General features: G+C 36.9%; 1 long non-coding RNA gene across 1 annotated transcript; it reads right to left on the bottom strand.

Annotated features, from left to right (window-relative positions):
- Positions 1-4,587: 4,587 nt before the first annotated feature.
- LOC114459065 (uncharacterized) lies at positions 4,588-43,342 on the bottom strand. The gene is made up of 5 exons (XR_003673206.1): positions 43,251-43,342; positions 39,916-40,006; positions 13,136-13,210; positions 12,845-12,955; positions 4,588-4,710 (listed from the first exon to the last, which is right to left on the bottom strand). It is a non-coding gene; the product is annotated as an uncharacterized LOC114459065 (long non-coding RNA).
- Between the last annotated feature and the right edge of the window lie 15,708 nt (positions 43,343-59,050).

Below are 59,050 nucleotides of genomic sequence, written 5' to 3'. Positions count from 1 at the left end.
CATCTAATATCTATAGAGACGCATCGTAACTGATCAGCTTTATTGATATTTTTGTTAAGATAAATAAAGTTGTATTGGTGCATGTACCAAGTGTTCATTTAAGCTGTTCTTCATCATCTGATTTTTTTAGTGGTAGTTTCCTCTTCTTCTTCTTCTGTGTTGTTGGAGGTGGTTTAGATGGCAAACACCGTGTTTTATAAACGCATGTTTTATTAATAAGTTGTATGACATAGTTATTTAACGTATTTCACTTTTAAGTTATGTTGTAAAATATATATATATATGCTTCCAATTGGAGGGTCAGTCACTTGGTACCAGTAACAACTGCTTGTTTCTAGTGGTATTACAGGAGTTACAAGATAAAAGTTGGCTATGTACAGAGACAGCCAATAGAATGTCCTGGTTTGATGACACACACACACAGATGTGATTACAGACTCACAGAATGAATTACACACAGACCATTATGTTTATAAATCCTAATTCTACACACAGATTGTATTACACACACACACACATAGTTTTGTTACAATAATGGCCCCATACAGTGAAACTACAGATAGAACACAGAGTCTATGAGTGTTCATCAATGTCAAACCTCATGTGTTCTGTTTGTTCTAATTAAAAAAAGTTATTAATATATTAATATAGTACATTATGTGAGTAAATGGAGTAACAGGTTATAAACACAGCGTTGACAGAACAAGCTGAAAAGAACACTTGGAATGTGCTGACATGGCTTATCGTCAACTATTGGAGGATTTGGAGAGCTGTGCTCTCTGCAGGAGAACGTCTAAAGATGGAGCTGATCTGTGGCTCCTCCCCCAAAATATAGTGACTGATTAATGCTGTGATTGTAAATGTTGGAGCGACAGACAACGTGCACTAAAGCCATCCCAGTGCACATCCAGCTGCTGTCTGAGCCTCCATTGGTGAGTGTTACAATGATTAGAAATGATTGATCAACCTCTGATGATTTATTACAACATCTCTATGGGTCATAGAGGGATACGGTTACGTACTGAAGCTGGGGCTAATGACCCCCCTAACCAACCTGAGGACCCCCCAGGAGCAGCACTACACCTGGGTCTGTGCACGTTTAGGAAGCGTCAGTGAACACACACAATAGTTGTGCTAAAAGGCCGATGGCTGTGTGTGTTTAAAGTGAAATAGTGTGACATCATCATGTGATGATGTAATGCTGCTGTCATTCAAACAACACAGAATCACACAGATTTTAGAGAAGTTTGACCCTCAGCTCTTTAAAAAGATGATTATTGTTCATGTATCAATAAGTGAGTCTTTGTTCAGGATGTTTGTTTGTTTGTTGATCCTTGATTTCATTTATAGCTTTGGTCAGAATCTACTAGAAAAAGTCTGGTCACACATTCTTAACCTCCTATTATCCTCAAATATCACCAACACATTTTACCTTTGGGGTCAATCTGACCCCAGGAATATTTACCTCCACAAAATGATTTTTTATTGATCATTGACCAAGTTTTAGGAGGTATTTTACTAATCTAGATTACCTCTTATCTAACGCTAACTTCAAGGATTTAATCAGTGTGTGCTGGACTATGAAGCATGCTAATGTTGTACAGAGCTAAATCACCATGGTAACTTATGCTGAACCATAGTGTTGTGTTCAAGACCACACTATCCGAGACAAGACTTGCCCGAGACCAGAATGCACTGAGACCAAGGCCGAGACTACCGGGAGCCGAGACCGAGTCAAGACCAAGACCATAAATTTAAAAAAATATATAAATAAATAAAATTATGACAAGGTTCGACAGTTAAATAACATTCTCTCTTTAATTTTAGATTATTTTAAATACAATTGATGGAGAAAAAAGGTTCCTGCAAAAAATTTACTAAATTATTAAAAGTACTACTGATAAATTCACAATTATTCTACATATTTGAAAACAAGATTTTTATGTCAGCTGAATGTACAGCAAGTGTTTAAAAGTATTTCTGCCAAGAAATAAGATGGTGAAACTAAATAAAACAAACTCAAACCCTGGAACAGTCATGTGACAAATCAATCAACAGTTCTTGTTGAGAAAGATTATTATTATTCATAAATAATCTCACACTTTTACACATTAACAGTGTTACGACCCAAAAGGAATGAACATATTTATAAAGGACAGGGGGAAACCAGGATATACAAATTTAACATTTTTATTTATGTTTTTCCAGGATTGCTGGGTTTCCACTGTTTCCTGAGGAAAAAGGAGCTATCAACAAAGCCCTAAATCCCATGTCCCAAAACTAACAAAAAAACAAAGAAAGACAAGGTAACGATTTACAAAGTAAGAACTGAAAGTTGGACCTGACGAGTCAGCTAAACAGAACAAAAAGGTGCAGTGCCAGGTTAACCCTGTACAGGGCCCGCGGAGCTGAGGCCACACCCAAACTAAGAAATGAAAACCAACCCCGTCTAAACTCACCCAAAGAAAACATGAAAACAGTACTCCCGATCCCGTCAGGTCTAAACCCAAACCATAACCTTAGAATCAAAAGGATCCAGCAGTGTCCAGCTGGATTATTTTGATTGTGTCCAGCTGGACACTGCTGGATCACTGCTGGATCCACAGCCACGGCTGTGGCCTGCGGCTGTCAAACTATGACCAGACGAGCACGCGCCCACAGACGAGGCGCTACCGACAGCAGAGCGGAGTGCAGCTGAGTGGCTATCTGAAGATGGGGAGGGGCGATTTACCCTACTGCCAGCCTAGGATAGGTGCGCTGTACGTAACAACAGTATCAGCAGCTTCCTGTCTAGGTTCTTTCATTCCTGCCTTTTCTGTAACAACTGTGTTGTTTTTGGTCTGAATTATGGATTTTAATTATTTATCATTTTAAATTTGGTCGGACCAGGTTATGAAGTGGATCAGATCTGAGAGAGTTTAAAAGCTCCGCCTTCTGGTGTGCAGCACTAACAATGTTGCTCTTCACTGTCGTCATGGATATAAATTCATGATAATTATTTAATCAATCAATCAATCAATCAATCAAATTGTATTGTATTTATAAAAAGAAGCTCCTTTCACACAGCAAGTATAAGATCATAAGATGTTCCTCCTGTAAAGACACTCTGCCAGTTTTCTCCATTGTAGTGATTGGTCAGACGCTGTAAGCTCCACCCCTTTCATGTGAACGTGCACGTACCCAGGCTGAAAACACTTGGGTATAATTACCGTGTTGTTATCAACCTTCGTAGGACAGCTTCTCTCTGACAGGGAATGTTTGGTTAGTTGAAGCTAACAGATTAATCCAGGATATAATAATCTAGATTAGTAGCATAGGGCCTTAGTGTCAGACACTTTGTTTATTTGTTGAATCCATAAATAAGGCCTTGATAATAAACAATGACCTGTTCTCTAGCGCCACCATCAGGTCAAACATTTATATTACAATTAATTTATCTGGAATAGTTTTCATCTAAATATTTTCTAATGTGTGGTGAACATTTATGACTCTCACACAATGAACCATAGTGATTGATGTTGGTGACCCCCCCCTGCTCCCCGCTCCCCCCTTATAGACATTTATTTACTTATTTTGATTTCTTTTTTGTAAAATATATAATAATAATAAAAACTCAAATTGTGAACAGAAACAATTATTCATTCACACCAGTCATACTAGTGGTGGTAAGCTACATTGTAGCCACAGGTGCCCTGGGGCAGATTGACAGAAGTGTGGCTACCATTTGGTGCCTACAGCCCCTCTGACCACCACCATCATTCATACACAGTTCATACACATTCCTATGGAGTTATTCACTATAAAGTTTCACTCCTCTTTTAACAGTGGATGAGTTTTTATTTTATTTTTTTTTTTTTTTTACTTCATGGGTTTTTTTTATGTTTTTGTGGTTGTTTTTTGTGTGTGAGAGGTTTCACATGTTTGAAAATGAAAAAATGAAATTACTTTACTATGTCATGTATCATCTCTGCCTCTGTAGGTGTGGAGATGTAAAGTCACACACACACACACACACACACACACACACACACACACACACACACACACACACACACACACACACACACACACACACACACACACACACACACACACACACACACACACACACACACACACACACACTTTACACTAATGTGTGTAATATGTGTTCATCACAATGAAAAATACCATCATGATCATCTTATGTTTAATCAATTGTATCAAATTAATAAAAAGTCATAAAATATAAAGCAAAAAAAAGTCTATTATTTGTTGAGTGATAAACAGTGAATGAGGTCAAATTGACCCCAAGAATAATAGGAGGGTTAAAAGGATAGCTGCGACCATAAATGGTCAATTGGAGGCGTGTCTTAATGTAAATGAGCCTGAACATGTGCTAGCTTTAGAACAGGTGGGATTAATCAACACTGCTGTGTGTACGACCTCTGTCCACACGCTTCATAAATACTGATTCTTTTTGTACTGGTGCACATTCTACATTTCATTGGTCTGAACGTATTTAGAACCAGTTCTATGAACGGATCAATAAATGAGGCCCCTGGACCATCAGGAAGACAACCAGCAACCTTCTTTATGTGGACTCACTGTGGGTCAGTAGATGGACCACCTTTGAAGACAATGGGTACATCCATGGACTGGTCACTTCTATAGGACACACAGCTGGGTCCAGGTCCAGATCCAGATCCAGATGTGAGCTGCTTCCTGGTCCTGGAACACACACACAAAGACTGAGAGTGTAACACTGATGTGTATGTGTGTGTGTGTGTGTGCGTTTCCACTCAGGTGTGCTGCATTACCAATCAACCAATAAAAACAATGAAACATCAACCAGCGGTGGGTAGAGTAAAAGTACTATTACTTCATAATATATAATTACTCAGGTAGAAGGAAAAGTACTCGTAAAAAAAAACTCAAGTAGTGAGTAACTTCAGATGATATTTATTACTTCAAAAACAAACCATCACTCTCTGAATGAGAGGCTTGGATATATTCATTAAAACATATGTAGGGAAATTATGGTTTATTTAGCTCTTAACAACCTGTAAATATTACACTAAACTAAACCCAGTGAAATATAATAGAAGTTTAATAGATCTCTAGTTTCTAAAGAAATTAAAAGAAGATATATAGAAAACAATTTCCATCTTAAAGTGTAAACCTTACAATCAAACCAGGACCTTCTATTGGCTGTCTCTGTGTAACCAATAGTTGTCACTGGTACTAAGTGATAGACCCTCCAATTGGAGGCAAACTTCATTTAAAAAAGCATATATATAGGCTTTTTTTTTTAAATTGAAAATGTTAATGGAGAAATCTTGTTGATGTGAGGAATTTGGATATTTACAAAAAATAGAGCGAGAGTTTAAGGACGTCACATTCTGTCAGAGTGAACAGAACCAGAACTGAAATCTGCACCTGGTTTCCCTCCACAGGTCCTGGACCTGAGGTTTATTCCATAAAGCAGGTTATGTTCTGTGGGGGGCGAAATAATTAGTTCATATATTTTAATCCTTAAGCCTTGGGTAACTTTCCATTGTGTGATTTTCATGTCTTCAACTTTGCTGGGTCAAACTGTCCAAAGCACTCTGTGTGCGCACATGATATCTCCCCATAACAATAATCGCACAAGGACACATAGGCACTCACATGCTCACACAGTTCACATGCACACCCCATACACATACATTCACACACACACACACGAACACATAAAACGCACACTTCTCCGCAATCAGATACCGGGGGAACAGACTGTTTTGACTCAAAGGAGTAACTGTCTTTCTTTTTCCTCCTCTGTCCTCACCTCCTCCCTCTATCTCTATCTCCTGGGGGGAGGAGGGAGGGGGAATGAGGGGAATATACGTGTTGGATCCACTCAATCATCGGACCTCCGGCCGGGACGGTCACTTCTTTTGTTCCATCTTGTACTTTTTAACTTAGTTTAGAATAAACCTTTTTTTATAAAACCATCAATGCTTCTCCTGGACTCCATCATTCAACCAGAGCAATAAATCATGTCTCCAAATGAGGTCAACCGTAAATTCAGCCGTAACAGTTCAAACTCTGAGTATGTTCAGGCTGAAATGAGGGAAACTCTGAGTATCTCATTCCTAAACGTGAGGTATGTTCTTCTCTGAGTATGTTACCATAGCAACATTGTCCGTGAACTAAACCTGGTCGCTGGCAGGTTTTATCAAAGAAACCCTGGGTTTCTACCTGGCTCTGCCCACCTGAACACCATTTCTGAACACTTTAATGAACCTTAACAATTTTCTTTGAAACACATTAGTAACATCACACACCACAGACGTGTTCACATCATTACTAATGTTGTGTTGATTTACTTTTTTTTTGTTTTTGTGCAAATGCTAGTTTTCTTTCTAACATTGTGGATACAGATCATTAAGTGAAAGACACTGAGAGGTTGATCTACATTAAAACATCTACTGACGTCTGTAGTAAAGTTCTCTGAATACAAACCTGTGGATAATATAAAGGAGGAGATGATGATTTAAATAAATCCACTTTTAAGGCTTGATTGTTGTTTTATATTGTTATACAGTTAAATCTGTAGATCAGACATCTATGAAGTTATGATGGCACAGTGAATTGTGCCGCTGCTCTTGGTAGTAAAGGGTCGTGGGTTCATGTCCTGCTTCAGTGTTTTTTTATGACATTTTTTAGGACGTAGAGATGACTGTGGCGACAATATTACATTAAAAATCAATATAATTGATTCGATATCAAGCGGCATTTACTGACTTTATATCCAGTGTAACAGGAGGACATCCTATGCTGCTGACATGTCTCCTCAGACACATTTTATTCATGTTATTCACCACTCTTCACGTCCCTGAAGCAATAAAATGATGAAGGGACCAAAAAGTGTGACTAATTACAGGTGATTTAAGCCACTATAGTCACTGAAGACTGAACACACCTTTAGAACAGGCTCATATTCATCAAACACCGGCTTATTTCACCCATTACGGTGAATAAATCACTCTCTTCTGTTTGGTTGTCATGGCAGCTCGAGTCATCTTCGATCCATTGATGATGGCTTTTTATCGTGCATGCACGTAAGTAACCCAAGGTTTACATACTCAGGGTTGATTAACCCACTTCATACCAGCTGTAATGGAATCAGATAAACAGAGTTTCCCATCACATGGTATGTTGACCCAGAGTTTATGGATAAACTCAGAGTTTGTTAAACCTTCCTTTATGGAATACCCCTCAGGTCTACACACACAATAAGATTAACCTTATTTTGAACGTTTTAAAGACGTGAAATAAGTGTTTATCTCTGGCTCTCTTCCTACAATAAATAAATAAATACATAAATAACCAAAGAACAAACATGGATTGGTGTCGTATGTGTTTATCTGTTCTGTCTTTGATGGAATATATATTTATTTTTTATTATTATTATTATTATAGCCAAGACGAAGCAACAATTTATCAAGTGAACGTGATGCCGTCGTTTAGTACAACCATTATAATGAAGATCTCTGTCAATAGAGACGCATCTTAACTGATCAGATTTATTGATCTCTTTGTTAAGACAAATAAAGTTGCATGTACCGAGAGTCCATTTCTCCTGTTCTTCTTCTTCTGATTTTTTTTAAAAAGTAGTTTCCTCTTCTTCTTCTGCGTTGTTGGAGGTGGTTTGGTTGGAAAACAAGGAGTCTTATAAGCGTGTGTTTTATTAATAAGTCATATGACATAGTTAAATCATACCTGTCAAGTTTTGGATTTGAAAATAAGGGAAATTTTCTGGTGCCCACTACGAGTCGTCCCACCCTCCCAACTAAGCTCCAGTATCCCATATATTTTAAGATAAGTGTACAATAAATCTAAAATACCCACTTATCAACCACTTACTAAATACAATGATATGATTATAATCTGGTAGGTCGACCTTTATTAACATTAAAATACTGTGAACATTCCTACTAGGGCTGGTGATATGAACCAAAACTCATATCTCAATAAATTTTCTCAAAATGGTGAAATATGATATAAATCTAGATAATTTTATTTCAAAAAAAGTCTGACCAGAAAAACAATTCTGAGATAAATTTGCTGATGTAAAATGCTACACCAGGTACATTTATTAACAAACAGCTGATCAATATGTGACACTCATTAATCATCTAACTGAGCTTTACATGTTGTTCTGAGAAATAAAAGCAGCAACTCCTAAAACTAGTATTTTGATACATAAGTTATTATATACATAATGATACATAATATTATAAAAATTTGATACATAAGTTATTATATATATATATATATATATATAAAATATAATAGTTTTCTATATCCCCAAAATAGAAAACTCGATACATCTTGAATCTTGATATATCGTCCAGCCCTAATTCCTAAATTATAAAACAGCCTAAATAAAAACATAAATGTGTATATGAAGCACATGTGTTTATTTAATATACTTACAGTTTATATACAAGTCAACACATTGTATATTTACTGTTAATTTCACGTTGCTTGTCTTTGGTCTTCTTAAATTCTGGTCCACTTAGAATCCAGTAGGTGGCGGTAATGCACTGGTCTCAGTTGCAAACTGCCATAAAACATCAAAAAAGCTGACTCCAGACATGTCACTCATCTCTGTAGTAACTATTGTGTAATACAGTAGTATTGTTTTGTTAGAATGGTTTATTATTCATGGTTTATTTGTGTGTAATACTATAATTGTATATTTTTATACTCATTAATCCTGTTAATAAAAAACATTCTCAGTCAGCTCAACTTTTTTCAAAGCCCCACAGGACAAAAACAAACTGTTTTAAAACGTCTGATTTCAATTTAATCTAAATGGAACAAATCAGATATAAATAACTAGGACACTCATATTTACACTAAAATGCCAGTTTGACCCAAAAGTCTAAATCATTAACAAATAAAAATAATTATATTTTAAAAATTAAACTTCACACACGTTAAACAACTCCCATAGACACACCTAATCAAATAAACAGACACCATAGACCCATAAATGATCAATAATAATGAATAAATCAATAATCCTAAACATAATTGTTGCTTTAAATCACCAGTAAATGTCATCTTTAACTAATAAACTGATCATGTGATTTGTAAATGTAAAACATCTTCTAATTAAATAAATACTGTAACTTTTGAAATCTGTGCTTTGACTAATAAAGGTTTTCCTGCATGTACGTCTTTATCTGTGATGAGCTCATGTTTGACCCTGACAATCACTAATGTTTGACGTATCATAACTAAAGAAGTCACATGACCCAGCCATGTGCCAGGCAAAGGAGAAGAAACACCAGATAACATAGAATAAAATGCTCAGAAATCTAGGTTCGAGGCCCAGGGAGTGAGACGACCCTGAGGACCACAGCTGTGTTCTAGATGAGTGTCTGTTCTTCTATTGATTTATTATTGTTGTTGATTCATTTCTGTTCATCTGTAATAAATGAATTGATTGATTCAGAAAAACCTCTGACTATGTCTGTGTGTATGTAATCTCAGGTACTGAACATGAGAGGATGTGAGAACAGTTTCCACGGACAGTTGACGACTCACTTTACCTGCTGTTTATTCTGTCCATGAGCTATGCTGCTGATACATAAACATCACAGTAAACACTTTAGTCTGAACCTATTGCTAACGGCATACTAAACTTACTCTTGGTATTTATATAAATAGTAGTTTTTATAGTCTATACCTCAGGTAAGATTTTTAGGCACAAAGAGTGGACTTATCCTTAATATTTCAGATGTTTATATTGTTATCTTGTTTATCCTTTTTTATTCCTTTTCTATACTGGTTCCCCACTGTGGGATGAATAAATATGACTCTGTACTTGTCATTAACCAGTAGTAATAATTAGAAATACTGTAGTAACTGTAAGAATGTAATAAGTTATCACAATGTTCCCACTCACTTCACTAGTCACTTTCTACTATTTATTTTGTCCATATCTTTCATAGCCTTCACTGAAAATATTCCTCTGGAAGCTGAATTACAGAGTGTAGGGCAAGGGTCACCAACCTTTCTGAAACTGTGAGCTACTTCATAGGTACTGTATAGTCCAAAGGGCTACCAGTTAGAAAAGCATGTCTTTAATACTATATTTTGTCCCTTTATTAGAGGGTTAGATAATAAGGAAGGCCAGCAGTAACTTAAAAATGTAAGAAATCTTAATGTATGTAATTGTTTCATTTTCATGACATTTTGTAGAAAACAAACAACTTTTACCTATTCGCATAACGTAACATTTGTAAAATGTAACAATTGTCATATTTTACAAAAATCCACCTTGCATTTTTTTAAATAATCTTATATATATCCTATTATATATAACAACACATACACCAAATCTGCAACATGTAAAAGCATTTGTGATGATGTTTCAGTTAAAATAAACATTTAAAGATGGTTTATTTAACACTAAAACTTTATAAATGTTTATTATATTTAGTAGTATTTAACTCTACTTAGTAATAACTACATCTATTATATGTATTTATCTTTGTGAGTTTGAATCTTGGAAAGTAAATCAGATTTTAGATGGAGCTCATTGGTAACTAGAGCTCTTGAGGCCCCCTCACATGGTCCTACGTGTTGGTGACCCCTGGTGTAGGGCATATACAATTAGGACAATTTTAATTATGCTTTTAATTTAAGATATGTACCAGATTTGTTCTTTACTAAATATTTACAGCCATTTAAATTTGTTTCATTATCTTGTTGAGTTCTCTTTTTATTCCTATTGATAAGACAAATGTTCAGAGTAATGTGGTGGTTTTCTTGAGAAAATAAGCTTTTTAATAACGTATAACACTCCATGGTAGTTCATATTAAATTAAAAACTGTTCAGTGCAACATTTAAGTGTTTTAATGTTTTTTCATCCACCTTAAATGTGTCAACTTTTTCATTAAAACGATCTTTGTTTTATATTTTCATATATCTATATACATTTAAATGCTTTTATATTTGGTAAATTTATAACTCAAAGCAGTCTCAAAACTATGTAGGACATTATTGTTTATTTCATCTGATATATATATTTAAAAAAACATCCACAGTGACAGGAGGTGTCACCACCTTGTTTTCCTTACACATCTGGCAGCCGAAGAAGCGGTGGGCATTCTTGTTTCAGATAGGGGGTGTTCCCGAGATAAACGGAAATGCCCATTTTTGGCCGCAGATGGACGATATTGAGTTTTAGGGGGTATGTTACTAATCTAAATTACCTCTTATCTAACGCTAACTTCCAGGATTTAATCAGTGTGTGCTGGACTACAAAGCTCGCTAACATTTTACGGAGCTAAATCACCATGGTAACTTATGCTGAAAGGCTAGCCTGCTCGGCACCAGGTTTTTCTCTGTCTAGGATTTTAGCGAGTGATAAAGTCCCGCCTCCTGACCAATCAGATCTCTTAGAAATCAGTCAACCAATTAATTAATCAATGAACTTGTATTTATAAAAAGAAGCTCATTTCATACAGCAAGTGTAAGAACATTAGCTCCTCCTCCTGTAAATACGCTCTGCCAGTTTTCTCCATTGTAGTGATTGGTCAGACACTGCAAGCTCCACCCCTTTCATGTGAACGTGCACGTACCCAGGCTGAAAACACTTGGCTATAATTAGCGTGTTGTTATCGACCTTCGTAGGACAGCTTCTCTCTGACAGGGAATGTTTGGTTAGTTGAAGCTAACAGATTAATCCAGGATATAATAATCTAGATTAGTAGCATAGGGCCTTAGTGTCAGACACTTTGTTTATTTGTTGAATCCATAAATAAGGCCTTGATAACAAACATTGCCCTGTTCTCTAGCGCCACCATCAGGACAAACTTCTATATTATAATTAATTTATCTGGAATAGTTTTCATCTAAATATTTTCTAGTGTGTGGTGAACATTCATGACTCTCAAAATGAATCATAGTGATTGATGTTGGTGACCACCCCGTGCCCCCCACCCCCCATCGACACACACACACACTCCCCGCTCCCCTCTTATAGACATTTATTTACTTATTTCTATTTCTTTTTTGAAACATATATAATATTAATAATAAAAACTCAAAGCGTGAACAGAAACAATTATTCCTTCACACCAGTCATACTAGTGGTGGTAAGCTACATTGTAGCCACAGGTGCCCTGGGGCAGACTGACAGAAGTGTGGCTACCATTTGGTGCCTACGGCCCTCTGACCACCACCATCATTCATACACAGTTCATACACATTCCTATGGAGTTATTCACTATAAAGTTTCACTCCTCTTTTAACAGTGGATGAGTTTTTATTTATTTATTTTTTTAATTAATGTGTTATATTGTTTTTGTGGTTGTTTTTTGTGTGTGAGGGGTTTCACATGTTTGAAAATGAAAAAATGAAATATCAGTTTTACTTTATAATGTCATGTATCAACTCTGCCTCTGTAGGTGTGGAGATGTAAAGTCACACACACACACGTTTTACATCAATGTGTGTAATATGTGTTCATCACAATGAATAAATATCATCATGATCATCTTATGGTTAATTAATTGTATCAAATTAAGAAAAGTCATGAAATATCAAGCAAAATAAAGGGGCGTGTCTTAATGTAAATGATCCTGAACATGTGCTAGCTTTAGAACAGGTGGGATTAATCAACACTGCTGTGTGTACGACCTCTGTCCACACGCTTCATAAATACTGATTCTTTTTGTACTGGTGCACATTCTACATTTCATTGGTCTGAACGTATTTAGAACCAGTTCTATGAACGGATCAATAAATGAGGCCCCTGGACCATCAGGAAGACAACCAGCAACCTTCTTTATGTGGACTCACTGTGGGTCAGTAGATGGACCTCCTTTGAAGTTAAGGAGTCTGCCCATGGACCGGTCACTTCTAAAGGACACACAGCTGGGTCCAGGTTCAGGTGTGAGTTGCTTCCTGGTCCTTGAAAACACACACACACACACGCACACACACACACACACACACACACACACACACACACACACACACACACACACACACACACACACACACACACACACACACACACACACACACACACACACACAGTGTAACACTGATGTACAGAGGTGTGAGTGCTGAGCTCTGACGTGGTCTCACCTCTGATCTTCAGTCTGGATCTCATGTTGTTCCTTCACCGTGTCCTGATCCATCTCCACGTCATGAGATGATGAGCTGAAGATATGAGTGTGAGACAGACAGCGCTACCTGAGTATCATGGTAAAGAGTGTAAACACAAATTAGAGAAGATAAAAGATGTCAAAGCTCTGAGTTTCACAACAGATATCTGGAACTCTGAAGTTTAACAGCACACAGAGAGTTAGTGCTATACACTGTGATGCTAACTCTAAATGCTACACGCTGTGATGATAATGCTAGATGCTACACACTCTGATGCTAACACTAAATGCTACACACTGTGATGCTAATGCTAAATGCTACACACTGTGATGCTATCGCTAAATGCTACACACTGTGATGCTAACGCTAAATGCTACACACTCTGATTCTAACACTAAATGCTACACACTGTGATGCTAACGCTAAATGCTACACACTGTGATGCTAACACTAAATGCTACACACTGTGATGCTATCGCTAAATGCTACACACTGTGATGATAACGCTAAATGCTACACACTGTGATGCTAACGCTAAATGCTACACACTGTGATGCTAACTCTAAATGCTACACACTGTGATGCTAACGCTAAATGCTACACACTGTGATGCTAATGCTAAATGCTACACACTGTGATGCTAACACTAAATGCTACACACTGTGATGCTAATGTTAAATGCTACACACTGTGATGCTAACGCTAAATGCAACACACTGTGATGCTAATGCTAAATGCTACACACTGTGATGCTAACACTAAATGCTACACACTGTGATGATAACGTTAAATGCTACACACTGTGATGCTAACGCTAAATGCTACACACTGTGATGCTAATGCTAAATGCTACACACTGTGAGGATAACGCTAAATGCTACACACTCTGATTCTAACACTAAATGCTACACACTGTGATGCTAACTCTAAATGCTACACGCTGTGATGATAATGCTAGATGCTACACACTCTGATGCTAACACTAAATGCTACACACTGTGATGCTAATGCTAAATGCTACACACTGTGATGCTAACGCTAAATGCTACACACTGTGATGCTAACGTTAAATGCTACACACTGTGATGCTAACGCTAAATGCTACACACTGTGATGCTAATGCTAAATGCTACACACTGTGAGGATAACGCTAAATGCTACACACTGTGATGCTAACGCTAAATGCTACACACTGTGATGCTAATGCTAAATGCTACACACTGTGATGCTAACGCTAAATGCCACACACTGTGATGCTAACACTAATTGGTACATACTGTGATGCTAATGCTAACACCAGCTATGCTTTTCAATTTATTTTTACATTTTAAATTGCACTAAACTATTTTGAAGAGCTGATTTATGTTTATTAGTGAGGATGCAGTAGGCATCCTCACTATTGTTTTCCCTATACTTTATTATAGTTAGTGAGGATGCAGTAGGCATCCTCACTATTGTTTTCCCTATACTTTATTATAGTTATTATTATTATTATTATTATTCTTCTTCCGTCTTACTCTAACTACTCCCGCATTTTTCAACCAATTTCAACGATTTTTGTCTCAAACTGTTCAACTATTTTCTGGACATTATGCTATGTTCTGATTTTTTTTAAACTTTTCAACTTTTTGAATTATTTCCGGTGAAATTTTTGGCTCTAGTCCACTAACATTGGAAACTATGGTATACTTGGCACTCCTTCGGCGGCCATTTTGCTAAACCTTTGACATGTTCAGCTACTACAACCCATCACAACTTTTTCAACCTGTTTCAACTCATTTTAACTTTTTCAACCAGTTTCAACTTCTTTCAACTTTTTTCAACTTCTTTCAACTTCTTTCAACCAATTTGAAATTTTTCAACCAATTTGAAATTGTTCAACCAAATTTCAAATTTTTTCAAATTTTTCAACCAATTTCAACTTTTTTCAACTTTTTCACTGATTTCAACTTTTTTCAACTTCTACAACAGATTTCACCTTTTTCAAATATTCTGCTCTTCATTATCACTCGTCCTCTTCATTACAAATTCACCTTCAGTGTGGAGTTTGCAGGTTCTCATTTCTCACCTACAACTTTAAACTTTAACTGTTTGGCCATTTTTCAACCGATTTTCACCATTCAAACTTTGAATTGTGTCAAAAATTCACCTCTTCATCATCACCCATCCTCTTCATCATCAATTCACCTTTAGTGTGGGGTTTGCAGGTTCTCATTCAGACTCAGAACTTAGTTCTTTCACAGCTCAGCCATTTTCCAACGGATTTCAACATTTCAAACTTTGACATGTTCAGCTGTTTGTTCACTTTCAGGTCATACTGGGATTTTTAAACACACTACTGTGTGAACTGGACTTCTAACTGGTTTAACTGGTTTTCCCCTTCAAACTGGGATTTATACACATACTGCTGTCTAAACTGGACTTCTAAATGGTTACACTGCTTTTTCCCTTCATACTGGGGTTTGTACACATACTACTGTATAAACTGGACTTCTAACTGGTGGTACTGGTTTTTCAAGGTTTACTGGTTTTACTGTTTACTGGGCTAATGTTAATGGTAGTGTAAAGCTAATGCTAGGATAATGGTAATACAAGGCTATTGCTAATGCTAGGCTATTGCTAATGCTAGGCTATTGCTAATACTAGGCTAATGCTAATGCTAGGACAATGTTAAAGCTAGCACAATACTAATGCTAGCACAATGCTAATGCCAGCGCAATGCTAATGCCAGCGCAATGCTAATGCTAGCGCAATGCCAATGTTAGCGCAATGCTAAGAGTAGCGCAATGCTAATGCTAGCGCAATGCTAATGCTAGCGTAATGCTAATGCTAGCACAATGCTAATGCTAGCGCAATGCTAATGTTAGCGCAATGCTAGCGTAATGTTAATGCTAGCGCAATGACAATGTTAACGCAATGCTAATGCCAGTGCAATGCTAATGCCAGCGCAATGCTAATGCTAGCGCAATGCTAATGCTAGCGCAATGCTAATAGTAGCACAATGCTAATGCTAGCGTAATGCTAATGCTAGCGTAATGCTAACACAATGCTAATGCTAGCGCAATGCTAATGCTAGCACAGTGCTAATACTAGCACAATAATGCTAGCACAATGCTAATGTTAGCGCAATGCTAATGTTAGAGCAATGCTAATGCTAGCGCAATGCTAATGCTAGCGCAATGCTAATGCTAGCGTAATGCTAGCGCAATGCTAATGCTAGCGCAATGCTAATGTTAGCGCAATGCTAATGCTAGCGCAATGCTAATGTTTGTGCAATGCTAGCGCAATTCTAATGCTAGCGCAATGTTAATGCTAGCACAATGCCAATGTTAGCGCAATGCTAATGCTAGCACAATACTAATGCTAGCACAATGCTACTGCTAGCACAATGTTAATGCTAGCGCAACGCTAATGCTAGCGCAATACTAATGCTAGCGCAATGCTAATGCCAGCGCAATGCTAATGCTAGCGCAATGCCAATGCTAGCGCAATGCTAATAGTAGCACAATGTTAATGTTAGCGCAATGTTAATGCTAGCGCAATGCTAATGCTAATGCTAGCACACTGCTAATGCTAGCACAATGCTAATGCTAATGCTAGCGCAATGCTAATGCTAATGCTAGCGCAATGCTAATGCTAGCGCAATAATAATGCTAGCGCAATGCTAATGCTAATGCTAGCGCAATGCTAATGCTAGCACAAAGCTAATGTTAGCGCAAAGCTAATGTTAGCGCAATGTTAATGCTAGCGCAACGCTAATGCTAGCGCAATACTAATGCTAGCGCAATGCTAATGCCAGCGCAATGCTAATGCTAGCGCAATGCCAATGCTAGCGCAATGCTAATGATAGCGCAATGCTAATGATAGCGCAATGCTAATGTTTGCTCAATGCTAGCGCAATTCTAATGTTAGCGCAATGCTAATGTTAGCACAATGCCAATGTTAGCGCAATGCTAATGCTAGCACAATGCTAATGCTATCGCAACGCTAATGCTAGTACAATGCTAATGCTAGCACAATGCTAATGCTAGCACAATGCTAATGCTAGCGCAATGCTAATGCTAGCACAATGTTAATGCTAGCGCAACGCTAATGCTAGCGCAACGCTAATGCTAGCACAATGCTAATGCTAGCGCAATGCTAATGTTCAAATTTTTCAACCCATTCCAACTTCTTTCAACTTTTTTCAACTTTCTTCAATTTTTTTCAACTAAAACAAACTTCTTTCAACTTTTTCAACCAAAACCAACTTCTTTCAACTTTTTCAACCGCATTGCTAATATTAATATTCTGCTCTTCATCATCACTCCTCCTCTTCATCACCAATCCTCCTCTTGTGAGGAGTTTGCAGGTTCTCTTTTCAAACCTCAGTTTGTCTTGATCTTTTGAAACATCCTTTAAATCCCTTAAAATGTTTTTCTTCTCTGTCAACTTCTTGCTTTTCTTTTAACATTTATCAACATTACTTCTGCATATATCCATGCAAATATTCAAGCATGTTTTAAAATAATTCATTGTTTTTCCAATTATTTTTTTTTTTAACATTATTCAACATGCCTTCAGCCTGTCTCCATTCAGCATTTTAGAGTTTCTAGATTGCCCAGTACGAGTGAGTGAGTGGATGCCTGTGCGTGTGTATGTCGTGTATGCCAGGGTGCACCCCTGCCTAGCACCCAATGAGAGCTGGAAATAGGCACCAGCGGACACAAGCTCCCAGCAGACGGGGGTCTCCCAGCAGACAGCCAGCAGACCCCCGTGACCATGAAAAAGAGCAAACAGGTCAAAAAATTGATGGATAGATCTTCTCTATTCTCTCATGCAGCGTACTGCATCCTCACTTGCATTTCCTTCAGGAAATGCAAAAATTCTAGTTAGTGAGGATGCAGTAGGCATCCTCACTATTGTTTTCCCTATACTTTATTATAGTTATTATTATTATTATTCTTCTTCCGTCTTACTCTAACTACTCCCGCATTTTTCAACCAATTTCAACGATTTTTGTCTCAAACTGTTCAACTATTTTCTGGACATTATGCTATGTTCTGATTTTTTTTAAACTTTTCAACTTTTTTAATTATTTCCGGTGAAATTTTTGGCTCTAATCCACTAACATTGGAAACTATGGTATACTTGGCACTCCTTCGGCGGCCATTTTGCTAAACCTTTGACATGTTCAGCTACTACAACCCATCACAACTTTTTCAACCTGTTTCAACTCAATTTAACTTTTTCAACCTGTTTCAACTTCTTTCAACTTTTTTCAACTTCTTTCAACTTTTTTCAACCAATTTGAAATTTTTCAACCAATTTGAAATTTTTCAACCAATTTGAAATTTTTCAACCAATTTGAAAGTGTTCAACCAATTTCAACTTCTTTCAACTTTCTTCAATTTTTTTTCAACCAAAACCAACTTCTTTCAACTTTTTCAACCGCATTGCTAATATTAATATTCTGCTCTTCATCATCACTCCTCCTCTTCATCACCAATCCTCCTCTTGTGAGGAGTTTGCAGGTTCTCATTTCACATCTCAAACTAATATCTGTAACTGCTCGGTCATTCTTTAAGCGATTTCCACCATTCAAACTTTCCCATGTTTCAAATATTCTGCTCTTCGTCATCACTCCTCCTCTTCATCACAAATTCACCTTCAGTGTGGAGTTTGCAGGTTCTCATTTCTCACCTACAACTTTAAACTTTAACTGTTTGGCCATTTTTCAACCGATTTCCACCATTCAAACTTTGAATTGTGTCAAAAATTCACCTCTTCATCATCACCCATCCTCTTCATCACAAATTTTCCTTTAGTGTGGGGTTTGCATGTTCTCATTCAGACTCAGAACTTAGTTCTTTCACAGCTCAGCCATTTTCCAATGGATTTCAACATTTCAAACTTTGACATGTTCAGCTGTTTGTTCACTTTCAGGTCATACAGGGATTTTTAAACACACTACTGTATGAACTGGACTTCTAACTGGTTTAACTGGTTTTCCCCTTCAAACTGGGATTTTGACACATACTGCTGTCTAAACTGGACTTCTAACTGGTTACACTGCTTTTTCCCTTCATACTGGGGTTTGTACACATACTACTGTATAAACTGGACTTCTAACTGGTGGTACTGGTTTTTCAAGGTGTACTGGTTTTACTGTTTACTGGGCTAATGTTAATGGTAGTGTAATACTAATGCTAGGGTAATGGTAATACAAGGCTATTGCTAATGCTAGGCTATTGCTAATGCTAGGCTATTGCTAATACTAGGCTAATGCTAATGCTAGGTTAATGTTAATGCTAGGACAATGTTAAAGCTAGCACAATACTAATGCTAGCACAATGCTAATGCCAGCGCAATGCTAATGCTAGCGCAATGCTAATGCTAGCGCAATGCCAATGCTAGCGCAATGCTAATAGTAGCACAATGCTAATGCTAGCGCAATGCTAATGCTAGCGTAATGCTAATGCTAGCGCAATGCTAATGCTAGCGCAATGCTAGCGTAATGCTAGCGCAATGCTAATGCTAGCGCAATGCTAATGCTAGCGCAATGCTAATGCTAGCGCAATGCTAAAGCTAGCACAATGCTAATGTTAGCGCAATGCTAATACTAGCGCAATGCTAATGCTAGCACAATGCCAATGTTAGCGCAATGCTAGCGCAATTCTAATTTTAGCGCAATGCTAATGCTAGCACAATGCTAATGCTAGCACAATGTTAATGCCGGCGCAATGCTAATGCTAGCGTAATGTTAATGCTAGCACAATGCTAATGCTAGCACAATGCTAATGCTAGCACAATGCTAATGCTAGCACAATGCTAATGCCGGCGCAATGCTAATGCTAGCGTAATGTTAATGCTAGCACAATGCTAATGCTAGCATAATGCTAATACTAGCGCAATACTAACGCAATGCTATTGCTAATGCTAGCACAATGCTAATGCTAGCGCAATGCTAATGCTAGCGCAATGCTAATGCTAGCACAATGCTAATGTTAGCGCACTGCTAATGTTAGAGCAATGATAATGCTAGCACAATGCCAATGTTAGCGCAATGCTAGCGCAATGCTAATGCTAGCGCAATGCTAATGCTAGCGCAATGCTAATGTTTGCGCAATGCTAGCGCAATTCTAATGCTAGTGCAATGTTAATGTTAGCACAATGCCAATGTTAGCGCAATGCTAATGCTAGCACAATGCCAATGTTAGTGCAATGCTAATGCTAGCACAATGCTAATGCTAGCGCAACGCTAATGCTAGCGCAATGCTAATGCTAGCACAATGCTAATGCTAGCGCAATGCTAATGCTAGCACAATGCTAATGCTAGCGCAATGCGAATGCTAGCGCAATGCGAATGCTAGCGCAATGCTAATGTTTGCGCAATGCTAGCACAATTCTAATGCTAGCGCAATTCTAATGCTAGTGCAATGCTAATGCTAGCACAATGCCAATGTTAGCGCAATGCTAATGCTAACACAATGCTAATGCTAGCACAATGCTAATGCTAGCGCAACGCTAATGCTAATGCTAGCACAATGCTAATGCTAGCACAATGCTAATGCTAGCACAATGCTAATGCTAGCGCAACGCTAATGCTAGCGCAATGCTAATGCTAGCACAACGCTAATGTTAGCGCAATGCTAATGTTCAAATTTTTCAACACATTCCAACTTCTTTCAACTTTTTTCAACTTTCTTCAATTTTTTTCAACTAAAACCAACTTCTTTCAACTTTTTCAACCAAAACCAACTTTTTTAAACTTTTTCAACCCATTTCAACTTCTTTCAACTTTCTTCAATTTTTTTCCACCAAAACCAACTTCTTTCAACTTTTTCAACCGCATTGCTAATATTAATATTCTGCTCTTCATCATCACTCCTCCTCTTCATCACCAATCCTCCTCTTGTGAGGAGTTTGCAGGTTCTCTTTTCAAACCTCAGTTTGTCTTGATCTTTTGAAACATCCTTTAAATCCCTTAAAATGTTTTTCTTCTCTGTCAACTTCTTGCTTTTCTTTTAACATTTTTCAACATTACTTCTGCATATATCCATGCAAATATTCAAGCATGTTTTAAAATAATTCATTGTTTTTCCAATTATTTTTTTTAACATTATTCAACATGCCTTCAGCCCGTCTCCATTCAGCATTTTGGAGTTTCTAGATTGCCCAGTACGAGTGAGTGAGTGGATGCCTGTGCGTGTGTATGTCGTGTATGCCAGGGTGCACCCCTGCCTAGCACCCAATGAGAGCTGGAAATAGGCACCAGCGGACACCAGCTCCCAGCAGACGGGGGTCTCCCAGCAGACAGCCAGCAGACCCCCGTGACCATGAAAAAGAGCAAACAGGTCAAAAAATTGATGGATAGATCTTCTCTATTCTCTCATGCAGCGTACTGCATCCTCACTTGCATTTCCTTCAGGAAATGCAAATATTCTAGTTATTATTATTATTATAATTATTCTTCTTCCGTCTTACTCTAACTACTCCCGCATTTTTCAACCAATTTCAACGATTTTTGTCTCAAACTGTTCAACTATTTTCTGGACATTATGCTATGTTCTGATTTTTTTTAAACTTTTCAACTTTTTGAATTATTTCCGGTGAAATTTTTGGCTCTAATCCACTAACATTGGAAACTATGGTATACTTGGCACTCCTTCGGCGGCCATTTTGCTAAACCTTTGACATGTTCAGCTACTACAACCCATCACAACTTTTTCAACCTGTTTCAACTCATTTTAACTTTTTCAACCAGTTTCAACTTCTTTCAAGTTTTTTCAACTTCTTTCAACTTCTTTCAACCAATTTGAAATTTTTCAACCAATTTGAAATTGTTCAACCAAATTTCAAATTTTTTCAAATTTTTCAACCAATTTCAACTTTTTTCAACTTTTTCACTGATTTCAACTTTTTTCAACTTCTACAACAGATTTCACCTTTTTCAAATATTCTGCTCTTCATCATCACTCCTCCTCTTCATCACAAATTCACCTTCAGTGTGGAGTTTGCAGGTTCTCATTTCTCACCTACAACTTTAAACTTTAACTGTTTGGCCATTTTTCAACCGATTTTCACCATTCAAACTTTGAATTGTGTCAAAAATTCACCTCTTCATCATCACCCATCCTCTTCATCACAAATTCACCTTTAGTGTGGGGTTTGCATGTTCTCATTCAGACTCAGAACTTAGTTCTTTCACAGCTCAGCCATTTTCCAACGGATTTCAACATTTCAAACTTTGACATGTTCAGCTGTTTGTTCACTTTCAGGTCATACTGGGATTTTTAAACACACTACTGTGTGAACTGGACTTCTAACTGGTTTAACTGGTTTTCCCCTTCAAACTGGGATTTATACACATACTGCTGTCTAAACTGGACTTCTAACTGGTTACACTGCTTTTTCCCTTCATACTGGGGTTTGTACTCATACTACTGTATAAACTGGACTTCTAACTGGTGGTACTGGTTTTTCAAGGTTTACTGGTTTTACTGTTTACTGGGCTAATGTTAATGGTAGTGTAATGCTAATGCTAGGATAATGGTGATACAAGGCTATTGCTAATGCTAGGCTATTGCTAATGCTAGGCTATTGCTAATACTAGGCTAATGCTAATGCTAGGACAATGTTAAAGCTAGCACAATACTAATGCTAGCACAATGCTAATGCCAGCGCAATGCTAATGCTAGCGCAATGCCAATGTTAGCGCAATGCTAAGAGTAGCGCAATGCTAATGCTAGCGCAATGCTAATGCTAGCGTAATGCTAATGCTAGCACAATGCTAATGCTAGCGCAATGCTAATGCTAGCGCAATGCTAATGCTAGCACAATGCTAATGTTAGCGCTATGCTAGCGCAATGTTAATGCTAGCTCAATGCCAATGTTAGCGCAATGCCAATACCAGCGCAATGCTAATGCCAGCGCAATGCCAATGCTAGCATAATGCTAATGCTAGCGCAATGCCAATGCTAGCGCAATGCTAATAGTAGCACAATTCTAATGCTAGCGTAATGCTAATGCTAGCGCAATGCTAACACAATGCTATTGCTAGCGCAATGCTAATGCTAGCACAATGCTAATACTAGCACAATGCTAATGCTAGCACAATGCTAATGTTAGCGCAATGCTAATGTTAGAGCAATGCTAATGCTAGCGCAATGCTAATGCTAGCGCAATGCTAATGCTAGCGCAATGCTAATGCTAGCGCAATACTAATGCTAGCATAATGCTGATGCTAGCGTAATGCTAATGCTAATGCTAGCGCAATGCTAATGCTAGCGCAATGCTAATGCTAGCACAATGCTAATGTTTGCGCAATGCTAGCGCAATTCTAATGCTAGCGCAATGTTAATGCTAGCACAATGCCAATGTTAGCGCAATGCTAATGCTATCACAATGCTAATGCTAGCACAATGCTAATGCTAGCACAATGCTAATGCTAGCACAATGCTAATGCTAGCACAATGGTAATACTAGCGCAACGCTAATGCTAGCGCAATGCTAATGCTAGCACAATGCTAATGTTCAAATTTTTCAACCCATTCCAACTTCTTTCAACTTTTTTCAACTTTCTTCAATTTTTTTCAACCAAAACCAACTTCTTTCAACTTTTTCAACCGCATTGCTAATATTATTATTCTGCTCTTCATCATCACTCCTCCTCTTCATCACCAATCCTCTTCTTGTGAGGAGTTTGCAGGTTCTCTTTTCAAACCTCAGTTTGTCTTGATCTTTTGAAACATCTTTTAAATCCCTTAAAATGTTTTTCTTCTCTGTCAACTTCTTGCTTTTCTTTTAACATTTTTCAACATTACTTCTGCATATATCCATGCAAATGTTCAAGTATGTTTTAAAATAATTCATTGTTTTTCCAATTATTTTTTTTTAACATTATTCAACATGCCTTCAGCCTGTCTCCATTCAGCATTTTGGAGTTTCTAGATTGCCCGGTACGAGTGAGTGAGTGGATGCCTGTGCGTGTGTATGTCGTGTATGCCAGGGTGCACCCCTGCCTAGCACCCAATGAGAGCTGGAAATAGGCACCAGCGGACACCAGCTCCCAGCAGACGGGGGTCTCCCAGCAGACAGCCAGCAGACCCCTGTGACCATGAAAAAGAGCAAACAGGTCAAAAAATTGATGGCTAGATCTTCTCTTTTCTCTCATGCAGCGTACTGCATCCTCACTTGCATTTCCTTCAGGAAATGCAAAAATTCTAGTTATTATTATTATTATTAGTGAGGATGCAGTAGGCATCCTCACTATTGTTTTCCCTATACTTTATTATAGTTATTATTATTATTATTAGGTTCCGATGTCCCAGAATGGGACAGAGGAACCTATTGTTTTCGCTATTATATCGTTTTATTATTATTATACCCCGCCCGCCTTTGATCGCTAATTCGACCCCCTAAAAATGCCCGAAAAGTCACCGAAATTTGCACGCACCTCAGGCCTGGCGAAAAATTTGATAATTAGGTGGCGTGAAAAAAAACGGACAGAAAACGCACGCGTAGCGTGCGTTTTCGACGCCAAAACAAACGATGGAACCACACGACCGCCAGGTCTGACCGATTTGCACGAAAATCGCCACATGTAGTCTTCGCCCCAGAATGAGCAAAAAGTTACATTGTGACCCCGCCCAAAACCAAACAGGAAGTCAGCCATCTTGGGTCAAAGGTCAAAAATGGCGTTTCGCCCTCGAAACGCATCTGCGCTATCTAGTCTGAGGGGATTCATCCGATTCGCTTAAAACTTGGCAACACCACATAGGACCCATTGAAGATGAAAAGTTATCGAAAGAATTTTTGTATCTGTCACGGTTTGGTCGTGGCGCCGCCACAAAAATGCAATGCTAATTTTTGTTAGCACGCAAAAAATTCCAAATCTCCATAACTCTGACACACAAACTTCAATCAGCTTCAAATTTCACACAAAGGACATGTGCCCAAGCTTGGTCATGTCTGTTTTGAAAAATTTCCCATCATGCCTTGTGTTTTCGACCGGTGTCATTTAAGGTCATGTACACGGTTAGCATTTAAAGGACGCCATTCTAGGAAAAAGCTTATAACTCTAGAATGCAAAGTTCAAACTGCTTCATATTTAATACACATGATGACCGTACAGCCATAAACAAAACTCGAGAACCAATTTACCCATAATGCCTTGCGTTCTCAGAGGGCGCCACTTCTGTGGTCGTCCAACACGAGCAGCTGTAGCAGAGAGACGATATGTCGTGTTGACTTCAAAACACTGTAGGATGAACCTACACAGAGTGTAGCAAATTGCTATGGAAAAAAAAACAGGCTGTGATCAGTGGGAGGGGCCTATAATGACACGGGAGAATCCTTCGCCATCAGCACGCTATAATAGGAAAATGCTTATAACGCTTCAATGCAAAGTTCAAACTGCTTCATATTTGATACACACGATCACTGTCCAGAGCTAAACAACAAACGATAACCAATTTACCCACAATGCCTTGCGTTCTCAGAGGGCGCCGCTTCTGTGGTCGTCCTACACGAGCAGCTGTAGCGGACAGACGATATGTCGTGTTGACTTCAAAACACTGTAGGATGAATCTTATTAGATGGAAGCACATTGCTATGGCAAATAGAGCAGGCTGTGAAAAGTGGGAGGGGCCTATCATGACACAGGAAAATCCCTCGCCATAACTACGCCGTTATACAAAAACGCTTATAACTCTAGAGTGCAAAGTTCAAACTGCTTCATATTTGATACACACGATGATTGTCCATCTATAAACAACGCTCGATGACCAAATTACCCATCATGGCCAGTGGGAGGGGCCTATAATCACACAGGAAAATCCTTCGCCATAACTACGCCGTTATACGAAAACGCTTGCAACTCCAGAATGCAAAGTTCAAACTGCTTCATATTTGATACACACGATCACTGTCCAGAGCTAAACAACAAATGATAACCAATTTACCCACAATGCCTTGCGTTCTCAGAGGGCGCTGCTTTTGTGGTCGTCCAACACGAGCAGCTGTAGCGGACAGACGACATGTCGTGTTGACTTCAAAACACTGTAGGATGAATCTTATTAGATGGAAGCACATTGCTATGGCAAATAGAGCAGGCTGTGAAAAGTGGGAGGGGCCTATCATGACACAGGAAAATCCTTTGCCATAACTACGCCGTTATACGAAAACGCTTACAACTCCAGGCCAATTCCCAAATCCCCAACAGTGGTATACGTGACCGTGGGTTACCGCCCCCGGCCGCTTAATCGGAACCTATGACGCCGCTCGCGGCTTTAATTATAATTATTCTTCTTCCGTCTTACTCTAACTACTCCTTCATTTTTCAACCAATTTCAACGATTTTTGTCTCAAACTGTTCAACTATTTTCTGGACATTATGCTATGTTCTGATTTTTTTTAAACTTTTCAACTTTTTGAAATATTTTCGGTGAAATTTTTGGCTCTAATCCACTAACATTGAAAACTATGGTATACTTGGCACTCCTTCGGCGGCCATTTTGCTAAACCTTTGACATGTTCAGCTACTACAACCCATCACAACTTTTTCAACCTGTTTCAACTCATTTTAACTTTTTCAACCAGTTTCAACTTCTTTCAACTTTTTTCAAATTTTTTCAACTTCTACAACAGATTTCACCTTTTTTCAACAAATTAAAATTTTTTTCAACATTTTCAACATTTTCAAATTTTTCAAATTTTTCAACCCATTTCAACTTCTTTCAACTTTCTTCAATTTTTTTTCAAACAAAACCAACTTCTTTCAACTTTTTCAACCGCATTGCTAATATTAATATTCTGCTCTTCATCATCACTCCTCCTCTTCATCACCAATCCTCCTCTTGTGAGGAGTTTGCAGGTTCTCTTTTCACATCTCAAACTAATATCTGTAACTGCTCGGTCATTCTTTAAGCGATTTCCACCATTCAAACTTTCCCATGTTTCAAATAATCTGCTCTTCGTCATCACTCCTCCTCTTCATCACAAATTCACCTTTAGTGTGGGGTTTGCATGTTCTCATTCAGACTCAGAACTTAGTTCTTTCACAGCTCAGCCATTTTCCAACGGATTTCAACATTTCAAACTTTGACATGTTCAGCTGTTTGTTCACTTTCAGGTCATACTGGGATTTTTAGACACACTACTGTGTGACCTGGACTTCTAACTGGTTTAACTGGTTTTCCCCTTCAAACTGGGATTTTGACACATACTGCTGTCTAAACTGGACTTCTAACTGGTTACACTGCTTTTTCCCTTCATACTGGGGTTTGTACTCATACTACTGTATAAACTGGACTTCTAACTGGTGGTACTGGTTTTTCAAGGTTTACTGGTTTTACTGTTTACTGGGCTAATGTTAATGGTAGTGTAATGCTAATGCTAGGATAATGGTAATACAAGGCTATTGCTAATGCTAGGCTATTGCTAATGCTAGGCTATTGCTAATACTAGGTTAATGCTAATGCTAGGACAATGTTAAAGCTAGCACAATACTAATGCCAGCGCAATGCTAATGCCAGCGCAATGCTAATGCTAGCGCAATGCCAATGCTAGCGCAATGCCAATGCTAGCGCAATGCTAATAGTAGCACAATGCTAATGCTAGCGCAATGCTAATGCTAGCGTAATGCTAATGCTAGCACAATGTTAATGCTAGCGCAATGCTAATGCTAGCACAATGCTAATGCTAGCACAATGCTAATGCTAGCACAATGCTAATGCTAGCGCAATGCTAATGCTAGCGCAATGCTAATGTTAGCGCAGTGCTAGCGCAATGCTAATGCTAGCGCAATGCCAATGCTAGCGCAATGCTAATGCTAGCACAATGCTAATGCTAGCACAATGCTAATGCCAGGGCAATGCTAATGCTAGCGCAATGCTAATGCTAGCGCAATGCTAATGCTAGCACAATGCTAATGCTAGCGCAATGCTAATGCTAGCACAATGCTAATGCTAGCGCAATGCTAATGCTAGCACAATGCTAACGCAATGCTATTGCTAGCGCAATGCTATTGCTAGCGCAATGCTATTGCTAGCGCAATGCTAATGCTAGCGCAATGCTAATGTTAGCGCACTGCTAATGTTAGAGCAATGCTAATGCTAGCGCAATGCTATCGTTAGCGCAATGCTAATGCTTGCACAATGCTAATGCTAGCACAATGCTAATGTTTGCGCAATGCTAGCGCAATTCTAATGCTAGCGCAATGCTAATGCTAGCACAATGTCAATGTTAGCGGAATGCTAATGCTAGCACAATGCTAATGCTAGCGCAATGCTAATGCTAGCACAATGCTAATGCTAGCACAATGCTAATGCTAGCACAATGCTAATGTTAGAGCAATGCTAATGCTAGCGCAATGCTATCGTTAGCGCAAAGCTAATGCTAGCGCAATGCTAATGCTAGCACAATGCTAATGTTTGCACAATGCTAGCACAATTTTAATGCTAGCGCAATGCTAATGCTAGCACAATGCCAATGTTAGCGCAATGCTAATGCTAGCACAAAGTTAATGCTAGCGCAATGGTACTGCTAGCACAATGCTATTGCTAGCGCAATGCTAAGGTTCAAATTTTTCAACCCATTCCAACTTCTTTCAACTTTTTTAACTTTCTTCAATTTTTTTCAACTAAAACCAACTTCTTTCAACTTTTTCAACCAAAACGTACTGCATCCTCACTTGCATTTCCTTCAGGAAATGCAAATATTCTAGTTGTTAATGTTTTTCCACCAAGCTAGTGAAGCTATTGTTTTTGGGTTTTTTTTCTTCACAATTTCAGCTCCTTAATATTGCATTTTTATTTAAATTTACATTTTTAATTACACTGACTGAACCAGTGGTATTGGGAGTCAGATTGTATATTATTTATTTACTAAGCTAGAGAAGCCGTATTTCACTAAACCATTTTAAAGAGATTTCTGTTTATTTTTAATGTTTACCAACCAAGCAATTGAAGCTATTTTTTTTTCTCAATTTCATTTCCTTCATTATTTAATTTTTATTTACTTTTACATTGTTAATTGCACTGACTGAACCAGTTAAATTTGTTATGTTTTACATGTTACTTGACCAAGCTAGAGAAACTATTGGTTAGAGATTATTGTACTGGTGTGGAGTTATTAAATAAACAAGTAACTCAGTACATTTATATTTGCTTATTAAAAGAAAAAAAAAAAACAAAAAAAAAAAAAAACATAATTAATTTATATATCGGCTCAGTATCGGCCAATAGGAAACACCAGATATTGGTATCGGAGGTGAAAAAAGCAGATTGGTGCATCCCTAGTCATAATAATAACAGCATTTATGTATAAAATTTCCAGTAAAGTGTGACCTCATTTTCTCAGCCAAATCAGATGCTCTGAAGGGCCAGATTTGGCCTCCAGGCCTTGAGTTTGACACATGTGATGTAGAGTTTTCTCTTAGGGGAATGTCCATTATATGTTTACATTTGAGTAGTTTTTTTTCTGTGTCTTTGTGCTATGCTATGCTTGTCTTTTCCTTTGTGTATCACAATGACAGTCCGTCACCAGTTTACAGTGTGGCACCAGTATGTGGACAAAGATGGAGGACAACGCCACCTTTGGACTTTCACCCAATGAAATATAACACAAGGCACTCAGGCCTGTATGTTAACATGGTCCCATTTCATAAGTGACGTGATTACTAAAGCTTTTAAAAACCATTTTAAACTGCATTCACACAAAAAGGGAAGAAAAAGGAACACAGTATAAAATGATCAGTGCTAAGGCTAACCATGAAGAAGAGGAGGTAATGCTGAGGGATCTCAGGGAAAATAAAACAACGCATTCACTAATAAACAATGAAAACTGGAGTATTAGCATTTCCTGAAGAAAATGCAAGTGAAGATGCAGGTGCTGGCCCACATCACACTGCATTAGCTTAGCATTAGCTTTAGCATTAACTTAGCATTAACTTTAGCATTAACTTAGCATTAGCTTTAGCATTAACTTTGCATTAATATTAGCCTAACGTTAGCAATAACCTAGCATTAGCAATAGCCTAGCATTAGCATTAGACAAACATTAGCACTAACTGAATATTAACTTAGCATTAGCTTTAGCATTAGTATTAGCCTCGCGTTAGCAATGACCTGCTGGCTCTGGGCCCGCTGGCGGCTGCCCGTTCGGTGCGGCTCTGGCCGTCTACTGGGGTCTCAGGTGGGGGGTTCTCTGGGCCATCTCCTCGGGGGATTGGGTGCGGGGGTGGGGGTGGTGGGGTGGATGTCATAGGGGGGGCCTTGGGGTTGGGGGTTGGGGTCGGTGGCGGGATGCGCTGGGTGCTCGGCTCCTTGGAGCTTTCTCAGATGTGTGTGTGGGGGCCGATGGCTGCTACTCGGCGTGGGATTTTGGGGGCGTCTGGGGGGATGCTCGGCCGTGGGGGGGTGGCCTGGGGCTCCTTGGCCCCCACTCTTTCTGCTAGCCTGGCTGCATCTGCGGGCCCAGAGCGGTTCCTGGGTTTGCGGTAGGGGTTTTTGCACATATACTGGTATACGATGCACTGGCACGCCTTGGGATGTGGGATAAAACTCATACTGGGCTTAACTTTAGACACGATCCCAAATATCTGATTCAGGTACTACCACTCACTCATTCCCCCTGTCCACAGCCACCACCATTATAGCTAAGCTTCACACTTGTCACCAGATTGGCTTGATTACACAACATAATAAGCACAATATATTCTACAACATCTTCACATCTCACTCTCAGGTTAAAATAATCCTTTTTTAAAATAATCAACCCTTTCTATTTCCTGCTTTGAGTTTCTCCTCCCTGCTCCCTTCCTCCTCCACCCCATCCACCTCTACCTAGGTGTAACACTGCTCTCCCTTTTTATATTCTCCCTCTAATAAAATATTTCTTACTCTTCCTTAGGGAGGGCTGGTGATGGTCACAATTAAGCAATACAAAAAATCTATTTATTTCATTGCAATAACAAAACATGCATTGCTGTCTCATAATGATTACACTTCTTGTAGTGTTGACCTTTGACAGCATGTGCAGACAAGTGGAAAAAAAAAAAAAAAGAATATAGACACTTATGGTGATTTGTACAACCAGCAACAGAGCCATTTGTGTGTCTAGCTCTGAGTGAGAAACACCACTGCTATCTCACTAATGGACACACCAAACTCCACCTCGGGGATGAACACCCCCCTCTCAGATGTCTCCTATCAGCGCTCAGAGGAGGTCGGCCTATGAAAATCACTCCTTTGGTGACATCACGACAGGAGCTGAATCTGAACAGCTGAAATTTTAGGTGACCCCATATGGGGTTCCAACCCAAAGGTTGAAAAGGGCTGATTTAGTTGCTCCTGAATAGACTTATGTCTATAGTTTTGATCATTTCCAGTCATCTCAGGCCTGGGGAGGGACCATCACTGACTCTTTTTTTGTTTATTTTCCTCTCTCTTTCTCTCCAGTACCCCCTGTAGTGCCATGGCGTACCTCTAGGGGTACACGTACCCCCATTTGAGAAACAGGTATCTAGGTGAATACCTAGATACCTGATTGATTTGATGATGGTGTGTTCTAACCAGGGTGTGACCCCAGGGTTGGGCTCAGACCAACATCCACCACTTATTTCATTAGATCCAGAACCTACTTTTTAATATTTATTTTCCTCAGCATCTCATTTGCTTTTAGGTGTTTTGATTTAAAGCAGAACGAAGTAACTTTTTCACCTTAATAATCCTTCACGTGGTCCCTGTGAGGGTAACACAAGTGTTTATGGGGTGATTGGGGAGTCTTTCATCTCCCCCTGCTGTCTCTGGCCAGAAAACAGCACTTACAACTTTCCCTACTTACGACCCGGTGGCAAGACGTACTGCTTTACGACGGCCCAGTACAAACTAATGCTAGATTATGACCAGCCCCATGGATGCACATGGTTGTCTACTAATTTACTTTTCTCAAACTTATAAGCAAAAACAAAGCAGAGAAGACCTTTGTCTGAGGAACGGAGCAACTCCATGCAGTGACAGCTCAGCAGCAACACTCACTGTCGTCACAGCAACAGGCACACACACACACACACACACACACACACACACACACACACACACACACACACACACACACACACACACACACACACACACACACACACACACACACACACACACACACACACACACACACCAAATGCTCCATCAGGCAGCACACACACAAATATCCATCCATCCATCCATTTTCAGAGCCACTTTGTCAGCACACAAACAAGCACACACACATTTCCACACTTCCGTATTACTCCCACATCATTCATTTATTTTACTTGTCTCTCTTCCTCATACTGTTCACATGGTCACATGGGACTATATGTGTGAAAGCACCCTTAGTGTCACTGTTGTATTAGGATTTTTCAGTGATCGGGTTGCTACTGTCTTGGGAGAGCAAAGGTGTGCATGTAGCTGTGGGGTGGGGTAGTGGGCGGGGGTGTTTTTACAACAGTGATATAACCAAAAGGACCTTTAGGGGGAGCTCTGAGCTCAAGTTCCTTAGTTCAGCTTTAATGTTGAAGTATTCTATATATTTTTTTTATTTAACTTTTTTTTCTCATTGTCTGCACATGCTATCAAAGGTCAACACTACGAGAAGTGCAATATTTTTAAGACCGCAATGCATGTTTTGTTATTACAATTAAATAAATTAGTCCAGTGCCCGTTGGAAGTATGCATTCATGTAGTGGGAGGAGCTTCTAAATAGAAGTTGGTTGTATGTATAAAAGTTGTATGGTTATTAATATGTCAATAAACATTGGGATGTGATTGATCTTAATACAAGTTTAAGAACATTAAAGAAAATTCAAAGCAATACATTCTGTATGCAATACATATCAACACATTTTTAAATACATTAATGTTGGCCTTAACTACATCAAAAAGCAGATAAACTAGTTGTTTACACTCATATTTAAAACAAATTAACGTTAAGATAAAAAATTATTCATGCAACTAAATAAACATATATTGTACACATACTGTACATATGACGGTGTACTGTATAAATATTGTAAATCAATGCCGTTATTGATGACAAATTACCAAAAATCCCAGTTATGTCACTAGGAATCATTTGATTCTAATTTCCCACCAATAACTTCCTGTGAAATAATTCATCTACATGAATCACATGATGGTCAAACATTTTAAACTTCTATTGTTACAATTCTCTCTCTATAAACATCTCTGACACAGTCTGATTCCTCCAGCTCATGCTGGTCACCAGTTTGCTCACACACTGCTCTGAGATGACATCCCATCTTTAAACCACTCCATGCCTTCATAGGACAACATCTCTATGTGGTGCTGATTGTAAAGTTGTGCAAGTTAAAATAAACAGCAACTTTTGCAACATTTAGCAACAAAACACATTTAAAAAACTTATTTTTGACCAGATTTACAGCAATATTTTTTTTAAAATTTGTGATAGTTTTTTTCTTTTAAAAATGTAATGTCAATGTTAAATCTAAATGTTAAATATATATATGAATCTAAATTTTTAATCTTAAATCTAAATGTACTTCTAAAGCTAAATGTTGAATCTACATAATACATGTTAAATCTAAATGTTTAACCTAAATGTCATGGGTGAAACTAAATGTATAGCTCAAATGCAAATTCACCAAAAGCACCAAAATAAAAGTATATTTAAATGTAATATCTAGACTTAACATTTAGATTTTAATTCAATATTTAATATTTAGATTTAGATTGACATTATCTTTTTACAAGAAAACAATTTTCACAATTTTCACAAATATTGCTGTAAATCTGGTTAAAATATTTACTTTTTTTTGCTAAATATTACAAAAAGTTGCTGTTTCATTTAGCATGCACAACTTTAATATTGGCACCTCATACATCAATGAAATATTTATGTAAATGTTTTTGTAATTGTTTTCTATCTACTTTGTGTGAATCAGGAAGCCCTGTGGAGAGAGGAGAGAGACAAGAAGAAGCTGACAGCCCTGCAGGACAACATTTCAGGCCTCTACAGCTCCTTAGACGTAGTTTGGACAGTAAGACGCCATTATTTTATGATATTTTAGATATTCTAGAGAACATTATTCACTGTTCTTTGATGCATTGCTGGATGTTGTGTTGATCACGTGTACTGGGTTGTGTTTGCCTGGTGTTGTCTCAGAGACATTTGCAGCCTGTGGTTTGGTGCTTCTGTTTCCGCTCTATCTAGGCTGTAATAAACTGTCAGTCTTACACAGGAATGTGTGCCTCTGTTCATGTGTGCTGTGTATCTTTATTAGTTTCCAGGATCCTGTAACTGTAGTGCATGAAAAGAAATTATCATTTACTTTTTTGTTTGTAATGTTAATGTGTTAAAGCTGTTTGATTTTGTGTTGCTTCTATTTTATGTAGCAAATGTTCTGTGGGTGTGTGTGTGTGTGTGTGTGTGTGTGTGTGTGTGTGTGTGTGTGTAGACAGTGAAATATGCAGTGATAAGTTCTTTTTTTATATATACAGTATATCCTGATACTTTCAAGCTATACCACGATATACAATATATATCTCGATATTTTGCCCTTGCCTTGAGATGATGCTTTGATGCATAAAATGGAACCAGAATGTCAATACTTAATATATATATAAATAATGTTTACTCTGTGATGTAATTGGGGTTTCCTCTAATAGCATAGCGTGCCTGTTACAGTAGTTCAATTTTTCAGAGTCAAATCCTTAAAATAAGGTAAGTCAATTAAAGCCACGTCACACAGGGACCTTTATTAACATAAGTGTAGAGAACAATATCAACATTTATAAAATAAATAATGTGCATTTGTGCACATTTTAAAAACAACTTCTGCCGACCAAAGTGCTGTACATTTTTTTATTATTATAATTAACAATCAATTATTTATCTATTATCACTGCCAAATGTGAATTTATCAGATACCTAATATAAAAACAGTTGCCATTAGTAACACGCGCGCACGCACGCACGCACGCACACACGCACACACACACGCGCTGTAATGATGGCCTTTTGAAGATTATCCCCATAAAGGAGCCATGGTAACCATGGTAACGTAAGGTCAGAGTTGAGTCAGACCTACCTACTTCCTGATTTGTACTGAGTGCATGGATGGAGCTTTATTTTACCATCCTGTCTGAAATGACATAAGCAGTGTTTGATCTTTCCCTGCTTACAATAAACATGCAGTGTGACGTAACGTGTTGTTTTGAGTTCTGTTTACAACATTATTGACCCACGGAGACCTCTGGATCACTACAGCTCACACACACACACACACACACACACACACACACACACACACACACACACACACACACACACACACACACACACACACACACACACACACACACACACACAGTTTTACTCAGCATTATGCCTGTCATAGACTTTCTCATTATGGGGACCATGTCCTTAGTAATATGGTAGGCTAATGCTTTGGTAATCTCGCCCCACTTTTAAGGCACAGCACGAGTCATTGAATCTTTCAGCGTAGTTTGTTTTGGCTGCAATCAGAGGGACAGAGCAAGAGGGGGTTAAGAGGGACAGATAGTAGGAGGAGAATAAAACATACTGGTGGCTTTATGGAAAAAAAAAACTTTTAATGTTACGTTAATTATATCAATATTACGATATAGTCCTATGCTATATCTCCTGAATAAATATATCGATATTTATTAAAAACTTGATATATGGCCCAGCCATAGTTCTGTCTCATACAGAGAAGCTCCGTGACCTGGAGATAAAGTACAACTGGGTCAATCCCTCTACTATTCGAATCCATGCAGACGACGGCAAATTTCAACTGCTCCGTTCTCCTGATGAGGTGGAGGTGTACATCCGCAACGTATCCAAATGATCCACACGACTCTGGTCTGTAAACCTTCTTTCATGCGTGTCACTTATATTTAAGTTTCTGAGCTGCTGCGACTGACTGTTGACTGTTGTCACGCTGTTCTCTGTTTGCCGTAAACGGTGGCTGTCGTGATTCAATCACGTGATGCAAATCCCGTCTATTTGACTGTTTGGAGCAGCAGATTCGACTGTTTTAAAGACAATAATATTAATGGTTGTGTAGTTTCTGTTTCTGTTACATTTATTAGGGTTTATTTATTTTTTCTCTAACAAATCCTATGTCATTGATTGATATACATTTTGGTATGCTATCTAGTTTAAGAAGATTTTCCCTAATTTAATATTGCAGAATGAGATTTCTGTTTTGTTTTTGCTGCTGTTTGTTGTTTCTTGTATTATGTACTGTATGTGTGACTGTGTGGTGGTGTGGAAGTGTATGTATGACTATAAGTGCTCTTGACTGGTTGTTCTCACTCTTATTTGTTGTAAATCGCTTTATATTTTTTTTCTATATTTTCTTTTTTATTAAGTATGGTTAATGGTCTTAAAATGATTCATGTGAACATTAGAAGCTTACTTCCTAAAATCGACCAATTGAGAGCCTGGATAACTTACAATAAACCTAGCATTATTACAATATCTGAAACATGGCTTTCTTCTAGCATCTCTGACAATGATATTCATCTGGAGAATTATACTTTGTACAGAGCAGACCGAGGCTCTAGAGGCGGCGGCGTAGCCACCTTTATAGCATCTAATCTTCAATCTCTGCTTATTCACCCAAAAGAAAAACCAGTGCACTTTGAAGGTCTGTTTGTAAAAGTTATTTTACATGAAAATAAACAATTAATCATTGGTAATATTTACAGATCTCCTAACTCCCCTTCTGATTCTGTGAAAAATATATTGTCTACAGTTTCATCCTTAGGCCGTAATAATGAGATGATATTAGTGGGTGACTTTAACATAAACTGGTTGGCTCCTTACTCTGCATCTGAGCGAAACATTTTTAATAGCTCAAACTTTTCCCAGTTGATTAATGACCCTACAAGAATTAGTCCCACATCACAATCTCTTCTTGATCTGATCTTAGTAACTCACCCTGAGCTTTTTAGCCTCTGGTGTGTTATCTGACTGTTTTAGGGATCACTGTATTGTGTATTGTATATGGAAAATTAAACCTCCATGTCTCTCCCCAAAAATTATTAAAGTTTGTAGAACAAAATGGTTAAACAGTGAAAACTTTATTAACGATATTTTAAATATTAACTGGGACAGACTTTTTTTAATACCTTCCATAAATGAAGCCTGGGACTATTTCTCCTCTGAACTTCTAAATGTTATTAATCTTCATGCTCCATTTACAGAAATCACAGTTAAAGGAAGCCATCTTCCCTGGGTGAATGGAGAACTCCTCAGTCTGTTTAGACAACGGGATAAGGCCTGGTCAACTTTTAATCACACTAAGCTTGCTGCTGACTGGGATGTATATCGACACCTGTGAAATATATGTACCACGCAAACTAGAAATGCTAGATCAAATTATTATAAAAACAGTCTTACAAATAACTTTAAACATCCTAAACAGTTTTGGAAGCAAATAAACAAATTATCAGGTAAATCTAACTCTGCAACTCATAATATGCTTATTAATGATGTAATTACTAATGACTCTGGTGCGATTGCTTCTGCCTTTAGCCAACATTTGTCACAACTTCCACAGGTCCATTCTCCTCCCCATGCTTCACTTTCTTCCTCTAATGCTCCATCTAGCAGCAGTTTCTCATTCAGTAGGGTAAGCCCAGCTGTAGTAGAGCAGATCATAAATGAACTTTCTCATAGCAGTGCTGGTCCAGACGGCATTAAGACCAAGTTTATCAAGCTTGCCTCTCATGTTCTATGTTTTCCTTTAGCCGATTTGTTTAACTTATCATTTAGTACATGTGAAGTTCCCTCTGCCTGGAAATATGCAAAGGTCATCCCCCTGCATAAAGGAGGTGACACTAGTAATGTAAATAACTACAGACCAATCTCTATGATAAACAGTATTGTTAAAGTCTATGAGAAAATAGTCTTTAATCAACTATCAGAACACCTCTCAACCAATAACCTCTTATCTCCATTTCAATCTGGCTTTAGAAAACACTTCTCTACTACATCTGCTTTATTAAAATTTACCAATGATATTTTCTCTGGCTTTGACAATAATCTGCTTACTGGTGCTATATTATAGATCTCACCAAAGCGTTTGATATGGTCGATCACTATTTGCTTTCAGACAAGCTTCATTCTATAGGCCTGGATAGGTCTTCGCTCCTCTGGTTCAATTCTTACCTTCATCATCGGCAGCAGTGTGTGTTTTACAATGGCAGCTACTCTGAATTTTTATTTATTGAGAAAGGTGTTCCGCAGGGTTCTTCTCTTGGCCCACTTTTATTTTCAATATTTATTAATGATCTCCCTCTTGCATGCAATGACTGTAACATCCAACTTTATGCTGATGACACTGTGATTTATTCTGCAAAATCCAATATCTCTGATATAAATCACTCTATTCAACATGACTTTAATGTAGTTCAATCCTGGCTACAATCTAATAAACTATTACTCAATAACTCAAAATCAAATCTTATGTTGTTCCAGAAGCGTGTTCGCCCAGTTTCAGCCAATGAGATTAAACTTACTTTTTCTGATTTGTCACCAGTCCCAGTTGTTGATCAGTTTAAATATCTTGGTCTATGGCTAGACTCCTCACTGTCATTTAAAACTCATATACAAACTATTACAAACAAAATTTCTTATCGCTTAAAATTGCTTTATCAATCAGTTAATTGTTTTAGTTACTCAGTTAGAAAAAGGATAATTTCCCAATTGATTCTTCCCATTATTGATTACAGTGATATTATTTATCAAAACACCACTGCCACGATTCTCCAACCACTTAATGTCACTTAATAGTCTGTGTAGATTTATCGTCTGCTGTCCCTTCAGAACTCACCACTGCCAAATGTATGAACATATGTCATGGTTCTCTCTGGCATCTAGACGACAGCTTCACTGGCTATTATTTATATTTAAATGTATTAATTTAAGTTTTCCTGATTATTTAAAACAATATATAATTCCTTTCAGATCGTCATACAGTTTGCGTCATGCTGATCAACCATATCTTGTAGTCCCTAGAGTCAAAAAAGAAGTCGGTAAATTTTCATTCAAATATAAAGCTCCATTTGACTGGAACATTCTCCCATTATCGATCCGCTCTCTAACCTCTGTCTCTGTTTAAAAATGCTCTTGTCCTCCATCTCCAGAATATCTGTCAGTGTTTTTGATCATAGGCTATGTAACCTAAACCTTTTTATTTATTTAATCTAATGAAAGTTCTTACTATCATTAGATAGCTACTATTAATGATATCACTATTATTACTTATTTATTTTTTGTATAAAATATTTACTGTTTTGAACAACTGTCAAATGTATACTGTGTGTGTGTGGGTGTGTATGTGTGTGTGTCTATCTATACTTTGTTGTATTTATTATTTCTGAAATACTGAATTCTTGTATTGTCTACTCTGCTGTATCTGTCATCTTATGTAAGTTGAGGACCCCCTCAAAAACGAGATGTTCCATCTCAAGGGGCTTATCCTCCAATAAATAAATAAAATAAATAGATCAATAAAATAAAACATTTTCCAACAGTCTGCTACATTACAACAACCATTCTTTTCCTTTCTAACCTCCACAGTCTCACTGCAGAGAAGATTTGCTGAAAAGTAAAATCAAGACTCTGGAGTCACAGTTACATCATGTCTACATGCAGGTGAGCAGCAGCTGCTAAAGAAGCAAAGAATCAATTTCTGTGTAAGTGTAAAAGTAGATGTTACTCTTTACCTTTGTTTGACACTTTCTGTGATGTCTCTCTCCTTCCTCAGAAGCGTCTCACTGACAGCGTGTGACGTGTCAGCCAGCTTACACTTAATGTCTGGAAAAAAAAACCCAAAAAATGTCTAATGATTAGTGCACGTGCAGAAGTGGTGGAGACCGCCCCTATTTAAATAAGCGTTTTGCTTGTTTAATGTGGAGAGGTGAGTGCACAGAAGCACAATGACATTTGAGGAAAATCTGTGTATCATTAGTTCATTTGTTTTTTTTTTTATTATGTAACAAAAACATGAAAAACGAAAAACACACTCATTTGATATTTGTTTCCAAAACCAAAAAGAAAAAACGGAAAATGCCTTGTTTTTCAATTTCAAGCTCTTTTGCTTGGGTACAGAAAACAAAAAACGGAAAATGAACACCTGTATTCATTTTCTCCATTACCGATTGGCCAAAGTATGTGAAGAAATGAATAATAAATAGCATAAAAATAGAGAGAGTGAATAAAATATAATTTCTTGGAAGTCACATATACAGTACATTGCAGCCAAAATAGCAACGTCAATCACAATATTACAAAAAGTATTTTTTTTTTTTAAATCAGTCATCACTATACACCTTGTTCTGTTCCTTCATTCTCCCATTTATTACTGACTGTGTGAACATGTGGAGAACACATATAAAACAAATATGGACTTAATATTCAAAGGTCATAAAAGAGCAATAAAAACAGTAAATAAAAGCACATGGAGAGAACCATCAAACCTACTCTTCATCAAACTGAAGGCACTGAAATTCTAGGATTTATTCAACCACAAAACTATTCACATTGTGATCAAAACAAATCACAATCAATGACCAAAGGGTTTCCAAAAGTTATTTCAAATAAGAGAAAATAAAGACAATGTGAGGGTGATATACATGTTAAAAACAGCCTGTATGAACCAACACATAAACACACTGTATATCAGTCAAAGGTGTTCATCTATAGAACCATTACAGTGAAGAAATGAAAACCTGTACATCACTGAAATAGTTCAATCATACTGTATGTTTACAAACCAAGCTCCTCTTTCAAAGAACAATGTAGAAAGAACAATTATAATTACGTCTTCAATTACAACTTAATTACCATTACGGTCACTAGCATTTTTTCCAATTACAATTAAAATTACAATTGTTGTTTTTCCCCTTAATGTTAATTACAATTATGTTCTCAATGACTGAAGTTCAAATTCAGTTCATCACAATTATTGAGCCTTTAATAAATAAACCTGGTATTAATATTTATGGTGTGGACGTCTGAGCCTTTTTTCTGTCAGCACTGTAAATCTGAACGTTCAAAGTCATTAAATAGATTAAGTAGTTTACACTAAAAGTTATAGAAAAAGTTCTACTAACTTCATTATGTTAAGTTGGTGAAACAAGTTCTTTTTTTTTGAATAACTTTGACTAATATTTTTTGAGTAAATGGAACTACATTAAACATAACTTAAAAACACAACTTAAGTTCAATTTAATATACATTACATGCTAAGAATGATAAAGTTATTTCTGTTGTTTTAAATGGTGATTATTAAAAAAAAAAAACTTACTTCATATAACACTTTAATATAAATGTTATCAAAAAGTACAAGTAGCCGATCATCCAACCTTTTAAGTTCTGGAAAAAAAATATTTTTAAGTTAATCAACTTTAAAAAAAATTTTTTAAAAATCTGGCAATGAATTGCCTGAATGTTTTTTAGTTGTGGTAACTTATTCATGTTTACAGTGAGTATAGCATAGATTTTATTTATTTAATGGTAAAATGATCCTCAAGTGAAGTGAAAACCTGATATGAAACATATTTTAATCGTTGTTAACTACATGTGTGTAAGCCATAGAACTGTAAAATGGTTCCACAGGTTCACGTTTCATTAATTTGTAATTGATAGTTAAAAATAAATAAAAATCATGACAATTACAAAGTCAAATTTTCTAAACTCAATTACAATCAATTATGATTACGACAGCAACATATTGTATTTCAGTTATAATTCTGATTCTAATTCCGTTGTAACTGTAATGAATAATGAATTGTAATTGTAATAGCAGCAGATGATTGACAGCAGTGGATCCACATGGTTGAGTCAGTGTGTGATCAGAGTGAAACTGCTCATCAGACACTCACTGATTCCTCACCTCACATCAGCTCAGAGCCTTTTCAGCTGCTGCTGTAGAGAAGAAGCTGCGTCTGTGTGTCTGTCACCAGCTCACAGTGTGAACACAGCAGAGTGACGTTAGAGTGTTAGAGCGAGGGACATTTGCAGCCTGTGGTTTGGTGCTTCCTGTTTCCGCTCTAACTAGGCTGCAAAGAATGGCTGTAAACTGCCAGTCTTACACAGGAAAGTGTGCCTCTGTTCATGTGTGCTGTGTATCTTTATCAGTTTCCAGGATCCTGTAACTGTAGTGCATGAAAATAAACTATCATTTACTTTTGTGTTTGTAATGTTAATGTGTTAAAGCTGTTTGATTTTATGTTGCTTCTATTTTATGTAGCAAATATTCTCTGTGTGTGTGCGTGTGCCCCTGTGTGCGCAGAGTAGACAGTGAAACATACAGTAATAGGTTCTGCCTAGGGCTGGGCGATATGGCCATTTTTTAAATATCTCAATATTTTCAACTTATACCACGATATATGATATATATCTGGATATTTTGCCCTTGCCTTGAGATGATGCTTTGTTGCATAAAATTCAACCAGAATGTCAATACTTAATATATATACATATATATTAATGTTTATTCTGTGACGTAATTGGGGTTTCCTCTATTACTATTATAACATAATGTACCTGTTAGTTCCTGTTTTTCAGAGGAAAATCCTTAAAATAAGGTCAGTCAGTTAAAGCCACATGTCTGTCACACAGGGACCTTTATAACATAAGTGTAAAGAACAATATCAACATTTTTAAAACAAATTATGTGCATTTTGTACACACTTTAAAAACATTGTATTATTAAAATTAACTATCAATTATTTAATTATTATTACTGACAAATGTGAATTAATCAGATACATAATATATAAACAGTTGCCACTACTAACACGCGCACACACACACACACAGACGCGCTGTAATGATGGCCTTCTGAGGACTGTCCCTATAAAAGAGCCATGGTAACCATGGTAACGTAAGGTCAGAGTTGACTCAGATCTGCCTTCTTCCTGGCTTATTTTCCTTTCTAACCTCCACAGTCTCACTGCGGAGAAGATTTGCTGAAAAGTAAAATCAAGACTGTGGAGTCACAGTTACAAAGAAGCAAACAATCAATTTCTGTGTAAGATTAGATGTTGCTCTTTACCTTTGTTTGACACTTTCTGTGATGTCTCTCTCCTTCCTCAGAAGTGTCTCACTGACAGCGTGTGACGTGTCAGCCATGCAGCTTACACTGAATGTCTGAAAAAAGAACCATAAAACGTCTAATGATTAGTGCACGTGCAGAAGTGGTGGACACGCCCCTATTGAAATGAGCGTTTTGCTCGTTCAATTTGGAGATGCGAGTGCACAGAAGCACACAGACATTTGAGGGAGTTACATTAGAGACAGATGGACTTCTCTGTCTGCTGCACAAACATTTAATAATGTAGAAAACTAAATAAACAAATCAAAATGTAAAAAAAAAATAAATAAATAAACAGCAACTTTTATTTATTTATTTTTTTATTATGTATTAAATTTTCTTACATTCAACAAGTTTTATATGTTTTTATATTAAAAATGTTAAGTGAGTCTTAGTCATCCATGGCTTACCAGGTTGATTATTTTGTGCAATCATTTGAAGATTGTAAAAAAGGTATTGTTTGCCTTTTTTTCTAAAAATTATTCTATATTTTATTAATTAAGTGCAGTTGACATGTTTGCAGATCATTTTTCACTGAACATGAAAAGTGTCACATTAAGTGGTAAAGCCACACATTGGTTAGGATTGTGTTAATGTGCACAATGAAATGTGTGTGATTACAGATGTATATACTTATGTTTACGTCATACTCATTCAGTAGAATTCAGTAATAAGTTTATAGCTGTAAGACGACTCAACATCTTTTATGCTTATTAATGCTAAAATAGTTTAATGTTGTACCGTAATGGTTTGAAACTGCCCTATTGAGTGATTAGCTGCTTGCTCTATTTCTTTTAGTTAATCTGTGATATTTTATTGAATTTAGGTGTTATGTTATTATCATGTATATATGGCAAAGGATAAAAAAACAGTTAAAATTAAGAGAAAAAGAAAATGTAATTCTCTACTATTTTAACTACAGCATTTTCCTATTATTTATTATTTTTGACCCAGAGTATTTAAAATAAACATGCATGAAGATTAGTCTTTGAAAAAAAACTACACCGTGTTTTTTTTTTGTGCTTGACAAAACATTTAATTAAAAACAGCAAACTTCTAAAAATAGAAATATTTACAAAATAAGTTCAAAGTCTAAAAGCTTAATCCACTGTTGTCCACTGCCTGCATCTGGTTCATCACCGTGATGTCGTCTTCCTTTTCTCTGGACAGGGGTCTGTAACCTGTGGCTCTGGAGCTGGATCTTTGACTCTTTTGCAAAGGCTCCCTATAGTTATAAGAAAATATTAAAATAATGAATTATTATTTCTTACAGAGGTTATTAATGATGAATGAAATTGACAATAAAATCATGATAAAACAATCTGTCAACCTAAAAAAAAGCCAATAACTATCATCATTTCCTTACACCTGTGGTTCACCTTATGTTTTAAATTTCTGGTAAGATAACTAAACCAACAAAATGACTCTTCTGGAAGAAAATAGAGATTTTATTAATGTAGGAAAATATTTGATTAACTGCTCACGTGCTGGATTAATAAGAATGCTTGATATGTTGCAAGAAATTGTGTTGACTGACGTGATCGTGTGTTATCAAATTCAAGTTGTTTTTTGTAGTAATACAAAAACATCAACAAAAAAATGTTTGTTATTAATAATATTATTTGATATATTTGTAACTACATATAAAATTTTCTACACTATATTGACATCAGTGACGTGTCGTGACCACTAGGGTTGGGTAGGCTGGGTGTTCCAAATTGAGACCACCAATGTCAACACCAATGACAAATTTCATATGTTTCTGCTGGCAAGTGTTAATTCAATTCAATTCAATTCAATTCAATTCAACTTTATTTGTATAAAGCAATTTACAAGTCATCTCAATGCGCTTATCAAAATATAAAATTCATAATAAGAAAGAAAAAACCCAACAAGATCCACATGAACAAGCATTTAGCCATCGTAAACACCATTAAAGAAACATAAACTATTATTTAATATAGCCTCCATACTCTCCCAGCAAGATATATCTCATGACACGGCAGCACATCTGTTGTTCGTGTTGGAAACACAGTAACACGGAGAAAATGACAACAACAACTCAGAACAGCCTCAGTGAGGAGCATCCACAAAGCCAATCCTTCCTTTTGTTCCATTCACTGTGAAAAGTATGAACAATTTTCTGACTTTACCTTTGCTGAAGGTCTGGTAGCTCAGGTGTTGGTCTCCATCTTTTAAAAGCTGTCGTTTTTCCTAAAGAAAAAGTTTCTATATCATCTCTAGCGCTGTCATCCTGACTGTAGTGTTATCCCGCCCACTAGCTAGAGAACGCAGCAGCAGCGGTCATGTGATATCAGTTCACTAATGCTGACCTGAGGGCCATTGTTGGGGTGTTGGGAAGCATCAGTAGACAGTCCCATGTCTGACGCTCACTGTTGTCATACAACACAAACTATCTGATCTTGACTTTTACTCCACTGTTGAAGTCAGCAGACAGCTTCATGAATCTGACTGTGTAATTGTCCTCCATCCTCACCTGGTAACACAGAGAAACTATTAGGTCAGCACACTGTTTTAACTACATATACAAAAACTCACCCATTCACAACATTGACAATCAGAAATTAAATGAAAACTAAAATAAATCAGAGGTCACCCAATCAACACACTTCCAGCAGGTTTAAAAAACATAAACTTAAAGCTGCAGTATGTACTTTTTTTCTTTTTTGCTTCATTTGGTCATAAATCCATCCTATCCTTTGATGACATTGTAATTCAAAGTTTTCTGAGAAAACTCTGGACCTCTGCTCCTTCTCATGGCTCTGTATCTGAGCTTTAGAAAAACAAGGGGCGAAACGCTACATTTCAGCCAATCAGAGATCTTTTTACTGAAGTAGATGCGTGTTCACGTCCTTCCTGTAGTAAAAGTGCAATGGTGGACATTCCAGCAAGAAAAGTGGCCATTACAGCGGTAGGCACAACAGTTACACGACAAAGCAAGAGGAAAAAGGAAGACCGACGTAGTGAAGCAACAGTTTAAAGCACATGTGTCAAACTCCAGTCCTGGGGGCCAAATCCGGCCCTTTAGAGCATCCATTTCGGCCCTCAGGAGCAAGTAAAAAGGACAGAGAAAACATGAATTATTTTTTAAATGACCATTTCATCAACTCCACAACATGTGGAGTTCACTGCTCTGATAATAAGCAAGGGTTCTCAACCTTGGGGTCAAAACCCCATTTGGAGTCATTAGACACTGAAGGATTCACCAGATGCCTTCAAGAAACTAAGAATATTTTCTGAATAATTTCAGCTCATTTTTGCTTATTTTTATCCTTCTTCTACAACTAAACCAAACTCTCCACATTTTTAACCAAGTTCATCACTTTTTCTTGCCATTTTTTGGCTCCTTTTAATGTATTTTTGCTACATTATTCCTATTTCTGGCACATCTACATCACATTTCAATGCCTTTTCTGCACATTTTTTCCACATTCCAGACATTTTCAGCACTTATAAACCCTTTCCACCACTTTTCCACCTAATGTCGCACATGTTGACCCATTATTGTCACTTTTAACCTCTTTTCACCATATTTCATTATTATTTTTGTCATTTGAACCATATTCACCATTTGTCGTACTCATTATTCACCAGTTCAAACTAATTGTTCCAATATTAACTCTTTCAACCCTTTTTTACCACTTTTTCTGTCTGTTTTTGTCCTCTCTAATTTGCAACTTTCAACCAATTTATCTGGTTTTTAAAATCCCATTTCACCACTTTTTTCATCATTTTTGGTAACTTTGAACTAGGGCTGAAAGGATTCATAGAGTTACTCGATTTAAAAAATTCTTCAAGGCAAAAATTGTGCCTCGAAGCATTGTTACTTTCCTATGATACGCACTATACGCGCAGGAACCGCACACCGCTAGTGCGTCATCAATGCGTGACAAACATTCTGCATTTAGTTTAGCGCCATGGCGGAGAGTAAAAGACAGAGAACGTCTAAAGTCTGGAATCATTGCATCCTCAAAAATGAAGAAAACAAGGTGTAATCATGTGTTTACTGTAAACAATACCTGTCATACCACAGCAGTACGACTTCAATGATGCAGCATCTGAACCAAAAGCATCCACATGCTGTTTATACAAGTGTGACTGAAACAAGGTAATGTAGCGCTAATTTAGACCTGGGCCGATTATCAATAAATACATAAATTAACCGGACAATAAATTAAAATGAACGTGGAAGTTTTCCAGCCTTGATATATTGACATATGCATGTGTATTTGGCTGTGTGTCTGTCAGCTGCAGAGGTTAGCATTAGCATGGATATAAAACAGCAGATAACTGTTCTAATAATTTATCAGTGAACCTGCAGCGTAATTTCTCTAAAATAGTACACGACCATCAGGTAATCTTAGATTTATGTAAATCAAACAGTTCTAGTCCGATAGATGCAGCAACTCTAGCTTCAGATTGCTACAGCGGCTACACCCAGCAGCCTGTGGAGCCTCGTACTCCGCCAGAGGAGGAGACGTAAGCGGTGTGATCAGAATCAAGCACTGCACACGTGTACACACAAACCAGGGTAGATGGTCTTTAAATCCTTAAAAAGGTAAAGTATTAAATGTGATGTAGCCAAATCTAAAGCCTTAAAAACTTTATATTTGAGAAAAATGGGATTAAATTAGAGAAATTGTAGCATTAAATATTGTGGTACGTCTCAGTGCCTGTGCTCTGAAGTGTTGTGGACTTTAAACACTCTCTGGTCTCTGATCATCACTGTGACAATTCTAATAATGTCAGCAACACAATATTTTATATAGAATAGAAATACTTTATTAAGCCTGATATAAATTAATTTTCTCAGCTGCTAAAAACATAATTTCAGTGTTTGTCAAACACATACACACACAGGTTTCTAGGTTACCATAGCAAATAGGCTGAGCCCAGAAATTATATATTATATGTTAGTAGTAAGTTAGTTGACTTAACTGGCACTTATTAACACTACATGGTTAAATTGCAATAAATGGGCTCAGTTTTGGAGCCAAATGTTGTTTTTTTGATAAATAAAAGCGAAAGGATACCAATGTTCAAATGTTATAGTTTTCAATAAAGCAAAAGAAATTGCTTCAAAGTCACTGAGAGATATTTTTTTTTAGAAAAAGCCTGTTTTTCTCAGCTTTTTGCTCTGAAACTGGTGATTTGTGTAAAACTTGCTCTATTCAACGGCTGATTACAGAAGAAAACCACTGGCCCAGCGCACACGTTCAGAAGCTGATCGAGAAGCTCTGTGCGCTCTCACTCAACCACATCACCGTGGTTACCAACATGTCACCAGATCAAGTGCAAAGTAATGAACTTGTGAGGTTACTTAGTGCAGGAAGTATATTTATCACATTTAACATTTAACATCACTTCTATTGGGAAAATCTGGCAAAACTGTGTAAATAGTTCTCAGGAAGTTATTTTTTTGTTTTCCCGTTTTCTGCAAACTTGGAAAATCAGAGACTATGTGTTGCTATCATTGTCTTGAAGGGAAGGTCGGTACTATGCCAACAAAGTGTTCTGTAACCAGGTACAGGAACAGCATAATTTCACTGAGAATAGGTAAACAATCCAGACTATAGGTGTCAAACGTGCTGGGGCACAGAAGCCCTAGTTAGTCCAGTGTCCAGAACCTCTGCCTATCACTGGAGAAACAGAGACTCAAATATTAAACCTATGTTTGTATTTTATTATAAAACATCAATCAGAAATGCTGAAAACATGAAACAACAATATTATGTATGTGAACTATATTACATGCACTAAAACTAAAATATAACAAAATTACTGAAGAATATAACAAATTGTCAACTTAACAACACTCAGCAAAAGCTCTTTTGCTGGTAACTATGGTAACATTCTGTTTGGAAGAAATGGAAGCTTTCGGTTCTAAAATGCTTTGATCTTCTAGGTTCTAAAATGCTTTGATCTTTGAAGTTCTAAAATGCTTGGATCCCCACATGACCTTCATTGTCAGAACATTTCACAAACTCCTTGGACTCAGTGACTTTACTTATTATATTTCTGACAACAGCAATAATTTTGATCTAATGATGGAAGTGCATCAGTTCAATGTAAAGAGTCTGGAACAAACATGCTTTGATGTCCTTAAGGATCATCTCTGTACAGAAAACTGCATTGGGCTGTGGCAGTTTGCAAATGCCTGTTATATTCCCATTTTGTTTCAACTGAAGAATGAGGCCTTTCACTTTATCTGTGAGAATTTTGAGGAGGTTTCACTCTGTGAAGAGTTTTTGCAGCTTGCGGAGCAGGAGCTGGCTGATATCCTGGGTCAGGATGACCTTACTGTGACCCAGGAGATCACAGTTTATCAAAGTGTTTTAAGGTGGATAAACCACATGCCTGAGGAACGACAGGGAGCCATTTCTACTCTGTTACCAAAGGTACGACTGGGGCTGATGGACAAAAGTTACATCACAGACAATGTGCTTAACAATGATGTGGTAAAAACAAACCCTGAGTCCCACCTCTTGGTCTCTGATACCCTAAAAGTCATGTCTCAACCTTCGTTACTCTGCTCTGAGTCTGGGATCAACAACACCTTGTTTTGCCGTCGTTTGCCAAACGCCGTCTTAATGATGGTTAGAATATTTTCTAAGACTATAGAGGCCTTTGACTACAGAACTAACAGCTGGATCACAGTTCAGACTAATCCTAGTCTGGAGGATTCCATGACTCACTTAGACCTCTACAGCACTGTCTTCCTTGGTAGATGCTTCTACATTGTGGGTAGTGGTTTAAGTTGGACCAACCCCTCTAACAGAGTGTGGAGGTATAACCTAGTCACACACACTTGGCAGGAGATGTCACCAATGCAGGAGTCACAGAGCTTTGTGAGTGTTACTGTGCTAAAGGGATACATCTACGCTATGGGAGGCTACAGGGATGATGATGGTACCTCACGAAGAACTGCTGAACGCTACCAGCCCAACATCAACCAGTGGACACTCATTGCATCAATGAATGAAGAGAGGATCTACGCCAGCTGCACCACACTGAACAACAAGATTTACATATGTGGAGGATGTAGTAATAGAGTACTGAATACTGCTGAGTATTACAACCCAGACACCAACCAGTGGACACTGATCACTCCTATGGGAACACCTCGGTGTGGACATGGAGTCGTTGCATATATGGGCCACATTTTTGCAGTTGGAGGATGCGATGGGTCCAGAGATCTGAGGTCTGCTGAGGCTTATGACCCAGTGACCAACACCTGGTACGATGTCCCTGAAATGGTCCACACACACAGATTCTTTGACATTGCAGTGATGAACAAGCAGATCTTTGTTGTTTCTTGTAGCACAGGAAACAGAATTGTTGAGTGCTATGACTACACTACAAATACTTGGTCTGTAGTATTTTCTGGCATGGACCACAATGATTGGGTGAAATGCTGTGTGATTTCTGGACTTCCCAACATGGCTGAGTACTGTTCACCTCATAAACCCATCATACCCAGGACACAGGTCTAAAAAAGGTCTAAACTAGATACTGAGATGGAGCAAATGTTATTTTCCATGATCCTAACTGGGAGTGTAACCTGCTCTGACCAGGTCTGTGTGTATCAATAAAAGTGTTTAAAGACATTAGAAGAACTAATGTGTGAATAAATGGATCAGTTCATGTCCCAGCTCAGATGGGATGGTTTTAATCAGCCTGGAACAACCTGAGTTGATGATGATCTAGAAAAAAAATACTACATTTTAGTGGTGACAACATATAGCAGACGTGTCGATGTACTGAATTTCATTAGAAATAATATTGTGGTTAGCATGTATTTATTTCAAATATCAAGACAAAACAATGCAATTCTGCGACACAACAAACCACTGAAAACAATAGAACCTATTTTACCATTTAGAATAATGCACTGTAATACAATATAACACCTACAGACCAGGTTAGGTGTTCAGCCTAAGTTACCATGGTGATTTAGCCTGGTAAGAAGTTATCCAGAGTCTGAGTACAGCACACACTGATTAAATGCAGGAAGTTAAAGAGAGAGAGAGAGAAGAGGAAATCCAGCTTCAGAGGACAGGGTCTTTGTGTATTCTTCTTGTTTTGTATTTAATGAGTTATTCATGTTTGTTTGTTGTATTTTCTAGATTTTTTTTGTGCATATTTATGGTCATTTTGTGAAACTGTACAGTACATTTGTGTACTTTTATTGTCCTTTTGTTCAGTTTTGCTATTATTTTGTGTGTTGTTCCTTCATTTTGAGCGTTTACTTTGGGGTGTGGCCAATACTAGATTGAGTATTGTGTGGCCCACGTCTGGTCCAAACCTAAAGCTAATAAATGATTGCTAATCAGGAAATGTCCAAATGAAGCTCTGTGATGATGGGCTTTTATTGTTAGACACGTTGTCCTAACCAACAGGACAGAGGAGTTCATCTGTTGACCAATATCATAGTTAATGTTGTTGTGGACTGTCCCAGAAAAGCTGCTGCTCTCTATTTGATCTTAAAACAAAGCCTTTACTGCAAATTAGAGATAAAATATAAGAAAAAACACTAGATTTGAGGAGAATTCTTAAAACAAGAGACATTATCTGTCCATGCAGCAAGTTAAATTTACTAAACAAGAAATCTTGAAAAAAAGATGTTGAATCTTAAAATAAGAAGGTCCTGATAAATATTCTAAAGGGTTAAAATAAGCAGAAATGTATGATTATTAGATTAAATTACTTAAAATCAAACTTCCTACAGCACAATAATAAGTTACATATACTGACTATAAGCAAATAATTCTTGAGAAAAAAAGTTTTTTTTTTTAATTTTTGCAAATTAAAGCTTCAGAACAAGAAGAAAACAACTAATCTAAGTAAAAAATGACTCAGTATTAGTGAAAAATGATTAAGCTGTTTCTTGATACAAGTTGACTCATCTTGAAATAAACCTAAATCTATATTAAAACTAAAACCAAAACCTTAAAACCAGTTTTTGTTCTTAGAATAAACATCTTATCAGAATCACAACCAGGAGTATGAGTACCATCAACATTTATTAACAGTATGAACCGTACACCAGAAACAGTGGTTGCTGCACACTTTTTATGTCAAATTTAAGACAATTTAAGACTTTTTTTTAAAGCAAAACAAACAGCAATGAACAAAACACATAATATGCTGCTGTATAAAGTGCTGTGATTTGTCACGTGAAGAAGGCAAAAACAAAATGATCAAACATTTGTGCAACACTACAATGTAAAGTATTCAAACATGTCTCAGTTCAAGGTCCATCTAACATGTGAGACCTAAGGACACTGAGGGAAAACTTGTGGCGTAGCTAGCCAAGTCAGGCACAAAACAACTAATTCAAAGGCATTGCAAACAAAAACCAACACAACAGACCTGACAAAATGCTGCTTGACATTCACCTATTTTTCAACCAATGATTTCCATTCAGCGATTGCTTTCCTATATGTGCTAGTAGCATCTTGATCATGGATGGCATCACCAATGTCCGCGGTTTGAATGACAGAGAGGACCGTGGCAACACACTTTGGGTGTGTTAAGTGCAGAGTGTAGTAGTATGACATCAATACCAACATTGTTTCCCAGAATTCCTCCTGGGGGAGGTGCTCACAGGCATGTTTCCCACAACGACACAGCTGGATGTTCCATCAAAAACCAGCAGCGGAGAGGAGAGAGGCTGCTACTCCAGGTATAGCCCAGGGTCCTCTCCTGGCTGGAATAAAGCAAAAAGGACAATGTGGTGAAGAGTTTAAAGAGAAGCAGTGCCGTGCATCAAAACAGCATCAGAGGGCGTGTTCATTGAACACTCATTTATTATTAACTTATCAGGTTAGAACTAATGAACTGAACCAAGAGCGTTATCAACAGATAACAACACTCAGAAATAATATGATTTAGATCATGTTTGAATCCATGTACCCTTCATTCTTTGGTTATTTCGTTTGAAAACCAAATTAAAACTGAATTTTTAAAAATTAATTTAAAACCAGAAACAGGAAAACGGAAAAACCAAATACAGATAAAAACGGTGTATTTCTGATTGGTTTTAAAATATTCCAAATAACAATGTCAACATATTTTATTGTTTTGTTTGTTTGTCTTTTTTAGGTGACGACAGTTGCAAACACTGCAGCTTCTCTGTGAACTTGTAATAGAGAATAAGAACGCTACATCAACTGTATAAACTATGGAAGTATATCTGTACCATAATTCAATTTAAAATCCATTAACAGAAATGTTTTTTCATTTTCAGAAGATAACTGCATTTTTTAACTCATAAATAAAATGAATAATAAATCATTCATTTTCATTTTCTTCTTCCCTTAAACATGATGCTCTGGTGGGAGGAGTCAATGCAGACTGGAGAAGAATTACAAACGGTGGAAAATCAGATGATTTCAGGTCAAAATAATGTGAGCAGCTGATTTTCTGAGGGTGCACAGATCCTAGATGACTAAGATAGTTTATAAATGTGATGACTGGACTACAATAGAGTTACACATAAGTAGTTTGATATTTGCAACCACTGTTTATTTGTCAAAGGTCACATATTAATTCAATGAAACTTTATTTATACAGGGACAATTCCAACAATAGTCACCTCGTAGCGTGAGATAACAGGCAACACATTGTGTGATCATTGGTTTCTAAGAAGGGTTTACAGATGAAAAGCTCTATTATAGCTAAGTGTGTGCTAATATGCTAATTATTGTAATATACAGTTTTTAATAGCAGACATGATGTTTACAGTAATAATATATTGTGTTTCTGGGTGTGCAAAGGTTACAGATGTGTTCCAGTGAATTAATATAATTTTGATATTTTTTTTGAAAATATTTTCCAATTAATATTTTATCCCAAGGTTCCTTTTTCAATGCAGATATGGTAAACAACACCAAAATTCCAAATATTCATAATAATAAAAAAGACAAACAAACAAAATGAAAAAAATATGTTGCCATTGTTATTTTGATTTTAAAACCAACCAGAAATACACCATTTTTTTGTATTTGGTTTTTCTGTTTTCCTGAGTCTGGTTTTAAATTAAACAAAAAAAAAATCTGTTTTTTCTATTTTTTAATTTGGTTTTTAAACAAAATAACCAAAGAATGACGGGCAGTGCCGACCCTAGCCTCTCTGGTGCACTAGGCCAGATTTTTTTTTGCCCCCCCCTCATATTTTTATTACCACGTAATTGACATTTGCATTATTGTTATATTATTATTATCAGAATAATTTCTAACACTTACATAGTGGTCTTCACCATATCCACAAAGATGCTTTACATGAGGAGAAAACATGAGCAAAATTACTTTTTTGACATTTTATTAAATTTTGATGAAAATGTTTCACATACACATATAAAAGAACACAAACAAGTAAATGAAAGCCAATTTAAATATCTTAGTAACAGGTTCAAAATACAAATGATTAATATTATTATAGTAAAGCATTGCACAAAAGCAAGATACAGATTAAAGATAGATAGTGGTGGGTTGGCTCATCAAAGATTATTTTTAATTTAAATACTTATGACTAAAATGTTTTTAATATTCTTATTTTGTGAAAAGATGCAAAACTTCCAGATTTAACATAATATTACTAAAATTGCAGTAACGAACACACATTAATTTAAACAATTACAGTTCACAGAGGTATTGAACAAAGAAACTATTTAGTAAAAATAGTGTCATTTTCTAGTGGTGATTCATAAACAGCTTTAACCAACACAAGCTAAAAAAAACCCATTCATTATATGAGGAGAGATTTGTCTCAAAAACATTCATAAATACATACGGAGCCCTGGAGGTGACATGGATAAAAAAAAAATTATCTCACACTGTGAGTTACAGAGACTGGTTATAGGTCAGAGTTTATCACAATGACATCATCCACAGTGCTGGATATTCATGTGTTTTTTGATTTTTACTTTGAAAGTGAGTCAAAATATAAATATATTAATGATTTGTTTGCTAGTTGGCACAACTTTAACATGAGTGACGGACAGATAAAGATGATACTTTAGTTCTAGAGGACACAGTCGTCATAAAGCATAGCTTAGAGTCCTGGTTGAATTCATTAACAACAACTACAATACTACGGTAACTTCATGGATACCTGTGGATAATAATAATATTAATGCATTAGATTTTATTTAGTGCTTTTCATAGACACTCAAAGCTCTTTACATTGATGTGCATCATTCTTTCACTCCACACACAGTGGTGGTAAGCTACTATTGTAGCCACAGCTGCCCTGGGGCAGACTGACAGAAGTGAGGCTACCATAGTGAACCATCGGTCCCTCTGACCACCACCAACACTCACTCACACACTACATTCATACGATGGATGTACATGGACTTGAAAATGGTTGTATTAGAGTTTTTCAGCGTTTCCTCGTCCCTACAGATGCAGACAATAGCCTTGATAGTTACTGACCCTCAAAGTAACACCACCAGTAATGTTACATACAGCACTAAGATAAGACTGTACAGTGAATAGTGAATGTGATCATGTCCCTCTGTCACACATTGATCCCACCCACCCACCAACCACAGCATGGAAGGTCCAGTGGACAGAATGTTATATATGTCACTCACATGTACTACCCAAAACAATGTTTGACTGTTTGACCTACATAAAGATATTACATTAAAAAAGAAGAAAAACACTCATTTCCTTAATACTCTGTGTGTTATTTTCTCTAATGAAGCACGTTATTCATACATACTGTATATCTGTGTAGAGTCAAATGTGCTGATCAATCAATTCAACAATGTTGGCCCCAAATGAAGTGAAGCAAAGCAGATGAGAAAGTGTTTTATTTCTATTAACAACAGGCTGAGAGGAAACTTTGGTCCATGTGTAACACAGCAGTGATGGTTACAGCATTCATCCTCTGCTTCAGTGGATCAATCACATCTGAAATGAAAAAACTACAAAGACACACATTTATTTTATTTTATTTCTAGAATTATCTTTTGATAATGTTTGTTGTTGTGAGGATTAGGACACAATGTGACAATATGTACCAGCTCAGATATTTTTATAATGTGTTTTATTTTATGTAGATTAAATTTGTGAAAGTGAAAGCATAAAATACAGTTATTTAAGTTTGTTTTGTGTGTGGTGTTATGATTTGAAAAATATTAATTAAAACATTTTTAAAATACATTTTAATCAGTTTTTTTTTTAAAAAAATCATAAATTATTAGACATTTCAGAGGACTCCATTTTAATTCCAGGTGACCCCACATGGGGTCACGACCCCAAGGTTAAAAAACACTGCATTACATTATAGTGTACAGGAGTCGGGGGTACATGGCCTCAGGTTAAATGTTTGAAGGGGTACAGACTGTGAAAAGTTTAGGAACCACTGCATTAGAACAATTGTTTACAGGAATTTAGTGAACAAATTAAGGAAAACAGATATTTTTTTTACAGAACAATTCTCCATCATATTATATCATTGTCCATCAATAAAACAGAAGTTGTACCATTAGTAATTACTCCTCTAATAAATGTGTAAATGTAGAACAGTGTCTTCCTCTTTGTGGAACACAGAGTTGTTGTGTCCTTAAGTCCCTATTCTCCACTATTGGGTGGTGTTTTCACTGGTAATATTACAGTAAATAGAACTAGTGGGGATTACACACTGCTATCAGGGTAGCTGATACCTCACTGTCACATTATTTATCTTATTTTTTACTACTGTAATGTGTCTGTATCTAATCCCTATTTTTAACAGACTTTTACTTAAGTATTTTTAAAATATTTGTTAACATTTATCCTTTTTATATGTAATATTTATTGTAACGTAAGTAATTTCCCCCTGGGATAAATAAAGAAATTCTGATTCTGGTTAATATTCTTACCTGTGACGATGTTAATTGAGATATTTACAAATCCTGTTATAACTAGTCAGAACTAAATATTAGACTTTTATATGTTAAAATTTCTGGAAGACTATTTTCTTCTAACATTTAATATGTCAGATATATATGGAATGCAGTTGCTAAAAATGAATAAATTAGGGCAAAACTATATTACGTTGGGTGCTACACTGAGCCAAACAGTGGTGCTTATGTTAAAATAACTAGTTATTTATTATAATAAAGACAATAATATTAAGGCGTACATTAGTGTTTGATACATTTATAATGTCTACTGAATACAGAAAAAGATGATTTACATGGTAAACACTGCTTTCAGTTCATTAAAGATAAGAACAATAGATTTTAAGTGTTTTAAGACAAACTAACATCAACTACTGCACAAAACAAGACATAAACACAAGCTCACTGGGGACATCTACTGGTGAGATTTAGAGATATAACTTTAGTTGGAAGTTGTACAACTGTTTAACAGTTGTAGTTAAGATGTGGAATTTCAGTGATTTTTTTATTATTATTTTTTGCATTGTTTGCACAAGTAAATTGTTATATTTGTGTACATGTTTATTTTTCATGAATCATTAAGTGTTACATTTAAGATAAAACAATATAACCTTTATTTGTCCCACAAAGGGGAAATTTGCAGTGTTTCAGCAGCAGTAGATAAATAAACAGGGTAATAAACAATAGGAGATATTTACACACACATGGTCCTGTACACAGTACAGTGAGAAAGAGAGAAGATAATGGTGCATGAAGAAACATTACACAATAAAATATGTAATTCTTAAATTGTCTTTTTCTAATTTGTTTATCTAAAGTCTAAGTTTAGTTTTTTATTTCTAATTTTTGAAGGTGAGCACAAACATGACAACAATATAATGTATATTATAGTAAATTATTTTCCTTTTTAAAAAGCTGCATTTATTACACTTTGATCAACATATTTCAATCAATATTACTGTTTTTTATTTTCTAAAAGTGCTTACATAAGTATCTTCTGTTATTATTTTTATTTGTATTTTTTTCTGCACTTTTGAAATGTCCAGTTTGCAAACAAAACAAATAAAGATACTTGATGATAGACTACATTAACTGTCATTTTTAATCTTAAAGTACATATTAATACAAGAGCACATCTCAAACAAATATATAACAATTATAATGTAGTTGATAATGTAAAATTAAAAACACATTTTCCTGATATGTTACAGTGAGAAAAACACAGTTGGAGGATGTGGGAACCTCTCACTTACACAGGTACAATAATCTTATTATTATCCTGCTGTGTGAGTGTGTGTGACCCAGGCTTTGTGTTGGCAACAGGTTGTGGGTTTGAGTCCAGCTCACAGCAAGGAGCACGTTGGGTGACTCTGTTAAAATACACCAGAAATATCTATATAGAGGTACAGGTGACACTGTCTATGATATTTCACTATTGCTTTTTGCATCTTTTCCTTTGTGTCAGGGAGTGTAAAAATTGTCCCCTGCCTTTGAGCAGCTAGCGCTCTACCATTTGAGCTAATTCCCCTCTCACTGAGAGGATTGGGAGTTGATGAAGTAGGTGAGTGTAGCTGCTCAACAGAACAAGAGTATTTAGTTACTTTGAAGGAGTAAACCAGGAACGCTGGTCAACACAGTGAAACTGTTCTTCCTGATGGACAAGCTTTTCCTACATGTTGGTGGATTCTGAAGAGAATTCTTCTTCTTCTAATCGTTAAATCATCTTCTTACAGAACATTCTAAGAACTGTTTACAATCTATTAGAAAAACCTTTTGACTGTGTTTTTCTTTCTAAAAGATGTTTGTGTTCTTTGTGGTGATCATGACCTCTGACCTTTGTGATAAT

The sequence above is a fragment of the Gouania willdenowi genome, unplaced genomic scaffold, assembly GCF_900634775.1.
Source record: "Gouania willdenowi unplaced genomic scaffold, fGouWil2.1 scaffold_249_arrow_ctg1, whole genome shotgun sequence".
Classification (NCBI taxonomy): Eukaryota; Metazoa; Chordata; class Actinopteri; order Blenniiformes; family Gobiesocidae; genus Gouania; species Gouania willdenowi.
The sequence above is the reverse complement of the archived record's forward strand: the minus strand, read 5'-3'. Positions and strand labels throughout refer to the sequence as shown.